This window comes from Neomonachus schauinslandi, chromosome 1 (assembly GCF_002201575.2).
Source record: "Neomonachus schauinslandi chromosome 1, ASM220157v2, whole genome shotgun sequence".
Lineage (NCBI taxonomy): Eukaryota > Metazoa > Chordata > Mammalia > Carnivora > Phocidae > Neomonachus > Neomonachus schauinslandi.
Window position 1 is genome coordinate 118,756,503 of NC_058403.1, and position 72,089 is coordinate 118,828,591.

Here is a 72,089-nt window from a genome sequence, read left to right on the forward strand (position 1 = left end):
TGAGTTAGAATCCCACACTGGGGGTAGAGATTACTTAAAACAAAACAAAGAGGAAAACTCTCTCCTATTCCTAGCTTATGAAGAGTTTCATCATGAATGAATAATAAATTTCACTGAATGCTTTTCCATATCTGTGATGATCATATGGTTTTTCTTCACTAATCTATGAGGTGGTAAAATTACATTAATAAATTCTTTAATGTTAAACTAAACTTATGTTGTTGGGATTAATCCAATTGGGTCATAATCTACTGTCTTTTTTAAAACAATAGTATTGGGGTGCCGGGGTGGCTCAGTTGGTTAAGCGTCTACCTTCGGCTCAGGTCACGATCCCCCGGTGTCCTGGGATTGAGCCCCGATTCGGGCTCCCTGCTCAGCGGGGAGCCTAATTCTCCCTCTTCCACTCCCCCTCTTTGTGCGTGCTCTCTCTCTCTCTGTCAAATAAATAAATAAAATCTTTAAAAAAAGAAGATTGATTTCTCTAAAAATAAAAAAGTAAAAAAATAAAATAAAACAATAGTATCGATTAATGCAGGTCGAGTTTATGAAATCCATGAGTGAGATTGGCCTGCCATTTTTCTTACTGTACTCTTGTTGCCTGCTTTTGCAATCAAGGTATAGTAACCCACGAAAAAATGAATTAGAGAGTAAACACTTGTTTTCTTTTCTCTGGAAAAAAATATATGTAAACTTGAAATTACCTATTAAATGACTGATAAGATTCGATGATTAGAACCTTTTAGGATTTTTGTATGCTATGAAAAACAAAATTTTTTTTTAACTTTCAATGATAGACTAAATTTCTTTCCATAAGTCCGTTTTGATAGCTTTGGCAAGTGGTTTTTATTATAAATTTGTTCATTTCATTTAATTTGCAAATTTGTTAGCATTTTCACAACCATACAGTTAAGAATTACACTTGTCTGTAACAAAGATGCCAAGTCTAGCAGCTTTAATAAAGCAGGTTTTATTTTTCTCATGTGATGATAAGAGCAATGTTGGTTGTCCAGGCTGGTTAATGGCTCCACAGTGCCACCTGGGACTGAGATTCCTTTGTCTTTCTGCTTCGTCACATACTGTATGCTTGTAACCGGCTTGTCACAAGGTGGTTGCCCTCAAGCATGATGACTGCATTGCAGGCGGGAGGAAGTGAAATGCAAAGGGACTAAGACATGGTCTACATGGAGACAGACGCCTGGCACAAGGTTTCTGTCCCACTGCAGAAACTGTGGAAGTGAATGTAATATGTGGTGTAATGCATTCGAAAGACATGGAGGAACTAGTAACCATAAGGAAATGAAATTGGGTAGCTATTGCTAAGCTCTATTGCAGCTCTAGAAGAACAATTAATAAAAGGCTAAGGGTGATTAACATGCAACTGAAAGCCAGTTGTGAAAGCCAGAGGGCATCCTTGCGAGCACACGAAGAAGGACTCATCTCTGCAGTTGGACGGCAGAGAGAGCTGAAGCCCAGGCCCTGGACTTCATCATCAGAGTAGTCCAGCTCCCAAGAAGATTGAATTCCCAACCAAGGCAGGTCTGCCATCCCCAGGGTAGGGCTGTGACTGGGAAAAAATGAGACCTTGACACATGTGTCTAGGTGATGCCCCCGAGAATGGGCCCCTTCTTATCAAGGCTACTCTAGCTACAGCTGCCACCAAGTGCCCAGCCTTCCAGTAACAGAGACCAATGCTGAGTGACAGCATTCCTTGAGAGGACCAAACAACCACCACGTGGGAAGTCGAATCTAGTTGGTGTCTTGCATTTGGGGAAAGCCAGCAACTTGTTCTGACAGGACTAGATGCATATTTCAGGTGTGAGTTTGCCTTTCCTGCCTGTAAGCCTCACCAGAACCACCATCTGAGAACTTACAGAGTTTGACGACCCGGCACAACATGCCAGGCCAGGGGCCCCATTTTCCAGTGAAGGAGGGTGGGAGCGGGTCCATGATCATGGGGTTTACTCGTTGTATCATGCACCGCACCACCCAAGAGCTCCGGCCTGATTGAGCATTGTGATGGCCTGTGGATGTCACCACTGAAGCTATAGTTCACAGATAAGATTTTATTTAGATTGGGTACTAACCATCCTCATGGGTCCGGAGGGGGTAATCCCACTTAACATCACTCACAGTTAGGGAGTCTCATGTTCTCATGGGCTCGGCAAATTTAGAGGTCTTGGTCCCCAAAGGGAGGGGACTTCTGTCACTTCTGTCAGCATATACAAGACTCCATTTGAACCATAAGCTGCATCTGCCACCCGGGCACTTCAGGATCTTTGTGGCTCGGGACCACCAGGCAAAAAGAGGAGTCACCATTTTCAGTGGGAATTTTGTCAAGAGATATTGACCCTAATCTTTAGGAGAGATTTAGGGTTTCTGCTGCATGATGAAGGCAGGGAGGAATATGAGGAGGACCCAGATCTATTCAGGTGCTCTTGGCTCTCCCTTACCCGATTTTGATGGCACCTGCCCAAGTGCAGCAAACCTGTCCTGAAAAGGGCACGGTCACCACAGACCCAGACCATTTAGAGATGAGAGTCTGGGTCGTGCCACTGTATAAGCCACTGAGACCAGCATAAGTGTGACTTGAAAGTGAGGAAAATCTAGAATGGGTAGAACAATGAGTATTCGTTGCAGCTCCAAGACCAGCTGCAGTGCTGGGGGCTGGAATTCACCTCACTAACCTTCCCGTTAAGTTTGCCCAAGAAGAGGGGCGCCTGGGTGGCTTAGTCGTTAAGCATCTGCCTTTGGCTCAGGTCATGATCCCAGGGTCCTGGGATCGAGCTCTGCATCGGGCTCTCTGCTCTGCAGGAAGCCTGCTTCTCCCTCTCCCACTCCCCCTGCTTGTGTTCCCTCTCTCGCTGTGTCTCTCTCTGTCAAATAAATAAAAATCTTAAAAAAAAAAAAATACCATTTAAAAAAAAAAAGTTTGCCCAAGAAGAGCAGCCCTGGTATTCTGGAGCTGCTTTCAGAACATGGGGGAAGAAATGTATCTGAGGGCATAAAGTGTAATGGACAGAGAGATGCATCACACAGATTCTCATTTCAAAGAATGGATTCAGGTCGCCTAAGTTGTTGCATTTATTAGCATACGTTTTTCATAATTTATTATTATCTTTTCAGGAGTGTAGTCCTTGTAGGATAACTCTGCTTTAGAGGGGCCTGGATGGCTCAGTTGGTTAAGTGTCTGCCTTCATCTCAGGTCATGATCCCAGGGTCCTGGGTTTGAGCTCCCTGCTCAGCAGGGAGCCTGCTTCTCCCTCTCCTTCTGCCTGTTGTTTCCCCTGCTTGTGCACTCCCCTTCTCTCTGTCAAATAAATAAGTAAGTAAATAAAATCTTTTAAAAAAAGGATAACTCTGCTTTACTTCTAGTATCACTTATTTGTGTCTTATTCTGTTTTTTTAGTCTAGCTAGAATTTTATCAATCTTATACTGATTTTTTTTTATACCAGCTTTTGGTGTCATGGATGTTTTCCATTTTCCATCATCATTTCTTGATACTCTTGCCAAAACTGCATATCTGACTACACATGAAAAAACTTCAGATGAGCCCCAACTGAGAGAAGTTTACAAAATAACCAGCCAGGGCTTTTCACCAGTGTCAAGGTCATGAATAAGAAATACTAAAGAACCATCCAAGACTAGAGGCAGTGAAGAAACATGATAACAAAATGCAAGGTGGCATCCTAGATTAAATTCTGGGGCAGAGAAATAAGTGAGACAAGTGCCGAAATTTGAGTAAGGTCTATAAATGAGTAAATAATGTTGTTTCAATGTTAATTTCCCAGTTTGGTAATTGTACAATATGTTACTTTTTGGGAAAGGTAGATGAAAGTATATGGGAGGGGCGCCTGGGTGGCTCAGTCTTTAAGCCTCTGCCTTCGGCTCAGGTCATGATCCCAGTGGCTCAGGTCATGATCCCAGGGTCCTGGGATTGAGCCCCACATCAGGCTCCCTGCACAGCAGGAAGCCTGCTTCTCCCTCCCCCACTCCCCTTGCTTGTGTTCCCTCTCTCGCTGTGACTCTCTCTGTCAAATAAATAAATAAAATCTTAAAAAAAAAAGTATATGGGAACTCTTTGTTCTATTTTTGCAACTTTTTTGTAAGTATATTATTTCAAAATCAAAAGGGTTTTTTTTAAAGATTTTATTTATTTGTCAGAGAGAGCGAGAGCGAGAGAGTACACAAGCAGGAGGAGTGGCAGGCAGAGGAAGCGAGCTCCCCTCTGAGCAGAGAGCTTGGCTCAAGACTCTATCCTAGGACCCCAGGACCATGACCCAAGCCGAAGGCAAATGCCTAATGACTGAGCCACCCAACGGTCCCTTTGCAGAAGCTTTTTAGTTTGATATAGTCCCATTTGCATTGCTACCCAGTCTGACGATCTGTCTTTTAATCAATTGTTCAGATCACTTATATTTAATGTACTTACCAAAATCATTAGGTTTATATCTACCATCTTGCTATTTGCTTTCTGTTTATCTCATTTGTTCTACATCTTCGCCCTTCTTTTCCTAGCTTTTTTTTGACTGAGTATACTTTAGTATTCCATTTTATCTCTACTATTGGCTTATCAAATATACCTTTTTGTTTTATTTATTTTTGGCTATTATTCTAGGATTTATAGTATTTTAAAATATCAGTATCATTTGTCTTCTTAGAAAACCAGTTTTGGGCTTTGTTGATTTTCTTTTGTATTTTAAGATTTTAGTTCATCAAGTACTGCTCTTAATTATTTCATTCTTTTTAAGTTATCTGAGCTTATTCTATTTTCTTTTTCTAAGTCATTGCAAAGTATGTTGTCACAGAGCTCTTCACAAAAATGTTTCCGTTTCTTCCTGGGCCAAGAGCTACTCTATTATTTTCTCAGCCTCCCTATCAGATAGGTCTGGGTATCAGATACCACATGACTGGATTCTGGCCAGTGAAATATGAGTAGAAGTTATATACCCATCCATGCTCATTCTTCTTTCCAGCTGACTTGGATATAGATAATCCAAAGTGCAGTGGGACTCAGTGTGGTCTTTGAACCAAAAGCAGCATTACCTGGCAGCCTGTTAGAAATGCAAATTCTTGGGTCACAGACTTAGGTTGAGCCTACTGAATCAAATTCTGGGGATGCGACCCAGCAATCAGTGTTTTAACAAGCCCTCTAGAATTTCAAGCTGTAATGATAATTCAGCTAATTAGTAACATAAAAACAGATGAAAATATACAACACTGATAAGAATAAGTATACAGTCAAATTCAGCAGACTCTAAAACTGTAATACGGTAGAGTGTTAACCACTTAATTCTAGTACAAAAGTTAAAGGACAAGAATATTAAAAATAACAATAGCTACAATAATTTGTTAGTAATACACAATATAAAAAGAGGTGAATTGCGACCTCAGAAACATAAAAGGTGGTGGAGTAAAAGGGTAAAGTTTTGATATGCAATCAAAGTAAATTTTTAACAGTATAAAATAGATTTATATCTATAGGCTGTTTATGTCAGCCTTGTGGTAACCACAAAGCAAAAACCTACAGTAGATTCACAAAAGGTAAAGAGAGGAAATCAAAGCATGCCATGACAGAAATTATCAATCCACAAAGGAAAGCAGAAGGAGGAAGAAAAGAAAGAGGGAACTGCAAACAACCATTAAACAATTAATTAGATGGCATTAATAGTCCTTACCTATCAATAATTAAATGTAAAAAGGAAATATCTGAAAAAGAAGTAAATGATCCCACAGTAGCATCAAAAACAATAAAAAATAATTAGGAATAAGTTTAACCGAGGAGGTTACAGATCTGTATACCGAAAACTGTAAGACTTTGATGAAGGACACGGAAGAGACACAAATGGAAAAATCCTGTGTTCATGGATCAGAAGAATTCATATTAAAATGTCCATACTACTCAAACCATCTATAGATTCAATGCAATCGCTAGCAAAATTCCAATGGCATTTTTCACAGAAATAAGAAAAATAATCTTAGAATTCATGTGGAACCACAAAAACCCCCAAATAGCCAAAGCAATCCGGAGAAAGAAGAACAAAGCTGGAGAAACCACAACTTCTGATTTCAAACTACTGTATTTCAAAGCTGTAGCAATTAAAACAGTATTGTGTTGGCATAAAAAGAGACACATTAGACCAGGGGAATAGAATCAAGAGCCCAGAAATAAACTCTGCATATATGGTCAACTAATATTCAACAAGGGGGCCAAGAATGGTTAATGGGGGAAAGATTGTCTTTTTAAATAAGTGGTGTTGAGAAAACTGGATATTCACATGCAAAAGAATGAAATTGGACTCTTATTTTCCACCATTCACAGAAATTAAGTCAAAATGGATTAAGGACTTAAATGTAAGACCTGAAACTGTAAAATTCCTAGAAAAAAAGATAGGGAAAAAGCTCCTTGACACTGATCTTGGCAATAACTTTTTGGATATAATACCAAAAGCAAAAGTTAATAGGTGGGACTACATCAAACTAAAAAGCTTCTGCACAGGGACACCTGGGTGGCTCAGTCGGTTAAGCATTTGCCTTCAGCCCAGGTCATGATCCCGGGGTCCTGGCATCGAGTCCTGCATTGGGTTCCCTGCTCAGCGGGGACCCTGCTTCTCCCTCTGCTTGCTGCTCCCCCTGTGTGTGTGCTCTCTCTCTGACAAATAAATAAAATCTTTAAAAAAGAAATAAAAATAAAAAGCTTCTGCACAACAAAAGAACAATAAACAAAATGGAAAAGCAACCTGTGGAACAGGAGAAAATATTTGCAAACCACATATCTGGTAAGGGGTTAATATCCAAAATATATAAGGAACTCATACAAGCCCCAAACAACAAGAAAACAAATAATCTGATTAAAATGGGCAAATGAACTGAGTAGACATTTTTCCAAAGAAGGCATACAAATAGCGGACAGGCATATGAAAAGATGCTCAGCATCACTAAATAACAGGGAAAGGCAAATCAAGACCACAATGAGAGATCACCTCACACCTGTTAGAATGGTCAGCATCAAAAAGATAAGTGATAACAAGTGTTGGCGAGGATGTGGAGAAAAGGAAATCCTTGTGTGTTAGTAGGAATGTAAATTGGTGCAGCCACTATGGAAAACATATGGTGGTTCCACAAAATATTAAAAATAGAACTACCATATGATCCAGCAATCCCACTTCTGGGTATATATGAAAAGAAATGAAATCATTTTCTCAACGGGATATCTGCACCCTGATGTTCCCTGCAGCATTATTCACAATCACCAAGTCATAAAAACAGCAGATGAGCAGATTAAGAAATTTGGTATATATACACAATGGAATATTATTCAGTCATAGAGAAGAAAGAAATCCTGCCTTTTGTGACAACATGCTAAGTGAAATAAGTCAGACAGAGAAAGACAAATACGGCATGATCTCATCATATCTAAAAAAGCTGAACCAGAAGTAAAGAATAGAGTGGTAGCTACCAGGGACTTGGAGCGGGGTGTGGGTGTGGGGCGGATGCAACAGAGACATGTTAGTCAAAGGGTAGGAACTTCCAGTTGTGAGATGAACAAGTTCCGGGCATCTAAAGTACAGCATGATGACTATAGTTAACAACACTGTATTATATATTTGAGAGTTGCAAAGACAGATCTTAAATGCTCTAACCACATACACACAAAAATGATAATTACATGAGGGGATGGAGGTGTTAACCTTCTTGTGATAATCACTTCACAATATGTAAGTGTATCAAATCATCATGTTGTGCACCTCAAACTTACACAATATTATATGTCAATTATATCTCAAAGCTCGGGGGTGGGGGAAGAAAATACTTTGCTAATGGTATGGGGAAAATACATCTAGTAGTTCTATTCTCTGAATTATTTCCCCAAATTATGGAATTTTCCCACCTACTTACAGTTTAGCTAAGATAGGGAACATTTATCTTTTACTTTATATTTTTAAAGATTTTATTGATTTATTTGATAGAGAAAGAGCGAGAGAGAGCATGAGCAAGGGGAGGGGCAGAGGGAGAAACAGAGTCTCTGCTAAGCAGGGAGCCCGACCTGGGGCTCAATCCCAGAACCCTGAGACCATGACCTGAGCCGAAGGCAGCCGCTTAACTGACTGAGCCACCCAGGCGCCCCTATCTTTTACTTTGAACAACACCAGAGAAACAAAACAAGTCCTCCATGTGATTGGGATATAGGCAGAAGTCTGAGAATCACAGCCCATGTCCACCTTGGAAGGCAAATGTTGAGAAGAGCAGAGCCTCAGTCAGCTGAGTCCCTGAAGAACTGTTAGAGCAGAGCCAACCTATTCCTCTAAGACCGTTAAATGAGCAAGCCATAAAATGTCTATTACATTGAGCCATTATGCATCTGAGTCTCTCTACTGTGCCCTAGCCAACCCTAACTAATACAAATGCTTACCTCATTAACTTTCAGCATTTTTTCCTTTCGAATATAGGGACTTAAAATTTTAAATTTTCTCTAAGGACTGCTTAAGCTGCATTCATCAGTTTTGACATTTAGAATTTATATTATCATTCAGCTCAAAATATTTTGTCCATGTGGTTGAGCAGACCTGTGGGTTATTTGGAAGCATGTGTCTAAATTTCCAAACTTAAGTTCTTCCATGATCTATTTGCTGATTTCCAGTTTAATTGTATTGTGGTCATCCTCAATGACCCTGTGGTCATTGAGGATGTAGGAACATCCTACATCCTCTTTATGATTTCAATACTTGAAATCTGATGAGATTGCTTGGCTCAATGTCTATAAATAGTGATGCATATTCTGCAGATGTTAAGTGCAGTGTTCTATGCATTTCCTTCGGGTCAAGATTGTTAACTATACCCTTGAAATCTATATGCTTACTATTTTCTTCTATCAATTTCTGAGAGAAGTTTGTTGAAGACTCCCACTATTATTGTCTGTTTCTTCTTGTGGTTTTTTCAATTCTGGCTTTACACGATGAGGAAATTTTATCAGACTTATGAAAATTTCAAATCATTGTATCCTTGGTGAAACAAATCTTTTATGATTCTGCGGTGACCAAACGTCCTGAATTCTGGTAATGCTTTCTTGCCTTAAAGTCTGTTTTCTCTGGTAGTAATATAATTAACACCTGTTTCCTTTGGGTAGTATTTTCAAGTCTTATCCTTTTACTTCCAAACTTAGCATGTCCTTATGGTTTAGCATGTCTTAGCATGTCTCTCACAAATAGCTTTTTGTTGTTTTTAAATTCAGTCTGACAATCTTTAAACTGGAGCCTTTGTTCATTTCCACTAATGTAATGACTGAGATATTTGGATTTAAAACCATCTTATTTCTGGGGTGCCTGGCTGAATTAGGATGTGACTCTTGATCTTGGCATCAAGAATTTGAGCCCCACTTCGGGCATAGAGTTTACTTAAAAAAAATGTAATTTCATGCTCTTTGTCTCTCCTTTCTGGCACTCCTTTTTAACTGATTTTTGAAAAGAATAATTTCACGTTTTCCCCTTCTACTAGTATGGAAGTGGTACTATTTCTGTTCTTTCATTGGTTATCCTCCATTTTACAACACATACTTAACATTTAAAATGAATCAAAATCAGGGCACCTGAGTGGCTCAGCCGGTTAAGCGTCTGCCTTCGGCTCAGGTCGTGATCCCAGGGTCCTGGGATCGAGCCCCACATCAGGCTCCCTGCTCGGTGGGGACTCTGCTTCTCCCTCTCCCTCTGCCTGCCCCTCTCCCTCCCCCTGCTCCTGCTCGCTCTCTTGCTCTCTCTCTCTCTAATAAATAAATAAAAAATCTTAAAAAAATAAAATGAATCAAAATCTTCGTCTTCTACCTGGATAGTATAAAGTTTATAGAACACTTCAACTCCATTTATCTCCTTCCCTCCTTTCATAAAATTGTAATGTGCTATATTTTTGTCCTGTTTTGTTTTTTAAACACCCCATTATTATTACTCTTTTATACAGTTAACCACCTTTTCCATTTGCCCACCGAATTATGGCTTTTTTGTTCAGCATTTTTCTTGCATCTCAGGCGTTCCATCTGATACCACGAATTCCTTCTGCCTGATGTACACCTTTGAGGATTTCCTTTGATGACCTGCTGATAGCACACTAACTGTTTTAATTTTTCTGAAATTTCTGAATTCCCTTCTCCTGCCGGCAGGATTTTTACTGGGTGTAAAAGTCGGTCGGGTTTGGCAGCACATCAGAAGGAACTGCTCCCCTATCTTCTGTCTTGCGTGCTAATTTAGTTGTCAGACTGGCTGACCTTGCTTTGAAGGCTCTGTCAGAGGTAAAAGTCTGGGTGTTTTTACCCCCAAATCTGCTCTACCTTTGGTTATCCAGTTTCATGATACTGTGTGTAGATAGGAGTTCCTTTTTATGTATTCTGTTTGGGATTGTCAATCCAAGGAATCAGTTCTTCATCAGTTTTAGAAAATCCCCAGCCTCCATCCCTTGAGATGACCTCTTTGATCCACTCTTTCTGCTTCGCTGGGACAGCAGTCGCCAGGCACTGAGCCTCTGGGGCGTCCTGTCTGCATCTCACCATCTCCTCCGTGTCTTCCTGTTCCTCCTGGCAGCATGGTGCTCCAGCTTCCCATGAACCCACATTGCCCAGCTCTGTCCAACTGTGCTTTAAACTTTAGCTTTCACTTCTAGAAGTTACATTTGGTTTTCAAATCTGCTCAACCATTTTTTAGTGTCCCACTCTCCTATTTTCAAGCCTGTCTTATATTTTTAAAACCATACTCATTTGCATTTTGATTTATATTTGGTAACTCCAGAATCGCCTTTCTTTTTGGGAGTGGGCTGCTTTTGTTTTTAAGGGTTGTCACTAGTGGTGCGGCTTCCTTGTGTGCTTATTATCAACCGTGTGCTGTTCACAGTTCTTGAAATTATTCATGTGTTTGCACCGTGACTGTAGATGAGGACTGCTTTTTCCAGAAAAGAATGGTCTTCGCTTCTACCATGCATTTGGGATCCTATGTGTCTGGAACCACTTTAATTCGTGATTTTGGGGCCCCCTCCCCACTCTAGCAATGCAAAGTTGGGCTTTAATTCCACTCAGGGGTCAGTACTGGGTCTCAGGGTCGGGCTGCTGTTATACTTCTGTGTTCTGCTCAGCACCAGAGAGATGGAAGAAAGAATCCCAATTTACTACTGGAGCCCCAGCTTAATGGGAAGGGTCTATCAGACTCCTCAACTTTGGGACCTGGTCATCTACTTCTGCCTCACTTGCTTCTAGGTCCTAGGTGGCTTGGAGTGCTCTCTTAACTTTTAGGCTCTTACCATGTCTTGGATTTTGGCTTGCTCATTCCTCATTATGTTCACGCTCGGATGTTAAGATTTTTAGAATATTTTACCTAGCATTTTAATTGCACTCATTAGGAGCGCTAACCCTAAAACCTAACCCATTTTAGGTAGCAGAAATCAAAATTTTCACTTTGCTTTGATGTTCTTCATATCACTACATTTATAGGAATGTCTTAATCCAAATTAGTATACATTGTGATTGGGCACCTGGGTGGCTCAGTCAGTTAAGCATCTGCCTTCGGCTCAGGTCATGATCCCAGGGTCCTGGGATTGAGTCCTGCATCAGGCTCCCTGCTCGGGGGGTGCTGGGGGCTGCTTCTCCCTCTCCCTGCCGCTCTGCCTATTTGTGCTCTCTGTCAAATAAATAAATAAAATTTTTTTTTTTTAAAGGATACATTGTGATTTGTGGAGCTATGGATTCATGTTTATCAACTCTGGGAATTTTCCAATTACCTTTTAAAATGTTGCCTCTTCTCTATTCTGCTCATTACTAAATATAATGAAATATATTAGACATTCTCATTCCATCCTCCATTATCTCCCAACTGATCTTGCATAGGTCCTTCTCTTTACCTTTCCTGTCCTGTAGATAATTTAGATAGATGTTCAAGTTTAAATCACTTCAGTTACATCTAGTCTTTTTTTTTTAAAAAAGATTTTGACAGAGAGAGGGAACACAAACAGGGGGAGTGGGAGAGGGAGAAGCAGGCTCCTCTTGAGCAAGGAGCCTGACACGGACTCAATCCCAGGACCCTGGGATCATGACCTGAGCCGAAGGCAGACGCTTAACTGACTGAGCCACCCAGGCGCCCCACATTTTGTCTATTTTTTATTTACCCATTGAGTTCTTGATTTCAGTGCCTATAGTTTTCTTTCTTTCTTTTTTTTTTGACAACTGAGCACTGTTTTTGTGTTCTTCTTTGTAACTGTATTTCAAATTCCTTCCAAAACAAGGCCCCAGGAACCCCCAGGTTCAAGTATGTCCCTGAGCTTGGTCCACTGCTATCTTGTATTCATGCTTGGGTATTCGTTCACCAACATTAAACTCCAGGATAGATGTGACACAGCAGGATTCCCTCTTCCGTGGCAGGAGTCCTCTGCTGACTTCAGAGGTGGTGGTGGCAGCCAATGTGGAAAACACACTGGAACTTTTCCCTGGAACTGGGCTGTAAGGACAAGTGCCTGCCAGGAGCATCATCATCTTTTCCTTGACCCGCCCTCTAGTTTCTGAAGATATAACAGAAAATAATCTTCTTTGAAGATACTGGAAACAATTCCAAAAGACAAAACACATGCCACCAATGCACTGAGCTTTCAGATATTCTGGGTTTAATTCAGCTGCGGAATGAGCTGATTGATGCATCCCCTCGATAGCCAGGTAAGCCCACCTCCTTGAGGTAGTCCACTCTATTCTTGGTAGCACGACGGGCCACTGAGAGATGGAAAGGATATAAGAACGCAGAGATTCCTGGAAATTTTTCCCCGGAAAGGCAATTTCATGAATGAGGTCTTCCAAGCAAGTAACACCATACTTCCCCAGGTGCTCCTCAATCACTGTGTTGTCTGTCAGAGGGATGGTTTTATTCTTGACCTTGTCCTGGCCACGTTTCAAGATGAGTTCCCGGACAGACTTGAGATTTGGAAGTCCCCAGGTCACATAAGGTTCCACTATATGCAGTGTTTTTATGGTCTGGGGGGTCACTCTGAAAAAGACACCACTAAAAATCTTCAGGCGAAGCCTTGCAATGGTCCTCTGCACCAGTGAACTCACCCCATTAATCCTTTGGATGCATACAACAAAGGTCAAGGCATGTTTATCTGGCATTTCCAAGCCACGAGGTCTCCCTTCTAGTCATCTGAGGCGCACCCTGTCGCGTTGCTGCTGCCAGGAATCAAGTAAGAACCATTCCAGTCGCTTAAACTTGAGCTCTTTTCCTTTCTTCTGCTCTTTCTTCTCCAAAAGTGCCTGCTTTGCTTGAGTGGCTTTAAGGGCCTGATAAGCCTTCTTCTTTTTCAGATTTTCTGGAACCAATGGGATCTTTTTTCTTTGCTCTTGCTCCACCATGTTTCCAAAGCTGCAGCTACTGCTCTAGTTTTTTTTTTCTTTTTTAAAGATTTTATTTGACAGAGAGAGACACAGAGAGAGGGGGAACACAAACAGGGGGAGTGGGAGAGGGAGAAGCAAGCTCTCTCCGTGGAGCAGGGAGCCCGATGTGGGGCTCAATCCCAGGACTCTGGGATCATGACCTGAGCTGAAGGCAGACGCTTAACCACTGAGCCACCCAGGTGCCCCAACAGTTTTCATTTTTATGGCCAACTATTAAAATTTGTTTATTTCATTTTGTATGCTCATCTTTGTAATTACAACTACTAGCTACTCTGCATTTTCTCTCTTAAGTCCTTGATGGTGTAAATCTGTTCTTTCCATGTTTCTGTAATCACTCAGTGGCAGGTCTTGTGTTTGGTAATCATTAAGCAATGCTAGGAGTCTGTAGGCCCAACTTGGAGAGTTTTCCCCCACCAGATTTGATTCTGCTTCTACTGGTATCCAGGGGAGTACTCCTCACCCATCCTGGGAGCACCTCAGTCTGCTGACACCCCTGCTCTTCAGGCCTGGACCCCAGATATTATTGCTCTTGGAGATATAAGCCCCAGCACCAGTCCCCACCCTGATTAATCCAGATTCAGTTCTAATTGTTTAGCTTTGGGCTTGGCATGGGGGAAGGAAAGGGAGAAGTCCTTGGGGAACCCTTCAACTTTTTGTGAGCTATGCCTCAAAAAGCGCGTTCTGAGATCCAGTTGTCAGGGAGGTGAGTAGCTCAGAGGTCCTGCTTACTTGATACCAAAATCGGATACTTACTTTTAAAACCTCCATTTTATTTCTTGAAACATACTAAGCATGACTGTTTTATGAACTATACTTTGATAATTCCAGTACCTCAAGCCTTCATGGGTTTCATTATGTAGTGTTCAAACATTTTTTTTACTTTGCATTAGATTTTTAAAAAACAGGCTTAAAGTGAGCAAATCTTGTATCTACAGATAATGTATCTTCACATTATGTACACACCTGCTTAACCCTACCCAGATCAACATGTTGAACTTTCCCACTACTCCAGAAACTTTCACTAAGCCCCTTGCTAGTCAACTCCTCCTCTCCAACTCTAGGTACATTAATTTGACTTCTACCAAGCTGGCTACATTTGCCCTTTCTTGACCTTCATATAAATGGAATACAGTGTATACTATTCTGTGCCAGACCTCTTTCATCTAACATGTCTTTAATACTCATTTACGTTATTGCATGTTTCAATAATTCCTATTTTGCTTTTTTACTATGTATTTCATTGCATGAACTTACAATTGACTTTCCCTATGAACATTTGTGGAGATTTTCTCTTGGAAATTCCCACTCCTCCTTTCCGACCAGTAGTAATTTGGGTTGTAGCACAGAAATAGTTTTAAACTTTCTTAAAAACTCCATCTTTCCAAAGTAGCTGTACCATTTTACATTCTCCACAGAAATGTAGGAGTCCCAGTTGTTTCTACATCCTTGGTATTGTGTCTACTTGTCATTATATTGGCTATATTGTGTTATCTTATTTGCGGTTCTAATTTGTATTACTAACCTGGGATCGAGCCCCACATCGGGCTCCCTGCTCCACAGAGAGAGCTTGCTTCTCCCTCTCCCACTACTAACCATGTTAAGCATCTTTATATACGCTTGTTTTTAAAATAGCGTTTAGGTCATTGCCTGTTTGTGTGTATATTTTATTACATATCCTGTCAGATATATTGTAAATATTTTCTTGCAGTCTGTGGCTGCATTTTTACTTTAATGTTTTTAATTTTGAGGGTTTTTTTCTTAATGTTTGGTGCTTTTTGTGGACTCAATCCCTGCCTACTTCAAGGTTGCAGATACCCTTTTCCCAGAAGGTTTGCAATTTTTAATTTTTATGTTTAGACTCATTATTTGAGTATGGTGAGGTAATGGCTCACTTTTCATACTGATACCAGTTGCTCTTATGGGGGCGGGGACAACAAAAAACAATCAATACATAACTTAGGAAAATTCAGATCAAATAACCTAGGCCACTAAAACACCTCAGAGTAAGTTCATACAATGGAGATCAATCTGACTGGATAATCTTGAAAGGTAAGATTCAGAAATAGTGAATGAAAATGGGCCTTTTATCCTTGACAATGAAAGACTTAAGGAATCGAGGTGCTTTGGAAGTGAGACTGGGACACAGAAAACAGGAGTCTAGCACTCAATTTTGCTGAGCTCCTTTGAATGAGGCTAGGCTCAGAATCCTAGGTCTACCACTAGTTTCAAAATGTCAAGATACTTTTAAAAAAAAAAAAACAGTATTTATTGAGAGAGCACACACAGGCATGAGCATGGGGAGGGGCAGGTGGAGAGGGAGAGGAAAAGAGAGTGAATCGCAAGCAGGCTCCACACCCAGCGTGGAGCCTGCCTGCGGTCTCATTCCCATGACCCTGAGGATCATGACTCAAGCCAAAACCACAAGTCCGACACTCAACTAAGCCACCCAGGGACCCCTCAAAACACTTTGTGTAAAGTCCCAGGAGAAAATGTAAGAAAATTGGTTATTTCTCCTGATGGGCTACTAGAACACTTTGATCTTTGTTTCAACAAGGAATGCCCCTCTCCAAATCAGCCTGTCAAGTTTGTTTCAAAGTTTGGTTTAAATACTATTTTTCTCCAGCCAACCTTTCCAGATCTTTCTAAGAGAGTCAATCACCATTAACACTTCCAGAGAACATGACATCCCTGAGGCTCACCTAAGACACACTGAACCTAGTTCAGCTTGACTTGCTCTGTTGTTACAAAGATGCTTTGGTGAGGGGGAGAGGGAAATCCAGTGCTTCCCTCTGGACCTCAGAAGTAACCTAAGGCTCTATATAGAACAGCTTCAAGAGCAGTTTACTGCTCCAATTCATATACTTTGTTCTATTTCTTATTAATCCCCCACTATGTTTCGCCCTGAGCGAATCCCCATAGATCTTCCCTCTAAACCGTATTTTGTTTTGTTACTCATTCCAGTGTTCATCCCAAAGGCTCTTGAATAATCTAGTGTAGTAAATAAACACAGAAGATTCAGAACACCAAGTCAAAAAAAGCCCACTGTGACTAATATCCATCTAAATACCACTTGTCTATTCACCCTATCTATAGACTGTTGGAAAACCACATGAAACCACTGTATAAACAGAGCACGCTATTTAAATTACTGAACTGGTGGGGCGCCTGGGTGGCTCAGTCGTTAAGCGGCTGCCTTCGGCTCAGGTCATGATTCCAGGTCCTGGGATCGAGCCATGTGTCGGGCTCCCGCGTCGGGCTCCCTGCTCGGCAGGAGGACTGCTTCTCCCTCTACCACTGCTTGTATTCCCTCTCTCGCTGTGTCTCTGTCAAATAAAATCTTTAAATTACTGAACTGGTTCCATATATATTACGGTAGACAGTTGGTTTGTGCAATGCAAAAAAATTAGGAAAATAAAGGAAATCATTTAACTACACTTTGTTTTCTTGCCTGAGTTTATCAGTTGTGTGGATGTCATACTTGAACCTTAAGAAATCATACTCACAAATTCCCTCTATCACGGTTTGTAATACTCAGTAATAAACACACATATACCAATTTAAACTTGGGACAGTAAGCAGAATATGCTTGTCATACCAACCTCAATGATTATTTTGCCAATGTCCTCACCTCACCCACTATTTCAGTCTTCAGTGGAAAGTAGTCCAAAAGCTTTGTTTAATGTCTGAGAAAAGGGACAGGACAAATTTGTCCTGGTTTCCTCACCTACAAAACTAGGTGATGTTTGATGGTAGCTACAACTTGTGAAAAAACAAGACAAAATGTAAAATGGATAGGTACTAGAGAACACTTACATCTGTGTCAATTGTTTCAACCTACCGTATGTGGATTCATTTGGTTATTCTAACAAGTTTCTAGCCCTTTAACTTTTAATATTCTTAACTTTCTGAAAGGCGAAAACCAAAACTAACATGAAGTCATGATGTTAAAAAATCATTATAACCGGGGGGTGGGAAGATGGGGTAACCATGATGGGTATTAAGGAGGGCACGTGTGGTGATGAGCACTGGGTGTAATACGCAACTAATGAATCGTTGAACACTACATCAAAAACTAATGATGTAAGATAAAATAAAATGTCAAAAAAAATCATTACAACCTCTTTAGGCTCAAAATTTTCAGATATTCTTTGCAAATTGGATGTTTTGATACATGGAAAGTATGGTACCTAATTCAATAAACCTGTGGAATATATGGAAGAACAGAAATATCTTACTGACCTAGGAGGGAATTAAAGAACTTGACCTTTTGTTTCCTATAGAGATATCACTATGTCTAGCAGATCGGAGCCTAACATTTAACTTGAAAATGGCAATGCACTTTTGTTCTTCACATAATCCTAAGAAAGTGTGATTACATTCTCACCAAACCAAAATATTAGAATACATTATAGGAAAAAACCCCCATATTTTCATAAGGATATTTAAAGTTTTTAATTTTAACAATTCAAATAAAATTCAGCTAGTTAACATAAATAGAATAAATGCACATAATTTACAGCCATGTACACAAAATGTGAGAATAGCAAACCTCACATCAATGGTCAAAAGATATCAACTCTTTTGATTATTTAGCTGTGACTAATAGATCATAATTTAACTGTTCACATATGAGGGGTACACATTCAAATGTTTAGTAACATAAAAACTGAGTGAAACTAGAATTTTCAGTTTCTAAAAGGAATAGCATAAAAAGCAGTGTATAGATTAACAAGAAATATAAGTGCACGATGGAGAAGAGACTTGAGTGGGCAGAAAGTTTGCACATTGTAGGAAATATTTTCATATAATTAAAATTCCTTCTAATTTAAATCATTCAGAAATACCTTTATTCTTAGGAATGTTTAAGTCATGATCAGTAGACAGGCTCAACTATTATATTTATCAGCCCAAAAGGGGTCCCTACAGTACTAATAGTCTGGGCAGAAGAGTATGTAAACAACAAAAGACAGGCATGAACAATGCTAGAAGAATAAAAGGATAGATTGATTTCCAGCACTTAAATCCTTCAAGTTCAAATCAGTATTTTTCGTGACTTAAAACAAATCTAAAAATGCTGACATGTTTATACTCTAGTAAAAGAGTAAAACACTCATTATTTTTAACACCCTGGTCCTAATACAATAATGCTATTCCACAATGGGCATTAGATTTTAGGAGACAAAAGGCTGGATTAAATAATCTAACAATATTCTATCCTGGTTTTGAAGTGATAAATAAATTACTTGTGAGCCCCATCTAGTAAGTTGGTTCCACAAAATTACATACATAATGAAAATTAAGACAAAGCTTTGGTGATAGAGTTTTTTTTTTTTTTTTTCCTGGATTTAAAAGCACAGTATTACACCCCACAGTCACAGGGTTGGTAATTCTCAGATTTGGACTTTTAAATTTAGGAAATGTCTATGAGCCACAGGTACCAAAGTTCTATCTGCTGCTCTATGAGCATACTCTTTCAGTATCTACTGCTTTAAGTTCAATTCAATTTCCTGATAAAATTCTATAATAAAAGTACAGACAAATCCGAAGAATGCTGCTGATCTCTATACTAGAAATAAAAAGTCATCTGATAGAAAATAGATGAAAACAAAAGTTTAAAAAAAATTAAATCCTTTAAATATGGGTTTTTCTTTTTAAACATGTGCATCAATTAAAAAAATCTCCAAAGAAATGTTCCAGAGACAAACTTTATATACAACTTTTATAGTTTTCTTTTTTAAATTATCTCTGTCACACATAAAGTAAACTATGGCAGATTGTGCTTTGGGAAAAAAAATTAAAATAAGCTTCATTGCTCCTTTCCAGTTGTTGCACAAAGAAACAAAATCTAAGACTCTAAGATCTTTTCTTCCAGTACAAAGAGAATACTCACTTTTAAAAGCTGAATATAATGCACTAAAGGTCAACATAAGTTTTATTTGCTAAATACAAACAAGAATAGAATACATGTTCATCCTTGAAGGACACTTACTATGAATTTGCTAACACTAAATAATAAGATGTTCTGTAGCTGCTGGTTTTCATATCATTCTTAGTCATTTGTGGTGTAGTGAGATCATTAACATTAGGGAGAACCTCTGACCTACATTGAACACAATGTATGTTCATGAATCTCTGCAAGGCAAATGGCACTCTATTAGGCAGTGTAAGTGGCACCTGAAAAGGCAAACACTATAGATGAGACTTGCTCTACAGATTTAAGTTAGAAACCCCTAGATTTTTTTTTTTTTTTTTGGCTTCTCACAATAAATGTCAAAGCTAAAATTCACCATAAAAGGTACGAATAATCCCAAAGGTAATGAAACTAAATTTGCCTTTGGTCTCCAAATAGATTGGAATATTTTTTAATTCCAATCGAAGCACCTCAAAAACAACCAGTTACTGTTGATTATAAGGAGTTAAGAAAGTGAAGGAATTTAAGAGGGCACTGTGTTTCACTGGTGACAGCAGAGATAACTTGCAATGATGTGCTACAATTTTCTGTGTTAGGGGCATTAGAGTGTACACAGAATACATAAAACATTTATATTATTAAAGATCTCCAAAACACCATATCTAAAACCCAGAAAAATGCTTTGAACATGGTTTCTGCCTAATACATGACCAATGTTTAAAAAAAAAACAATCTTAACATGGAATTCTCTACTCTCACCCCTCCTCCAAAAAAAGGCCACAAAGTGCATTCACAAAGAGTCATTCTTAAGATAAAGCCATTGCACAAAATGTACAGTTCATCTATACTGAAATGAGTACCACACTGGAGTTTAATTGTAGATGTTTTATACACCAGTATAGCAACTTCCATAAGCAAAAGTCTCTTAACAGAATTACAGCAAACATCTTCATAAGGGCCATACATATATACATTTAAGTATTAAAAGGTACAGTTGAACTCAACAGCAAAATGTAAAAGCTATATCCTGTTAGCACACTTAATCTGAATTAACTTGAATCTTTCTATGATTTACCATTCAAGAAATCACAGGATAGCATAAATTTCTTGTCAAAAGCAGTTTGTTCATTTACAAACTGTGGTCAATTAGGATCACTACCTGCTCAATCAGATAGCAGAGGGCCCCCTCTTCTATGTTTATACTGCCCCAGATATTTATAATGTCACCTTAAAAAAAGAAACCTATTATGGCAAAGCTGAAAATTACCATTTTCTCTACAAAACAAATGCAATCTATACTGATCTGGAAATAATTCAATGGTTCAAATTCCTAATGTAAAGGCAAACAGAAAAAGATTCAGAAGTGGTGAATTCTTTCCACTTTAAGAGAATGATACCTAGGTATGACAGATGATAATTCAAGTTTGTAACTAATAAATCAGTGACAAGACAACCCCATTCATTCATGTATTGTAAAGTTAGAGAAGATATGAGGATGTGCTCAAGTTATTCAAATGGCCAAGAATCAACATTTCATGGTTTCTTCTGTCCCAAACTATTACCACTCAGCTTGATATGTTAATCAACAATTTAAGTGTCCACATTATGCTCAACATCAAGCACTTGTTAGCAGTGGAAACCAAAACATTTTAAAGCTAAAAATACGCAAGATCTTTAGACATTATTTCATTAGTTGTCAAAACTAGTGACTATTAATGCCAAATAATTAATTTTAAAACATTCCAGATCCTCTCAAGGAAATGGGAAAATAATACTAAGGATCTCACTTATTCTTATTTTACAATTTTACAGGAATTACACAGATGCCAGAGGTAAGACATTTATGACTGTCAATACTATCTTTGGATAGTTATAATATTTATACAATTAGGGATGGCTTTGTTTAGAAGACTGGAAAAGTGCTCATGGAACACAGACTATACTCTGACTGCCATAAATCAACAAAATGCAACTGTGTCCTGTGGACATGGTAGAGAAAATGGCAATTTGGAGGCAGGAGTGCTTCTAAAGGCTTTTTTCTTAGAGGCAGCCTAGGTTTTTTTTTTTTTCCCTTCACATTACTGAAAAAGACCAAGTAATGTGGTTATGATTACTTAATTCCTACAACCAAACTTCCACTTAGGCATAGTTACATGTTCCCAAACTTTTTTCTTCTGTCCACCATGCTGGCTTCAAAACTGCATGGTCCACTGTAATCTTTTGGTCTTCCCTCTTCATAGTACAGCAGCTTGAAGTTGCTATCCATTGAGAAGGTAGACCACCAATTCGTAGGTGGCCATCATAATGGCTGTGTTTGGAATCTGTCTCACCAGATGAGTTGTTAGACCACGGTAAAGAGACCCATAACCTTCTTCTTGAACCACCAAAGACAGTGTCTGAAAAAAAGATCTATATTTTGTTCCCTCTTCACGTAGTCGTGTTCTTACAACTTCTGTTTGGGGGGGGAGAAAAAGTCAGTTTAAAAGCATTAGTGATATCTTTATTCCCTCCTAATGCTGAGCACATCCCATTTACCAGTCTTTAAGTGTAAGCTCAGAATAAATATGGGAGTGATTTTTAATGTGTAACTTGCTGAAACTGGTCTTATTACAATAACACCAAATTTCTAAGACAGCTGGCTAAAATCACTAATAATAAATACTAATTATAAAATTTCATAGGTTCCTGAATAGTTAAAGAATAAAACAAAAGTGTCAGTTGTATACTAGATACAGATAAAAGGGAAAATATATGTGGTAAGGAAAAGGTGAAGAAACAGAAAAGGGAATGCAGGTGGTTATCAAAGATGAATACACAAAGATATGGTGAGAAATAAACATAAAAGTTCTTAAGTGGACCCCACAATGAGAAAATAGAATAAATAATCTATTCACAATGGTCCACAGATACCAACATGAAATTTCATGTACATAGCCTAAAAATGTTCAAAACACTAGCTGTTAGCTAAAAGGCCCCATTTGGGAAGCAACTAAGCAAAAATCGTAAAATTTTAGAGCTCTTAAGAGATATAAAAAGATTATGGTTAGTCCATTATTTCTTAGTTTTGAAAGGTGAGGAAATCGGACTGCTGAGAGGTTTTAGTCAGTTGGGGGTAGAGGCTGGGACAAGAATTCAGCGCTCTCTACTGAAGAGTCTGTTTTTCCAACACACTACTCCTGCTGGGCCTGAGGGAAATGGCCTAGAACTAGAACTATTTTCACCGCAAATGTTAATATTTGAAATCTCTTGTGTCCTATCTTAAAAACTCATGCCAGTTATATATTCCATTCAAAATATTGTTTATAAACTACCTCTTTGTATAAAGACATCATCTCACTTGAGGGGACAAGGTGCTGTCTCTTACCCTTAGCAGGGTACAGTTCTAGGTATCCCACTGTAGCCAGGACCTAAACAATGCTGCTCATATTGTCCTCTTTTGACTTCTCTTAAAGAAAGAAGTTAGGAACTTCCCTCAGGAAATAGAGGTAAGTTCACAGTCCAACTTGGTTAGAGTTGGTCTTACTCATAAATTACATTTTAGAGCAAATACTCATTTCCTCCTACCCCTGTTTCATTTGCCTTGATATAGCTTTAATCACAGGGCCTCAGATTTACAAGGATGAATGTAAATGTTAATCAGTGTAACAAAAGTGAAGCATTTAGATTAAAAACCCAAAGCGGGGGTGCCTGGATGGGTCAGTTGGCGTAGTAGCATGCAATTATTGATCTCAAGCCCCATGTTGGGTGTAGAGATTACTTAAAAAATAAAAATCTTAAAAAAAAAAAAAAGACCCCTGAGGCTCAGTCAGTTAAATGTCTGCCTTCCGCTCAGGTCATGATCCCAGGGTCCTGGGACTGAGTCCCGCACTGGGCTCCCTGCTCGGCGGGAAGCCTGCTTCTCCCTCTCCCTCTGCCTCCCGCTCCCCCTGCTTGTGCTCACTCTCTCTCTGACAAATAAATAAAATCTTAAAAAAAAAAAAAAAAATCCAAAGCAAAACAAACCCCAACACAACAAAATCAAAGGCTATACTTAAGCAAAACAAAAGTTATAAAAAAACCCCTCAGCATCTTGCACACAAATTTTTAAGTGATTTTGTTATCTATTAATGAAACAGGCTAACACTATAAAACTTAAAGATGGAAATAAATCATTCATATATACTTATTTGCCAACTTATAATCCTTTGGGATTATAGACTCCATTTCAAATTTGGGCTCCTCCACTGACTAAACATGTGTGACCTTCGGCAACTTAGAAAATGAAGAAAACGAAGACAAATTCTGGTTATGTTCTAGCATACTTAGACTTAAACAGAGAAGGTAAGTACTTTGCAGGAATTTTTTGTAGATTAGCAATAATGTATATAAAGTATCTAGTACACCATCTATATTCATACCTTTTTTTTTTTTAATTTGCCCAAACATCACCTGGCTGGAATCTGATGGACTCTGGGCTAAAATGTGATGGTCCAGACTGCATGCTCAATCTTCATCATGCTACTGTAATATATACTGACCTATTAAAACAGTTACTTACACAGATTTAATCCCATTATAAGCTCCTAAGAACTGTATTCTGTTTTACTAGAATTCAATAAAAATTATAAATGCTGTAATAAATGGGCCATTGGCTGATGTGGGAAAGTATTTCTAAATTAATGGAATTTTACTCCCAGAAGCCCACCTCCTCTTACCATGTGGATAAGCTAGAGTTGTGGCACAAGTTTTTGAGGTGGCAGCAGCTAGCATCATTCCCACAAAATCTGACGCTTCTTTTACAGACTCTTCATCATTTTCCATTGTAGAAGCAATCTTATATTCCAGTATTTTTTGCTTAATACTTTCATAAATAACAAAATGGATAACGGTCTCTGATATGCCAGCATATGACGCAGACATGCCCCTATAAAATCCTCTAAGTCCATCTGTCTGATACACTTTACGAATACATTCAAAAGCGCCCATTCGCTTTTCCCCACGGTTCCTGAAAAGCAAAAAGGAAAAATGTTATTTACAAAGTAGTATAGGTTTTTAAAATAAAGTCAGTAAAATATAGTGGAACTATGCCACTCTAAATATAGAATGATCCTCTAACTCATGGAGAAGTGAAACCAGAATTTTAAAACATTCATTTTAGACTTCCTATTCTTTTGTCCTAAGTTTGTCACATTAGATGGGTAACATGTAAGTAGTTTATTTTACTAATGCAAAATACACTACATTAAAAATCTTCAGTTTCATACACTCATTGAAGTTTGTATTGTAGGGATAAGAAACAAAATAGTCCAAATACATTGTGACTGCAGCTCAAGATAAAAACAAGCTGTCACATTACATTGAATCATTAAATCCAGTTCTAAATTGAGATTTCTTCTGCAGTTCGTAACATAAAAGAGTGATTGAGACACCAATGATGACAGTACATCACAAAGCAAGGAGTATACTTAATCCAGTACTTGTGCATTTGAGGGATTCTTCCAAACCCACTCAGCTCTTCCCAAAAAATGACTGGAAATTTAAGTCAAATTTCCAATGATCCTTTGAAGGCAAACAGGCCTATCTTTCATGTCAGTATCATGGTGAACAGTGAATGAGGACCCCGAGAGTTACCAAATATTTACTGAGCACTGTGCCCAGTAAAACTTCCTTAGTGCTATTTATAGGCAGTGTATCTACTCTTATATAAGTATGTAATTTTGAGTTTATAAAAATATTACCTTACACTATGATTCTCCCAATAGACCCTTATCTATAAGAAATGGGTTTAAATGCTACCTACAGGGAAAGAAATAGAAAATTTACCTATGTATAAATTATATACAACCTTTTTCTGACATAACAAAAACACAATTAAGACACCCAACTGATAACCCACAAATTCCTCCAGTTTTATGAACTAATTATTGTCTTGAACTAATAACTGTCCTCAACTAATGACATTGAACGAATACTTTCTTTGTTGAATGATCCATGAAACCAATTGTAATCAGTTTCTGCCAGAGACTTCCTCATGAGAAGTTAAAATGCTACAAGTCCCAAAGGGTAATATGCAAACACATCAGCCCTGTTCTTGATTTCATGGTTTTATACATTAGCATCCTCAAACCAACCTTCAAACTACTACACCAACCCCACCCCATTCCCCATCACCCCAAGCCTAAGAACTTGTGTTGGCTTGTGCTACAATTGTAGGTGAAAAAATAATAGAGTTTTAAGCCATACTTTTCTCAGGACCCCCCACAGATCCATCCTACATCATACTGAAGCATAACCCTGGTAGTTTATAATAGTATAATATCAACTGGCATCTTCACATTTCTCTAACCTTTGGGTTGTTTTAACTACCACTACCTTTCAGATCTTTGGCTTTAAGAAGTAAACTTTGAGTTTTGCTTCACGACGCTTAAGATTTCATTTCAATTATCCTGGATGAAACAAGAATTAGAGATGTTTCAAGTCTCCAAATAGCATATAGTTCAACGTGACAGAATGCGGAAAACACACTTAAACAGGCATAATTGTTAATGATTTCTTAGATCAGTTTTATAGTCTATGAGATATATAGACTAGTTCCCAAGCCCTAAAATATAACAGTGAAAATTTGTTCCAAGTCTACTCCAGACCAAAAGGCTAAAAATTTCAAAAGTATTATTATTATTATTATACAGCAATAGGATCGTCTCTCTATAAAAGTATTTCCTTTTCCCTATCCTCCATTCTACAGGCCAACAGGAATTAAGATGGCAAGACTCTAAGCTGTACTGCTTCAGGACTTTGCTTGGTTCCCAAACATGCTGAAGGCCCTAAACTTAAGACCTATGAGGTTTGCACTGACCACTGCTTCTGCTTAAAATGGGCTCAAAAAAAAAAAAAAAAAAAAAATCGCTGACTATTCCATTTAAAGTTGGTCCCCACTGTTTCTTGGTATAGCTCTAGAACTGAGCAGTATATCTGCTCAACATACATTTACCACATGAATGATTTTTGCTCCCATAAAGTGATCATTGATAACAGATGAAGTCTATGAATATATGAGAGCTAAATCCCATGCCAGGCCTCTCTGTATATAGGTTAATAAATTTGAGCAATGATCCTTCAAGATTTAATCTAGACTACTTGATCATATGGGTTGTTTAACTGTTGGGAGACCAATTATAATCATTCACATAGTGAAATTATCACTGCTTGGGCTAGGCTAATATATATTCTTTTTCTTTCATTTTCTTTTATTTAAAAACACAACACATAATATACTTTCTCCCCTAGAAAGTCTCATATTGCCAACTATTATATCACTTTTGCTTTTGATGGTAGACCCAAGTTTCAAAAACCAAACAAAAAAACAAAATCAGCAGCAAAAGAGGGGAAAGACATGGCTAGATACATGGCACTGAAATCTCACAGATATAAATTTACAGGAAAAAATTAGTTGAACCAACTTTAATTTTGTTTTAATGAATTAACATACCTTGCATCAAGCTGTAACCGAGTCTTTATAAGCCAAATGGGGTTGGTCGCTGTGATTGCAGTAAAACCTAAACAAACATGTTTAAAATGAACTCTGGTAAAAATGAAGAATACACTATTAACTTTAAGGTTTTAAAAATCATACAAATCTATATTAAAGAAAATGTATAAACTATTAATTGATGTATGCTATACACTTTTATTTTACAAACACATACAACCATGAACATTTGTAGTTTATTTCCAATCTACATTCTCAACTTCTGACCATAACTAAAAAATTATTTTAAGAGCAAAATCTGGTAATATATAAATTCCTCTCCCAACATATTCAGAATATTCTCTGGGGCGCCCTCTACACTCTAAGATAAATTTAGAAACCCATTTCTACAGACAAATATATAGAAATTTGGTGTGTTCTAGGGCTTTTTAGCATGCAAACTCTACAATAGCTACTACATTAAAAGTGGATTCTACCTAAAGGTCAGCATTTACTCTATTTGATCTTAGGTTGGCTATATAACAATAAGGACTGTTGTCTGCCTTTATGAATGCTTTATATGAACATATACTTACTAATACTGTTATAATAATGGAATCACAGAAGTAAGGTTTCTGTTAAGGTTAATAGGACAGATCTACTTCTCATCCATTTAAACACATACAAAAACTCAGAGGTTCAAAAAGTCACACATTGGAACTTCCCTCTCACTTTTATAGACACTGGAGAGAGAAACTCAGAGTAGAAGGTAGTTCTAGTTTACTTTAAAACTTAAGTACTATGTACTATCAGTGCAGAAGGGTGGTCTCCTAAGATGGCTCATTCCAGTTAGTAAATGAAGATCTCTGGAACAGTTGTTTCTAGACTAGTGCTTATCTTTTACTTTCTAGCTTCCTACTGTTACAGAAAAATAGCACATGAAATGCAATCTTGATAACGGGAATTTATGAAAATTGCTTCATCTATACAAAACGGGGTTTTAATATATTGCTTGTGAACATTTAAGATCACTACACATACTTCAAAGAACTACTTACAACAAACTGTACTTATTCAGTTGGCCCTTAAATTCAATGAAAACTTACATGCAGAAATGTCTAAGGATCTTAACTATTTTAATACTTTCTATCAAATAATAGGCAGGTGAAGCACATTGTGTTTAGAAAGGTGGAATAGAACCAGCACATTTAATATGAGTAAAGTTTATTTCAGGAAGAAAAACGCTGTGGTGCACTTAAAAATAATTTGTTTTTTAAGTTAACATATAGTGCAGAACCAATCATAAACCTTTTCTTGGCTTTCAAAGTCAATATAGGTATAGCTAAAATGCAAAATAATTTTACTAAATTGTTTACAAAGCAGAATTTGGTCTCATAGGTTCTTTTCCCTTCTATAATGTCAGATAATTAGCTAACTCAAATTTTATTTCCTAATTCACTGTTTAACACCACAGAAAGAGCCAGATGTCTCACAAAGGGATGCTTAAATTGTATCTATTTATAAAACATGAATAATGGAATAAAAATTTGGTTTGGTAACTCCTTTCACTATTTTGGAATAGTTCTATAGTCTCCATTTCTCTCAAGTGTTTTTAATACTACATACAAATGTATAAAACTAGTACGGGACCAACAATTTTGTATGTGCCAGTATTAAATTAATAAAAATTTAAGTGTTGGACAGGTTATCAGGAACATTTTTAAATAAGAGTTTCTTTTCATATATAAATTCTTGGTAAAAGGAAAGGAGAAGAAAAATATGAAACTGTTGGATCTGTTTAAATATTTTACTTGGAAAAGATTTTTCTTACATGTCCTGGCTTAAATGAGAATAAAGCTAAAGAATTTTTTTTTCTTTTCTTGACCTTCATTTTCCTAACTGAAAAACTCAAACTAAATACATTCAAATTATATTTTAAAGCAAATGTCCACCAGACATCAGTAATCTGGCTATATCCCTTATTTAATGATTCTTTGTTTTTAAACCTAAATATTTGTATTAGCTAAATGTCTGTATAGTAATATTAGGGGGCTTATTAGTGAAAGGCTGCAAAGCAGCACAAGGCAACAAAATATTCTGCATTATTCACAATGGTTTTTATTAATTATCCTGTGGAAATTAAGAAAAAAAATTTGCTTTTCATTAAATTTTGAAAGCCTAAAACTGGGAATCCTTACATCAAACTTTAAAAAAAAATGGCCTGTCTAGGTAAAAATCTCAATCTACTATACTTTATTTGAAAAGATGAACATCAAAGTTTTTTTTTAAAAATAGAAGTTCTATTCCTAAAAATATTAGTACCCAAGCTTAAGACTCTTCCAAGTCACAAAATTCCTCAATTAAAGGCTGAAAAAACTCCATATTGTAAACTTTAAAATATTGCAATAATATTTATAAATATTACTAGAAATGAATTTTTCAAATATCCATGAATAAAATTTTAAATTATTTTCTGTACATATTAATGAACAATGACAGGACGCAAACAACAGGTATTTCTCACTTAACTAAAATTCATTTCCAAATACAAATTAATCTATGGGACAGGAAACATTAAAATTCAGGTCAGAGTGTTGTCATCTTATTGCTCTATAACTGTTACTATCAGTAACTGTGCTTACTAGAGTTGTTCTGGCTCAACTCTCCCAATAATAAGCCAGCTTTTAATAAAGACACTAGCCTAAATGCCAGCAAACAATTACATTAGACAGATTCTAGGCATAACCCACAGGTTTTTAGCTATTGGTCTTTACCACAGTTAAAACTCTGGTCCTAGAATTTTATGCTTTTACATTCTCTTAACCACAGACACTCTACCTAATAAACTAACTAGACATTATTAAGCTAATTAAACCTATAAAAATATAATCTATTAATTCAAGAAATGAAACAAGTGGGAAGAAGCAAAAATTTATCACTAACTTAATTACATATGGTAAGGCAATCTGAAGTTGGCCAACAGTCAAATCTAAACAAATCTTCCTACTTCTAAGACAAACATACAACGATACTGGGAATAGTTTACCTGAAATTTAGAAATTTACTATTACTTTTTATTTTGGCATTTAAATTTTGTGAAATTTTGATAATATCCTAGTTCATATTAATATTCTGAGCACCCTGTTAAACATTAAAACTGACTTAGAGGCGTATGAAGGATCTATTTGTAGGTTAAGAAGAATTAATATTGCTCTAGTCCGTGAAAGCAAAGTGGCAGCGTACTGGCCATATTGTTAGCAGTGCGGTTAGAATTTTATTAGTAATTTTTTTTAAACTTTCAAAATGCAACTTTTATTTGCTTCATCTAAGACTCCATCTGTTAATGTAAACCAGATTAACAGAAATCCTGCTTATAGGAAACATGCTGAAAATGTCTATTTCATTAAGTGAGTGATACCTGTAGTATTGCATTTTCAGTACTTTTTATTTCATCGAGTTCTGTAAGAACAAAGCCCACCTAACCTTCTAAGAGAAACACATTAAAACTACAAAAAAAAAAAAAAAAATTAAAACTAAAACAGCTTAGGTCCCACATATTCTTACCCTGCATTTATTGGAAAGTAATGGTAGGTATTAAGATCAATGTTTTTGCAAGAAAGTAGAAAGCTAAGTATCAACAGACAAGAGAATAGAAAGCACTGTATTAGACTTTTAAAATATGTTATGCTAAGCAAAGAGAACTATTTTTCCTAGAAGTTGTAGGATGGTATGATACCATTTACAACTATGTATATCTTAAATACTGTCATCAAATTCTTTTGAGGTCAAGGCTATTATGGCCAAGCTGAAGACCCCAGGCTTTTATTACACGATGACTGAAAAGTTACCCCATTCTTCCTTCTAGAAGGAATATTCTAAAGGGATCAGAATTAAAGTTTTATGAAATACTCAGAATGCACACACAAATTCAGGAAATAAAAGCTCATTTCCCGCCTTCTATTAATTCCACAGCTATTATAAATTCCCAGGGTGTGTTTCTTATAACTAGAGGCTGCAAGAGACGCTCAGATCAGTACTCACGAGGTTTAAGTTAGTCCATATTTCTACAGGAAGTGACCTGCGGATGGGGAGCATGAGATGACACGATCTCACTCTTTTCTCGGGAGAAATGTACAGTAAATGCCTAAAATAGACACAGGCTTTTCTGTATCATAACAACAAGCAGTGACCTCATCAGAAACATGTGTACAAAATGAATCCCATTGGAAGGATTTCAGAAATATTTACTGTGAGATCTAACTTTTTTTTGAAAATTTTAAGTTAAAAAACAAAAAGGAATATCAGAATGGGCCATAAGTTAAAAAAAAAAAAAAAAAAAAAAATGCACCGAGTACTGAAAATTCTGCCATCTGCAGCAGTTTCAGAGTCCAAATACTTACCTAAAGACGAATTTTGCCTTAAAGAAAAAATGCTAACCTTGTCAATGGGGGAATCTAAGAAAATATTTAGAAGGGATTATCATATCCCATTTTCCTAATCATTACCTACCATGATCAAAGGTGAAATCACAGTTTTCTATACTTTCTTAGTAAAGCTTTTTTTCTTAGTAAATCTTAAAAAAAACAAACAAAAAACCCCCAGAATATTTCGAGTAACATTTTGTAATTATTTATAATTTTTTTTATATTAAAGTATATGTTGCTACAATTGTACCTTTCACCTTTTGCACTATGGCCAATAATATTGCACATCCATTTTTATGGAATATTTTGGATTATTTTGTATTTAATTTCTTGTGTTCTACAAAACAAAAAACAGGAAGAATGTTTATATACAAACACAGAAAACATCTGTCCAACCACCCATTTGACTGAATAAACTGCCATGGACAAATAAAATATTAAAAAATATATAGGCAAGACAAAATTTCTCTTTAATGAGTAAAAACTTAACCTTTAATAATAAACTTTAAGTCAAACAGAAAAATGTATCTTGAAAAGTACAATGAATGCTATAAGCAAATAAAACCCACCAGGTATGTAGTATATGTTAAAAGATTACATTATTGGTGTTTTAAAAATTAAGCAATAACTGTCTGAATATATAATCCAATAAAAATCAGAATTCTTTTCATTTAAAAATCTGTAATGTTGTATATAGAAGTCTGTATGTTCCAGATAAAAATTTCTGAAAACTGGGAATTACTATAAAGAAACCATACTATTTTTTGTATGCACACTTGTGTCTAGGTATATAGAGAGGGATATGCAAGTTCATTTTAACAAAAACATACAAGTAACCTCGATAAAACAAATACTCTCAGTCTAACAAAGGTTACATGTAGAGAAGGAAAAAAAAAGCAGGTAAAACAAAGTCAACATTACTTAATTTTATTAAATAGCCTTCCAAGTGGAAATAATTTTTCAATTTATACCTCTAAATTTAGGTTTATAAATTCTTATAGTATTCCCTTGAAACACTACAACAAACCACAGTAAGATCCACTTCAAATAAACTGTCATTTTGATAAAAAAAAAAAAGGTTTACTACCTAAACACTTGAGTTCATATGGATAAAATGCAAAATCAACTGGCTACCTGGAATAAAAATTATGTACAAGGTCTGTTACTAAAATCCTTAATGTGTGTGTTGTTTGATGTGGCAAAATCTTGCAGGCAATATCATTAAACAGTCTATTTTAGTGCACTTTCTGATACCAAGATGACAAGGTTAGCATTTTTTTAATAGCCAGTTAAAAAACGATTTTTCACATGACTGCCTCTAAGCACTTTGCACCCCCAATTCATATTTAGAAGACTTCTAAAAATGATCCTGAAGAAAAACCAGAGCAATCTGGTCTAGATAATTTCAAGAATGAAGGGGGCAAAAGGCTACCTTAATGACTTTGCATGGGACCATTCAGTTTCACCAACCACGTAGTTATGTATAAAAACTGCAAAGCTATGTGTTAATGCTCATGAATAGTGCAAGGAAGCTCTCTGAAAGCACAATTCTCAGAAAAATTTAACTGCAAACAAATGGAAGAAGTATTTTCAAATTACACAATAAGAATATAATGCAATAATCTCTGAGCAATGATAAGACCATCAATTTACAAATTCAAGGAATTCAAGGTGGAAAATAGTATCAATATAAAAACAAACTATGAGTTGACATTTGTACACATTTGAGAGAAAAGTGCAAAATGACAATTCCACTGAAATTACATGATACAAAAATAGTAATAAATTCTGATGAGATGTTCTAATGAAAAAAGATGTTCCATTGGGAATTAAGATATTCTGAAACCCTAAATTTGCACTACTGAATATATAACTATCCTCAACTAAAAATGACTGCTCATCTACTTTCTTCGTCTTCCAAAACAAATAAAAAAAAGATTAACATTTCTTTAATAATTTTCTGGGGTTAAAAAACAAACACTGGTAATCCAGAAATATATTCTTAAAGATCCTAATACAGCAGTTATATAGTTTGAAATTAGCCCACTAATTTTTACCTTATACCCACTCAAATTTGAAGAGGAAAAATCATATCCATATTCAACATCTATAAAAAGTACATTAAAAAATTTTCTAGTTGTAACTAGATGATCTCTATGGTACTAAAGAACTAATTCTCAAAATCCAACTCTTTGTAGAGTAACCTACATTCCAAGGATAAATTATATAACTTGCATAAATTATATAACTTGCCCAAGATCTTTCCTCATGGGTAAATAAGAGTATTTCACCACCTTGACCGCTCAGGTTTTTACCTTTCAGCTTTAAAACTTCAATGAGTCAGTGAGCAATTACCAAATATAAAAAGCCTTGAAAATAATTTGTGAGGTATATGGTAGATTATACGGCTATTGACCTTTCAGAAATTAGTTATTTCCAACTTACACTTAGTTCGTTAAAGTATGTGGTTCAAATTGATCCAATTTATTTCTAAACAGAAAATGGTTAACAGTTTAAGGCACTCATTATTAAACATGTAATTGACACTCAATTTACTGCTCAACAGTTGATGAAAGTAGTAATAATTTGCTTTATAGTCATAGCATAATTTGGAAATGTGAGGTATGGTTAAATATACCACGAATCTCAGAAAACTGCAGAGAATAAACCAAAGGTCATGGCTTTGTCTAACACGCATTGCAACAAATGATTCCAGAACCAGACTGGTCAAATCAATCTCCTAGTTTATCTTTAAGGCAGTACAGAGGCCCAGAACTAGTTGCTTTAAGTCAGAATCATATATACTCAACAATGATGTTGGAAAACACTTCTATAGCAAGCATGTACACAGAGCCAGTGCCTAAATTTCAAGTACTATCTAGTGTGATTTATATGGAATGCTAAACATTATTTTTCAAAACACATACATGACAGTAACTCTCAGTTATCAGTAATACATCACAAAAATTTCAGCATTTGAGCACAGGACAAAATGAATACTTTACCAAGAACTGCCGGCACATTTCAGACAGAAGCCAAAACATGCAGCAAAAAGGGAAAAGGCACTAACAGAAATTGAGGAGAGAAGAGTAAATTACAGCTGCATAACTTATTTATAGTGTAATTATGGTTGGATTCTTTAAACTGTCAAAAGTCATCACTAAATATTCAGTGGACTACACAAGACAATGTAAATATTATATTACCTGTATGCTATCACAAACCCGATTACAAAAATGCCAACTTATAACAGATTTTAAGTATACCTCCTGATCAAATTTACTGTATATTAACAAATATAAGAATCATGTATGTAGATGCTAATCAATGAAAAGCACACTGTCTTAACTATATAATGTAAAATCATAATTCAATATTAAGTCTCTAGGTTTTGGAAAATTTTTTGCTTTTTAATATTATATATTCATACCTGCCATTGCAGCTGAAATCATGTGTACCTGGGTAGAATCTGGATCAAATACACCATTCAACTTTTCCTTGCAGTTTGAATAAGCAGCAAAGTATATTGCTCTAAAATAAAGATTTAAATTTTATCAATACGCATGTTGCATAATTCATAAGATTTAAATGACAAGTAAACTGATCTTTATAATTTTAGAGAAATCTAAAAACAAAGTCTTAGCCACATTCTCATGTAACATCAGGTTAATTTACATATTTTTTCCATATAGATTCTGAAGCATGTTTTGCATTGACTCACTAAAAGACAAACTTCAATGTAAAGTTCCTCGAATGTAAAGCATTCTCCAACAAAAAGACTCCTACCACCCTGACCCAATACTTTTACAGTAACTGACTGAATCAAACAAAAACTATTTGTATAAGATTTTGATGTTTGGAAACATATGAATAAGGCTGGAAGGCTTATGTAATGGTAAGGTTAAACACACTTGAGTAAATATGGTATGAGAACTTAAAAAAAATTGCTAAATATATAATTAGTTGATATTAATACAAAGATAATACCTTTAACATATAATATGTATGTTATATATATATATATAAAATATACTTTTCTTTAAGTGGGGAGAGGGTGGTAGAACTGACCGAATTCATCAAGGTATGTTAAACAATTGAGATACCGTGGCATACTCTAATCTATATTATACACAAGTTGAAACCCAATAAATAATAAGACATGTATCTAGTACATGGGATACAGAGAGCCATTTTTCACTCTGAATGGGAACTCTATTTTATTATGGAAGAAGTAAATCTAAGATAAAAGGGTATCAGAGAAGTAAGTATCCTTAAACAGACAAAGTAATTCCAGAAGAAATGAGCTCCATCAGGTCATGTCTTCTGTTTGTAAATATTCCATTAAATCTGTAAATATTTCCCCTCTTAACTTATTGACTATGATTTCACGCATCCCAACCACCTCTTCATTGTTTAGCCTTCCAGGCTTTGAATTATTTGCTTGCAGTATCAAATCCTTTTATTTCCCAACAACCCTGGTTATTTGTCCAATAAGGAATATAACAGGCAAACAAGTACAAATGAGGACAGTTTCACTGCTGTACCTTTTTTAATGTGCTGAAGAAAAATGGAAAGCTAATATAATTTAAAATGAAACATTCTACATTATGAGCAAGAAAAACAAATAGAATACATTTAATGACAAACTGTGAAGATATATAAACAGCACATTCCTAGAAATGAGTAGGAAAGAACTTTTAATGAGAAGATAGGCAACGAATATATACAGGTAATTCACAGCAGAGATACACAAATGGCAAATCATTACGAGGAGGATGTGACTGCACCCAAAATTAAACAAATGTACATTAAAACAGTGGAAATCAGGGCACCTGGGTGGCTCAGTTGGTTAAGCATCTGCCTTCAGCTTAGGTTGTGATCCCGGGGTCCTTGGATTGAGCCCTGCGCTGGGCTCCCTGCTCAGTGGGGAGTTGGCTTCTCCCTCTGACCCCCCCCCCCCCCCCACTTGTGTTCGCTAACAAATAAATAAAATCTTTAAAAAAAAAAAAATCACACACACACAGTGAAAATCATGTTTAGTCTATTTGGCAAGTATTAAAAGACATGAATAGTAACCAACACGAGTAATATGTGATAAAGAGTAACTAATACACTATTTGAGAATAAAAATATGGAATGCCTTTTCAGAAGGCAATTGAGCAATATTCATAAATTTCAAATGTGTATATGCTCTTTTATACAGAAATTCTACTTATAATGAACTATTCTAAAGAAATACACTTGCTTAAGTAGTCAGAGATAAAGTATAGCTATGTTCACAAAACTGTTTACAACAGACAAAATGTGGAAATAAACCTAAAGGTTTATCAATAAGGAAATGCTTATTAATGACAGAATAGCCATACTATGTGATTAAACAAAAACTACATATTTTGATGGAAAAAGCTTCAAGACAAATTTGGGGAAATATTTTAATATGATTAAAGGATTGTATATGATAATTAAAAGTATACATTTTATGCATTTTACATATACAATAAGCCAGAAAAATTAACGGAAGGCTATACACACCAAACTGTTTATTAGTTAACAGTTATCTGTGCAGAGAAGTGTAAGTGCCTGTGAGAAGGCATATAACCTGAGAGGTGATGTGTTTAAGATGGAATGTCAACCTTTACGCTATACATTTTTTTAGTTTTTACAGTAAGGATAAATTTTTTTTTAATTAAAGATTTTATTTATTTATTTAACAGAGAGAAAGCACAAGCAGGGGGAGTGGCAGGCAGAAGGAGATGCAGACTCCCCACAGAGCAGGGGGAGCCTGATGCAGGACTCAATCCCAGGACCCCGGGATCATGACCTGAGCTGAAGGCCGTCACGATAAAATCTTTTAAAATTTATTTATTTGCGAGAGCTCGCGCACGCGCTCGTGTGTGGGAGGGTACACAAGCGTGCAAGTGGAGGAGGAGCAGCAGAGGGTAGGGAGAAGGAGAAGAAGAGAGAATCTCGAATAGACTCCATACTGAGCACAGAGCCCTAAGCCGGGCTCCATCTCACGACCCTAATATCATGACCTGACGTGAAACCAAGAGTCCAACGCTTAACCACCTGAACCATCCAGGCGCCCCAAGATAATTTTTTAAGAGTGAAAAGAGCCCATAAAAAGTTGAAACCCAATAAATAATAAGACATGTATCTAGTACATGGGATACAGAGAGCCATTTTTCACTCTGAATGGGAATTCTACAGTATTTTATTATAGAAGAAGTAAATCTAAGATAAAAGGGTATCAGAGAAAAATGACTAATGTATTAATAAGGCCTTTCTGGCTCTTTTAATAGGGAATGAAATTATTCTCTTTAGCTTGTCCTCTAGTTTTTTTTTGTTTTTTTTTTTTTTAAAGATTTTATTTATTTCTGGGCGCCTGGGTGGCTCAGTTGGTTAAGCGACTGCCTTCGGCTCAGGTCATGATCCTGGAGTCCCGGGATCGAGTCCCGCATCGGGCTCCCTGCTCGGCGGGGAGTCTGCTTCTCCCTCTGACCCTCCTCCCTCTCATGCTCTCTGTCTCTCATTCTCTCTGTCTCAAATAAATAAATAAAATCTTTAAAAAAAAAAAAAAGATTTTATTTCTTTCTTTGACAGAGAGAGACACAGCGAGAGAGGGAACACAAGCAGGGGGGTGGGAGAGGGAGAAGCAGGCTTCCTGCAGAGCAGGGAGCCGGATGCGGGGCTCAATCCCAGGACCCTGGGATCATGATCTGAGCCGAAGGCAGACGCTTAACGACTAAGCCACTCAGGCGCCCCAAACAGGGTTAGTTCTAAAGATCTAGGTATTCCTCTTTCTCACTGTTGGTTCCCTTAGTTTGTTCTTTGCCTTCTGAACTTGGTACAAAAACAGCATCATGATGATTTCACTAAGAGGTCTTCACACAAGGCAAACTGCCCAAGCTTTTACATGGTTAGTGATACCTGTTTTTAGACCATGGTGCTTTATCCTTACCATCTTGACTTCTTTTCAGCATCTTCCATCATTAAGCTTGAAACAAGAAAGATTGCCAAGATTTTGTTTAACTTAAAAAAATTCTTTTTACCTGGAAGGAGCCACCCCCACTATATTGGGACCTAATCCTCTGAACAAGGAACGAGGCCCTTCTTTTTCCAAGATCACTCTGAAAGAGAAAAACATTTAGAAAGGAATGTCCTTCAAAGTCTAGTACTTTATTTGTATAGCAAACTTAAGACTTTTAAACCTGTACGTTTCTGCTATAATGTTGTACTGCTCTGGTCAGTTTTTCTTACTTATGAAAATCTGTTTTTCTTGACATAGCATAAATTGATAATCCTAAATGATAATAAAAAGAATCCCAATCAGATTCTTTTCTAAAAGTTTTAAAAACTGCAGTATAATTTCTACATTTTTATATAATCATGCTACTCTTATCTTCAATATCCTCCATTTTACAATCTTTACCAGCAAATTCAATTCCCAATCAGAAATGTAGTTCACAGTCTAGTATTTGAGGTCCTTTCTTGATATTAGACAACTCTCTCAGTAATACAGCATTATCTCATTCAACCATTCCAATGAAATGGTGTCAAAATCTGGCATGCTAACCTCCTTTAGGGTACTAAAATGGTTAGCCTGTTACCATTTCTCCCTCTATTCAGTTAACATTGACTATACTGAATACTTACTGTATAAAAACTAAGCAGAGTAAAAAGACAGAAAAGGTGAGACACCTGCCATTGAGAAATCTGATGTACAGTTGTGGAAAAAAGAATTATATTGAAACAAATAATTCAACAGACTATATTAATAAGCAAATACTATACAAGCTAGATACATATGCCCAGCAGGGAAAGGAAGAGGCATGTCTAAGTCATGGAAGGCTTTCTGAGAGTTACTAAATTAAGCTTGGAAGTGAGAAGAAACAAACTGGAAAAAGTAAGTATTTTAACTTAGAGTTAACAGGTTAGAGCAGTGGTTCTCAACCACCTATATGCTTAAGAATGATTTCTTTAAAGACAGTTGAGCATAACGGTTAAATAAGGGCCTGAGATATGGGGCCAGACTTCTTAATATGAAGACCAATTTTGGTAAATGACTAGCTATAAGAACATAAGGTAATAACTTTTATCTTATCCTTATTTTCATCAGCATTAAACAGAGAAAAACAGTACTCTTTTTCTGGGTTGCTGTGAGGAATAAATAAATTAATATATAAAGAACTTAAAAGATCATCTGGCTCCCTGTAAGTACTTGATAAATCTTAGTATTATGATTACTACTGGAGCATTTGTTTAAAATGCCTATTTCTCCGATCTCACCCTCCAAGTATTCTGATTCAACAGATAGAGGACAATGCTCAGTAATTTGCATTTTTACCATCCTTCCAAACTGACTGACACAGGTGATACAGAACCATTTCTGATAAAACCAGATTAGACAGAAGCAGAGTTCGAAATAACAACTTATAGAGAACATTTTGAAGATTCAGTGTTTGTTAAGACTTTTCTGTATCATAAATCTCTTTGAAGAATTAAGAAAGGTAAATGTTCTTTAAAGATTTTATTTATTTATTTGAGAGAATGAGAGAGAGACTGGGGGGGGGGGCAGGGGAGGATCAGAGGGAGAAGGAAACTCCCCGCTGAGCAGGGAGCCCGACGTGGGACTTGATCCCGGGACTCCAGGATCATGACCTGAGCCGAAGGCAGTCGCTTAAAACTGAGCCACTCAGGTGCCCTGGTAAATTTTCTTTAAAAAACTGGGTCACATTGGACTCTCTGCTCCGCAATTAATTTGCTTGAGATTCTCTCCCTCTGCTCACACTCACTCGTGCTCTCTCTCTCAAATAGATAAATAAAATCTTTTAAAAAATACACATTTGCAAACACAATTTTGCATACAATTTCATGTAATTTATAGACCCTGAAGTTCATCCATGAGCCGCCTAGGAATCTAAGAGCCCAGGAGGGATTCCTAAAGTTTGTGGTTAAGCCACGAAACACTTCACTCATTAGAATGGTTACAATAAAAAAAGTCAGACATAGTAAAACAAGGGTTGGCGGGGGTGCCTGGGTGGCTCAGTCTCTTAAGTGTCCGACTGTTGATCTCAGCTCAGGTTTTGATCTCAGGGTTGTGTTAGCCCTGAGTTGGACTCCATGCTGGACATGGAGCCTACTTAAAACCAAAAAACTGGGGCTGGTGAGGCTGTGCAGAAATTGAAAATTTCATTCATTGGTGATAGGAATGTAAAATGATGCAGCCACTTTGGAAAACAGTGTGATAGTTCCTCAAAATGTTAAACATAAAGTTACCATATGACGGAGAAACTCCACTCCTAGCATATCCCTCAAAATGAAAACATACGTCTCTATAATATCATCATTCAGAATACTCCAGAAGTGGAAACAAACCAATGTCTATCACTGATGAGTGGATAAACAAAATGTGAGATATACATCCATATAAAGCAATACTTGACAATAAAAAGATACTTGTTAAAACATGGATGAATCTTGACAACATTATGCTAAGTGAAAGAAACCAATCACAAAAGACTGTGTATTATATAATTCCATTTATACAGAATGTCCAGAATAAGCAAATCTATAGTGACAGAAAGCAGATTAGTAGTTGCCTAGGGCTAAGGGATGGAGGGAGAGGGAAGGGAGAAAATGAGAAGTGACTGCTAACAGATAAAGGTTTATTTTGTGATGATAAAAATGTTTGAAATTTAGAAAGGTCATAATGGTTGCACAACTCTGTGGATATACTAAAAACAAATTGTACACTTTACATGGGTTAATTTTATGGTATGTGACTTATACCTCAAGTAAAGATGTTAGGAAAAAAAAAAAGCCATGAAACAGATTGCTTGGGACAGAGCCCCTGAGTAGGGTAACAATGGGAATGAGAGTAAAAAGATGTTAAGGCAGAGAATGCAAACTTAGAAGTCACCTACACACTAATAACAGGTGAAACATGTTAAACTAACTCTTACAAGAGGGCCAGAAAAACTGAGAAATTAAAACAAAGCTGAGAGGGATTCCTACTACTGCTGAGAAAAATCAGAGACGGCAAAACCACTGAAAAATAGAATAAAAAATATAGTACTACGGTGGGTAGCCTGGGTGTCTCAGTTGGTTAGGCATCTGACTTGATTTCGGCTCAGGTCATGATCTCAGGGTTAGGAGATTGAGCCCCACACCAGCCCTGCACTCAGCTCGGAGTCTGCTTGTCCCTCTTCCTCCTCCTCTGCCCCTCCCTCTGCTCATGCACATTCCTGCTCGCTCTTAAATAGATAAATAAATATATATATATAGTACTGTCACAAAGGTCAAAGAAGTTTAAGGAGAAGTAATCAGTGGTAATAAAAGTCAAAATCATGATACTGAAATGATCTATTATTAATAGGTAAAATGTTCTATTTTTATCAAGATGATATTATTAATCAGATTGATAATACTCTTATTCATCAGATATTCATCTATAATTATAGAATTTAATTATTTATTTAAGGAGGGAGGGGCAGAGGAAGAGGGGGAGAGAGAGAGAATCTTGAGTAGGCTCCATGCCCAGCACGGAGCCCGTCATAGGCTACATCTCACAACCCTGAGCAGAAATCAAGAGTCAGACGCTTAACTGACTGAGCCACCCAGGTGTCCTTATAATTATGGCACTTTAATCCAAAATTGTTAACAATTTTATTCTACCTATCCTGTACTAGGTAAATTTTGGTAACTAAGGTAAACACACAGTATTGAGTTTATTTGCTGCCACAAAATAAACACTACTGAACTAAGCTCAAATAGATGATGTACCAGTGACCTGATAAGGCAGACACAAGTTACATACCTAAGTGTGAACATGTAAAACGTAATTTCAATAGTTTTGACTTTTCAAATCCAATGTGCAATATAATGAAGTATGGTAAAATGTAAAAACAAAATATTTTTCAAATCACCAAGAAATGTCAAACAAACACTGACTCACCTCTTAAAATCAGTAGAACACTGCTTTAAATTTCAGTTATGTTTAGGTTATATAAAAATCACAGATTGCCATTAAGTGGATGTACTTACTGTGTCAGTACTTGGAAAATTAAAAAACACACAAAAAGAATTGGCTTTTAACACTATCACATTTCAAAGACAAATAATCCGAAACAGAATACCTATAATACTTTCAGAAAACAAATCCACTGAATATAGAAAAATATTCCAAATACACATGATTTGGAAATAATATTACATTTTATATTATCCAACTAACTGTTCCTCTCCATTAGGGATTATCATTTCTGATGAATATAATTCAGAGTAACGCTACTAATAACTTTGTAAAAAGCCTTTTTAAATGTGGCAGAATATAAACAAACAAAACACATGGGTATCATTAAAGTAAACAGACTTAAAAAAAAAAATTCACGAATACTGTGCTCTCACTTTAGGCAATGGAGAGGTCCAGGAGACACTACTCGGTTGACGCTGGCTCCAGCCATGGTGTTCAACTGAACTTCAGAGATATAAAGTGTCACAGAAGAGGACTGCAGCCGCGTTTTTACAACTTCTAGTGGACATGTCAGAATAGCTCCTACTGTACCACCACATCTACAAAAAAATGAAAAGAACAAATCCATTTACTCCATAAATTAGTACACACATTTAGACTGTAAAATGAGTGGGCAACTGGGGCTTCACCAAGGTACTAAAGTGTTAAGATTTTTCATTTTAAAAGACTAAACAATTTTAATGTTTCATTTATTTGACTGCATACAAACACCTTTAGTAGCTAAAAAGAACTGAACTTAATATTTACCTAGCAAGCATAATTAAAGAAGACTCCAAATGGCAGGTATTGTTACTAAAATCTACTGGGAAGTCACATCATAGTTTTAAATAGTATCCTAAGGGTTTATTTGGTGCTCCTCGCCCAGATATTATTTGTGGTTGTTGACACCTAGGATCCGCTATGAGGTATATCCTATCTCTCAAATTCCTCTATCTTTCAAAACTCAAGATATGTCTTCAGAGCAATAAAATTAATCACTGACAGATAATCATGTTTCCTATTTTAAATATTCAAATACTCAGAATTGTTTTACCTACAAAAAAAAAGACATTTGTATCTCAACGTCAGTATTATTAGGCCCTCATATAGGAATCTGTACAAGGTAGGTAGGCTTAGCTAGAAGAATCCAATTTAAATAGAAAAACTGATCACCAAAACAAAATAAAAGCTCTTAACAAATGACATCATTTAAACTTTTTCAAGGAATATAAGATAGGCTGGAGTAATTATTCTTTTTAAATGCAAGAATGGGAAATAATTTTCTCTTAAAGCACTAACAGCTACCAAGTGAAACCTTGTGAAACCTTGAGAACTGCTTTTTAACCAGAGGAAAATCACTCAGGAGAGCTCTCACCATACAGTCAAAGAGAAAAGCAGACTAAATCAGAAGTAACCTGGACCTCCATGGCATTAAAGGAAGAAAAAGAAAAGCAGCCCCCCACAGAAATATACTAAACAATTCTACCTCCAGAATTAAAAAAAAAAAGTGTGCGTGCGCATCTATGTGTGTGTGTGTACATATATATGTGCATCACATAATAAAAAAAGCAGGCATGGCATCAGTATTACTCCCAATAAAATTTAAGACAAATCATTAAATAAGGTAGAGTATTTCATACTGATCTAACAGTACCTGCCATCAAGAAAATAAAACTGAAACAGATTTTATGCAACAAAAGTGAAAAATACAATAATAGAGAACATCCATATGTAAAATAAAACTTGACTCTTACCTCATACTGTATTTAAAATTTAACTCAGAATGAATCATAGACCTAGATATAAAACATGGAACTGTAAAACTTCTAGAAGAAAACATGTGGAGAAAAATCACCGACTTTGGGCTAGATAACAACAAAAAAATCATGAATCGTAAAAGAAAAAAAAATGATAAACTGGACTTTACCAAAATTAAAAACTGTCACTTTGAAACTGTTAAGAAAATGAAGACAAGCCTACAGTCTGAGAGAAAATATTTGCAAAACACACATCTGATAAAGTGCTTATATTCAGAAACACCAACTCAATGATAGAAACAACCCAAAAGAAAGACTGGAACAAACACTTCACCAGATATATGAATGCAAATAAACATTGAAAGATTTTTTCAAAATCATTTATCAGGGAAATGCAAATTAAAACCACAACGAGCTATGATGACAATACATCTATTAATCGCTAAAACGAAAAAGAATGAGAAAGCCAAGTGCTGATAAAGACCAACTGGAAATCTCATACACTGTTGATGGGAATGCAAAATGGTAGTCATTTTAGAAAATGGTTTTAAGAAACACAAAAAACCCCAGAAAAAGCAGCTTGTTGGTTTCTTACAAAGTCCCACTCTTAGGTATTGACTCAGGAGAAATCCAGATACATGTCTGCACAAAAACCTGTCCATGAGTATTTACCGCAGCTCTACTCTTAATAGCCCAAAACTGGAAACCTAAATGTCTTATCAACTGAAGGGATAAACAAGTTACGGTATATCATTATAACAGATTACCACATTCTGCAAAAAAAAAAAAAAAGGCGCAACAATCTGGATGAATCTCAAAAGCATTATGCTAACTGAAAAAAGTCAGGGACAAAAGGCTTTTAGTTTCAGGACATTTTTATTTTAATGACTTTTTGGAAAAGGCAAAACTAGAACAGAAATGAGATCAGTGATTACCAAGAGGTAGTGAAGTACGTAGGAACTGACTACAAAGGGCATGAAGAAATTCTTAGGATAAAAGAAATGTTCTGTATCTTGATTATAAGAGTAGTTACAGTACCTTATACATTTACGAAAACTTACTGAACTATACACTTAACAAATTTTATTTGGTGAATTTTATTGTATACCCTGATAAATCTGATGAAAAAACGGAGTATGTGAAAACTAGTAAGAAATGTTAAGTATATGAACTACCTGGAATGGAATACAATTACATTATGTTAAAATTTTAATCATAATAAACTAAATTTTCCTAAAAACTCCACTTAAAGAGTTTTAAATAGGAAATTTAAAAAATTAAATCCCCAAAAGGAAAGATCAAAACCATAATTATATTGTCAGAAATCAATACATCAATTAGATAAATAGTAGGGCTATAAAAGATTTGAAACAAAATTAACTAGATCGAGGGAGACTCCATACTCAATAAATAAGGAACAGGTTTAATTTTTAAACAGCTACAGAAAAGGCTTAAAACCTCATTACAGTTGACTCCCAAACATGGGGGTTAGGGGAACCAACCTCCCCTACCCCATGTAGTTAAAAGTCCACATGTAACTTTTGACTCCCCCAAAACTTAACTTCTAATAGTCTACGGTTGACTGGAAGCCTTACCAATAACATAAGCATGTAACATATATTTTGTATATGTATTATATATTGTATTCTTACTATAAAGCTAAAGAAAATGTTATGAAAATCATATAAGTAAACTATTTACAGTACTGTATTTATTTAAAAAAATCTGCATGTAAGTGGACCCTATCAGTTCAAATCCATGTTGCTCAAGGGTCAACTTTATATAAAAGACCACAAGGGGGCGCCTGGGTGGCTCAGTTGGTTAAGCGACTGCCTTCAGCTCAGGTCATGATCCTGGAGTCCCTGGATCGAGTCCCGCATCGGGCTCCCTGCTGAGCAGGGAGTCTGCTTCTCCCTCTGACCCTCCTCCCTCTCATGCTCTCTGTCTCTCATTCTCTCTCTCGCAAATAAATAAAAAATTTAAAAGAAAAAAAAAAAGACCACAAGGAAAAGCTTTAACAGAAGCCACAAGTTTGTTTCTGTTAATTGTTGAGGGCTAAGTGGCAAGAAATGTGAATCACAGTACACGATGTAGCATATGCTGCAGAACTCAAGACAGCCTGTGCAGTAAAACACACTGTATTCAACACTACAATACTGATTTACACTCAATGAATCATACCTGTTTTAATTTGAATTTACCTGGCTTTTTTTTTTAGCTGTTTAGTATATTTACTTTATTATTACATTTATTGGAGATAAAAACCAAACAGGCCCCAAATTTATAATAACAATGCATATGTATTTTGGTTTTATATTCTATAAAACATAAAAAATGTTTTCTTGGTTTTCACAATGAACATGAATTACTTCTATAATTAAGAAATAAAAACAGGGGTGCCCAGGGGCATCTGGATAGCTCAGTCAGTTAAGCATCCGACTCTTGGTCTCAGGGTTGTGAGTTCAAGCCCCACATTGGGCTCCATGATGGTCAGGAAGCCTACCTAAAAACAAAACAGGGGTGCCTGGGTAGCTCAGTTGTTAAGCGTCTGCCTTCAGCTCAGGTCAGGATCCCAGGGTTCTGGGATCGAGCCCCACATCGGGCTCTCTGCTCAGCAGGAAGCCTGCTTCTCCCTCTCCCACTCCCCCTGCTTGGGTTCTCTCTCTCGCTGTCTGCCAAATAAATAAATAAAATCTTTAAAAACAAAACAAAACAAAACCCAAGAGCACCTGGCTCACTTAGTCAATGGGGCGTGCGACTCTTGATCTCAGGGTTGTGGGTTCAAGTCCCATGTTGGATGTAGAGATTACTTAAAAATAAAATCTTAGGGTGCCTGGGTGGCTCAGTTGGTTAGGTGACTGCCTTCGGCTCAGGTCATGATCCTGGAGTCCCGGGATCGAGTACCGCGTCAGGCTCCCTGCTTGGCAGGGAGTCTGCTTTTCCCTCTGACCCTCCCCCCTCTTGTGCTCTCTCTCTCTCAAATAAATAAAATCTTAAAAAACACTTAAATAAATTAATTAAAAAAAAAAAAAGAAAAGAAAAGTTAGCACACAGGCCAAAATTCCTACCCTGTCATTCTTCGCTGTAAGAAAATAAACCTACTACATAAAGAAAACAATCTACTGGGGAAAACAGCCTTGTTGTAAAGTGATATATGATATGACCCATGTAAAGTATTTCATGACATGGCACATAGAAAATGCTCAGTAAATATTAGCTACTGAAGTTATCAGCATCTATTACAGATAGCAGTAATGGAAATCCAACGTAACTATTACATATACTTTATGGCCAGACCACAGACAAGATATATACTATGATTCCTTAAAAAACAATTCAAGTAATGAGGATCTAAATTATACAGAGCTGGGGGATGGTTTAAGTGGGTGTACACACAAGCACTTAGGCTGTCCTGAAGCAGTTTTATGTCATGAAATTCAATAGGTATGTAAGCATAGGGGTGACACTCCAGAATCTCTCATGCTGTTTTTACCTTAAAGTCATTTAAAATTATTATGCATGCTGAAATCATTAGAATTGATAGAGAGAACAAAACTACTGGAGTCAAACATTTAAAATCTCACCTTATGAAACAGGATTAACTTCAGATTATTTCCTCTCCATGTCAAAAATCTCATTGTTTAAAGAAATATGCCACAAGGACAGAGAGAACCAGGGGAGAAATGAACAAGACCCAAAATTTCAAGCAAAGAAGCATATAGGAAGGGGTAACTGTCTTATTAGTAAAGAGGCAAAAAGAATTGTAGAAGGAAATACTGAAGAAAAGCCCTGCAGAATCTCAGAGGCCTAAAGATTAGTGCACAAAGTATTCAAGATGGAGGTGAGGCAAAGAACTGAAAACAGGCCTGGCTGATAGGCTATATAGCAAAGGTGGGATACCCAGGTGGATCTACCCCAACACCCACACACTGGGTAAAACTATATTCCCAGGCAGAAGCTTAATTCTCTAAAGAACATGAGAATTCAAGAATCTCTGAGGTCAGGTTTCACAGGTAGAATCAACAGATACCAAAAAAAACCAAAACCAACACCTACACCAAGGTGAGCTACTACAATCTTTTAAAATACTGAGAACAGGGGTGCCTGGGTGGCTTAGTCACTGGGCGTCTGCCTTCGGCTCAGGTCATGGTCCCAAGGTCCTGCAGTCGAGCCCCGTGTTGGGCTCCCTGCTCAGCAGGAAGCCTGCTTCTCCTTCTCCCACTCCCCCTGCTTGTGTTCCCTCTCTCGCTGTGTCTCTGTCAAATAAATAAATAAAATCTTTAAAAAAAAAAAAAATACTGGGAACAAAGATGCCATCAAGTTCCACAGAAAGGATAAAAGGTTATATACACAGGAAATGTCAGAATAACATCAGAATTTCCAACAACTGCAGATATACTGATTCTAGAATTCTATACCAGACCTGTCAAGCAGAAAAAATAAATACACTGCAGACAAAGAAATACTTAAGAAATTTCCTACCTTACACCTTTTATAGCTACTAAAGAATGTGTTCTACAAATTTAGGGATTAATCTAAAAAAGAGGAGGGAATATTCCAAGTAATTATGCTGTACACCTAAAACTAATAGTGTTATAGGTCAATTATATCTCAATAAAATGGGGGGAATTTAGAAACAGAATGAGTAACCTAGGAGAGGGAGAAAGGAATCCCAAGATGATAGTAAAATGTCAGGCTTAGAAAATAACCAGTCCAGAAAAGATTCGGTAATACAAAGTTCAGACCGATGAAGATCTCCAGGAAAAAAAGGCTGACAGATGAATATACTTGAGGATATGAAACTAAATATTCAAGAACTCACATAACTAAACAAACATTTTTAAATGTGTAGCAATTATTAACTCCAAGGGGAGGAAACGAAGATATTCAAGAAAGAAAAGCTCACAAACTAAGCCCTCCTATCACTGATATTTATATTGTCACAGTAAGGTAAGCATTTACTATTCATTTAACCAAAAAATTGTGATGTAACTAACTACGTATTGAGAGGACAGAAAAAAAGGGGAAATAGGAAATAGTATAACTAAATCCTCATGTACTAGAAGAGAAAGTATGAAGAAAATTCCACATAGCTGAGACTAGGAAGGAGATGTGGGGGGAGGGAAGTTGGGAAATACTGTTTAATAAAAATCTTTTTTTTTTTTAACTTTTTTTTAAACTTTTTTTTTTTTTTTTTAAGATTTTATTTATTTATTTGAGACAGAATGAGAGACAGAGAGCATGAGAGGGAGGAGGGTCAGAGGGAGAAGCAGACTCCCTGCCGAGCAGGGAGCCCGATGCGGGACTCGATCCCGGGACTCCAGGATCATGACCTGAGCCGAAGGCAGTCGCTTAACCAACTGAGCCACCCAGGCGCCCTGTTTAATAAAAATCTTAAAGCAGCTTTTTAAAAACACCATACGCATACATTATTTTTAAAGTAATTTTAATCAAAATTTTATCAGTTTTTTTTTTTTAATAGCAGTGGTTTTTAACTGGAGAATGTGGCTGATGCTTTTGGGACCCACTCACTGGACCCCATGAAAAAATGATGTGTATGGTATGCAAGTGTCTTTGACTTAGTACTCCAAAATAAACCCAGAATCTTAACCATTGCTCATCATTTCCATCCTGGTCTAAGCCACTGACCTCTGCTGTAACTCTACTTAGAATTTAATACATGAACCATGCTCCTGTCTCAGGATCTCTATTCTTGCTGTTGCATCTGTAATATTCTTGCCTTGAATAGAAGAATCGGTTACTACCTTACCTCTTTATCTTTGCTCAGTTGTCACCTCTCAGTTATGTCCTCTCTGATCACCATATATAGAATCCTTCACACTGACTCTTTATCCACCTTTCTTGAACTACTCTTCTCTACAGCCCATACTGCCACTTAAAATACTAAATATTTTATTTACTTTGCCTTCTGTGTTCCCTGATGCTACAATGTAAGCATCAGGAAATCAGCAATTTATATCCACTTACTATAACCCCAACATCTCTGTTAATGCCTGGGACACAGCAAGCACTCATGCTGAATCAGTGAGTGAACACTGTAGCATTTGGTAACTCAGGATTTAGGAGGTAGGAAACAGGGATGCCTGGGTGGCTCAGTTGGTTAAGCGACTGCCTTTGGCTCAGGTCATGATCCTCCTGGAGTCCCCCATCCTGCTCCCTGCTCAGCAGGAAGTCTGCTTCTCCCTCTGACCCTCCCCACTCTCGTGATCTCACTCTCAAATAAATAAAGTCTTTTAAAAAAAAAAGAAAAGAAAAAGAGAAGGAGGTAGGAAACCGTGTATTTGGCCCAACTTCCTTATTCCGCAGATGAGGAAACAAAAATCCTGCAGGGGAAAATTAGTCGCTCCAAGTTGAGTCAACTAAAGAACAACCCAAATCTGCTGATTTTAAGTCCAGCTCTTTCCCTTTCAAATCTCTGTCTTCAATTCCACAAGAAATATTTTATATCAAGAAATAGGGGCGCCTGGGTGGCTCAGTCGGTTAAGTGGCTGCCTTTGGCTAAGGTCATGATCTTAGGGTCCTGGGATCAAGTCATGCATCAGACTCCCTGCTCAGTGGGAAGCCTGCTTCTCCCTCTCCCTCTGCTTGTGCTCTGTCAAATAAATAAAATCTTAAAAAAAAAAAAAAAAAGAAACAGTATATCCACATGCCCAAACATTTCACAGAATACTTACTATTTTTAAAAGGTTGGTCACAAATCAACCAAACTGATTTCATAATCCACTAATAGGTTGCTATACAATTTGAAGCATGCTGTTTTATACTAAATTAGATGCAATTTAACCAAGGATATAAAAGGAAAAATTTGTTCTTCTGTTTTTTTTTTTTTTTTTTTTTTTGAGAGCGGGGTGGGGTGGGGGGAACAGGACAGAGAGAGGGAGAGAGAGAATCCTAAACAGGCTCCAGGTCCAGCACTGAGCCTGATACGGGCTTTATCTCACAACCCTGAGATCATAAGCTGAGTGTCAAATCAAGAGTCAGACGCTTAACCAACTGAGCCACCTAGGCACCCCTCTTCTGTATTGTTATTACACATCTTAAGTAGCTTCTGAGTAGAGATATCTTCTATGCACTGTCAATTTAGTGCAAGATTAAAGCAGCATGCTACTTAATAGCTGGAGGCTAGGGACAATGCATTCTCAGCTTCACAATTAAAGGGATGTGAGTACAACTAAAATATATTAAATATATATCTGTCTCATTTATTAATCTATAAGATTTTGGACAGCACAATTATTTTATTAAGCAAGTCATAAAACAATGGAAAAGACTAGAAATTATTTCTTAAACATTCTATATAAAAACCGTAACATTTAAAATTATTTGTTTTATTCTACTCTCCCACAAAGAAAGTTTCTTAACAATGAATACTGATTTAAATATTTTTTACTATTTATAATAAGCAAACTCCTCATGGACACTGAGTTGAACAGCCAATATAATGCTTTAAAAAACTAGCAAGATAGGGCGTCTGCGTGGCTCAGTCAGTTGTGTTTGCCTTCAGCTCAGGTCATGATCCTGTGGTCCTGGGATCCAGTAGAATGGCTCCCTGCTCAGGGGAGAGTCTGCTTCTACTTCTCCCTCTGCCCCCCCCCCACTTGTGCTTGCTCTCTCTTAAATAAATTAAAAAAATCTTAAAAAAAAAACAAAACTAGCAAGATAGAAATGTAGAATGTAGTGGGGCTAGGAAGAATCCAGGATCAAGAAGGCCATGCGGAAGATCTGCCATTTACAATAACACAAATGAACATGGAAGACATTATGCTAAGTGAAATAAGCCAGACACAGAAAGGAAAAAACTGCACGATCTCACTTACATATAAAATCTAAAGTCAAATAAGATAGAAGCATAAAGGGTAGTCATCAGGGGCAAGAAGGTGTGGGAAATGGGAAGGTACTAGTCAACAGCTCAAATCTGCAGTTACATAGGATGAGTAAGTCTAAAGTTCTAATGTATAGCATAAAGACTAAAATTAATACTACTGTATTGAATACTGGAAATTTGCGAAGAGTAGATTTCAGGTGCTCTCACGTACAAAAAATGGTAATTACATCAGATGTTATGTCATAATCATTTCACTATGTATACTTATTATCAAATCATCATGTTGTACACCTTAAATATATACAATTAACAGAAGACCACGTGAAGAAGCTCCTATGATTACCTTAGTATGAGGTACTAAAGGCTAACAAGGGTGACAAAGGCATATAGAGGCTTTCTGACATCCAATTATCCTCAAGTCTCTCTGGTTTCTACATTCTAAACTTCCTCTCACATTTTCCCTCAATATCCCCACTCCAAGTACCTTAAGCAAGCCTTCACTTTCTTTTTTGCCTTCTAACTGCTCCTGAGTCCCTCTGATCCACTGATGTGGTCAATGAGTTAAGATCAGTTTTAAGTTATCACCAATGTAACTTGCTACAATAAAGTACTAAGTTGGAGCTTTATTGTTAAAAGAAAAACTTAAAATTCAAAGTTGCTGGCTCATTTGCTTTAAGTGCTTCGATTAGCAAAGAATTCCAAGGAAAGAATAGTCAAGTTTGATAGCTGAAGAGCATACAAATTCATTATTCTATAACATCAAAAACCTAGAAAGGACAGTTTCTAAGGTTTACTCCTCCTATTTGAAACAATCTCTCCCTCAAATAAAGAAGAAAAAAGCAACCTGCCTCTTGGTAGAAAACTGACACAAGAACTATATAATATACAGTTCTATTAAAGAATTTGATATACATATAGTGTCATTAAAAATACAGCTTAGGGCGCCTGGGTGGCTCAGTTGGTTAAGCGACTGCCTTCGGCTCAGGTCATGGTCCTGGAGTCCCTGGATCGAGTCCCGCATCGGGCTCCCTGCTCGGCAGGGAGCCTGCTTCTCCCTCTGACCCTCCCCCCTCTCATGTGCTCTCTCTCTCTCATTCTCTCTGTCTCAAATAAATAAAAAAATCTTTAAAAAAAAAAAAATACAGCTTAAATTAAATCTTACCTACATCCTTTTGGCAGGTTGTTACGAGTTGCCTCCATAACTCAATTGATCTAACCAATGGCCTTACAAACTCTGAATATTAACTCTGGCAAAAAATATAATGGGACCAAAGGGTGTCTTAAAGAAAGCCTAAGTTATGCATGTGTGTATGTCAACCACACCCAAGGTCCAATGATGGTCTGTTGCAAATGTTCCTGATTTAATAATATAGCTTCTAGGCTATTAGAAATCTCCCCGAGATCCTGATAAACATACTTGAATACAATTATAATCATCAGGGAAACAATCCAAAGGCCCCATTCTCAGGCAATTTTTGCCTAAGACTAAATGCCACTGCAAAAGGTTTAGTTCTATTAAAATATATTGAGTTTTTATAACTTAATCTAAATGGTACCTGTGTGTGAAGCAGCCCAGTTACAACAGCTAATAAAAAGATCTCCTTTTCTGTAACTACTTGTTATTGTTAAAGTAAAAAATAACTTTCTTAACTACTAATTAACATAATTCTATTAGGATAAAAAATAATGAAATCTAGTTTTCTATGAAGAATGTACCAGAATTGATTGCCTAAATAAGCCACTTTCATATATAAAAGAATTCAACATCTTCAATTAAGAACAATGTAAATTGACCTGTACCTCTGAAACAAATAATACATGTTTAAAAAAAAAAAGATAGTAGGAAGGGAAAAATGAAGGGGGGGAAATCAGAGGGGGAGACGAACCACGAGAGACTATGGACTCTGAGAAACAAATTGAGGGTTCTAGAAAGGAGGGGGTGGGGGGATGGGTTAGCCTGGTGATGGGTATTAAAGAGGGCACGTATTGAATGGAGCACTGGATGTTATACGCAAACAATGAATCATGGCACACTACATCAAATAAATAGGAAAAAAACCAAAACAAACAAAAAGTCATTAATGACATTTTTGTACTTCAAGAATGACCATTTTTCTTTTTGAATTTAGCTTTTCAGTACTCTAGTCTCAGATCTCTAGGAACAATTTGTGAAAATAATAAACTGCCCCACATCTTTAAAAAAAAAAAAAAAAAAGAACAACGTAACTGACACAACAATGGGCATTTCCACAAAGTTTACCATACAGACCTCCAGGATATTCTACAAAATTGGCTTTATGTAATATAGAGCTGGAAAGATCTGTAGAGATTATTTGCATTTCCACAAATGCTTATAATAATACATAATAAATAATAAATAATGAAATTGGCTTTATATAATATAGAGCTGGAAGGATCTGTAGAGATTATTTACCTCTCATTTTACACGTATAGAAAGCTGTTTGACCTTGGGTAAATCAATACACCTCAGTATTTTTCCATATTTTTAAGGGGCTGAACCAGATTTTTACCATCCTTCCTAGTCCTAAAATTTCTCTAAAAATTATAAACCAGAAAAAAAAAGATAAACCAGGTTTTATTGCAACAAGTTATGCAACCACATGTAAATATAAAATCAAGAGATACAAAGGACGGGAATTTATAAGGCTGACCACCTATGTCGTGTTAGGCCTTACATCCCAGTACCTCATTTAATACTCTAAATAACCTGCAAATGCTAGGTTCTTTGGGGTAGGGGAGGCTCCTAAATCTATTGGTGTTTAGATGCTGCAAAAACTCCATTTCTGCTTTTAAAGAAAAAGCTAACCAGGAGGTCCTTTTACATGTATTAATAACAAAAAAGTGACAGATAATCTTAATCCAAACTGGGAATTTAGTGCAATCTAACTACCGTGCCCTACTTTTAACAAAACTTGATATATGAATTTTGAATGCAGAGTAATAGAAATGTTAGGACCTGGGAAGGGCCTTAGAGATCATACAGTACACCTTCCTCATTTTACAAATGAAGCAATTAAAGGTTTTGTCCATTTTTCACTCAAAATAGCAGCCAGAAGTAGATGTGCAGTCTCCTAACTTTCATGGGATTACATGAGGAAGCCTGATAATTTGCCTAACATGACATCTTTACAAGAACATCTACATGGCTAATGGTTTTTTAAAAAAAATGATATAATTTGCCGAGATTGGTTTAACATATCAGAAATATGGATTACTGGCAAAAGTATCAGAAATATGTAAAGTAAACTTCGTCTAAACTTGGTCTCACGGATTAAAAGAAAAATATTTTTTTATTCCAGAACAGTGGCTGGCCCACGACTAGTGTACAATAAAAGTTTGTTGAGTGAATGTGCCAACCCAAGGAAAGTATTACCATCATTGGCAATAAAGTCTTTAAGCGGCTGACTGAAAAACTCTACGCTTTAAGGGGATGCGACTTTATATGGTCATATAGACCATATAGAGCCTTAGCATAACTCACCGCAGCCATTTTTTGATGACTATGATCCTACAGATAAATAAACTTAAAAATGCTAGGATTCCCCAATAATTTGGAAGGAACAAACCTAAAAAAGAGACTCAACTGGCTCAACAAAGTATCTGTAGCATTTAGGTTGGCAATCACGGAGGCTTTAGGCTTAGTCCTAATCTTGTATACACAGTAACTATCGCCAAAGGATTTGACCTCTCCCACCCCCGGCTTTCTCCTTTAAGCAGACGAAAAGCAGCGGGTGCACAGGAGGGTTGGTTTTCATGAAAAGAATCTGACCCCAAAGGCAATACTGCTTGGCACCGCATCTTGCAACCTGGAGAAGCTCGGGCAGAAAACCAAGAGCGAGAAACCTACAGCTCCAGCCGGCGAGTGAACACCAAAGCCTCCCCCGGGTACGGGAAGCACCCCCACACCCCGCCAGGGCCCAGCCGGGCAGCGCGGGCCGGGAAATCAGCTTCCCGAGGTCCGAGGTGGGGCGTGAGCGACGTGAGGACGCCTCTCAGCCCGCGCGGCAAAGGGGGGAGGGAGGAGGTGGCCGCGGCGCCCATTTTGTCCTCGGCCTCCGCACCTCCGTCCTGTCCCCCAGGCCTAGAAACCTCCGCGAGGCCTGCAGCCACGCTCCTTTCCGCGGCCCGCATCCCGGACACGCGCTAGGCCGCGGCGCGTGGCTCCGGGCCGCTTCGTTCCCCCACCTCGGCCCCGCCCGCCGCTCATCAGGCTCTCGGATACCGCCCCAGCCTCGCCGCGGCTCCGCGGGCCCAAAGCCTTACGTCCCGCCCCGGCGTCATCCCTCATCCCTCCCCGCCGGGCCTCAGCCTCCTCAGCAACCCCCGGCTCAAGCCCCCTCACCCCTCTCGGCCCGGCGGGCTGGAGCCCCCTCACCCCTCTCTCGCCCGCGTGTCAGGCCACGGCCTTCAGCCCAGCACCCTCAGCCCCAGCCCGCACGCCCTGTCTGGACCGTACCCCCCGGCAAACAGATGCACCAGCGTGTCCCTCTGGGTCATTCTCTCTCCCGCATGTCCTCCGGGCGCTGAGGCGGGACGCGGATCCGGCCACCCGCGGCGGCCGGCAGCTTCGGTCCCGGTCTAGAGCCACACGGCGCCCCAGGGACGGCGGGGGACCGGCTAGCGGAGAAGCGGCTGCAGAAAGCAACCGGCGCGGCCCTCCCCGCGGTGCTACAGCCGCGCCGCCTCCCGCTCCAGCTGCACGCTCTCTACCAGAGTCGGAGAGCGGCGCGGCGCCGTCGGCGGAGGGGCGAGGCTGCGTGCGGGGGCTCGGATATTCCGGTGACCCCCGACATAAACAGAAGCTTCCATTGGTCCGCGCTGCGTGACGTCATACGGCCGGCACGCCGCTTTCACGTGATCGCCAAGGGTGGTTTTTTGTTGTTGTTGTTGTTGTTGTTGTTGTTGTTGTTGTTTTCAATGGAAGGGGCCGTGAGGCGGGGCGGAGCGCGTGTCCTGAGGGTAGTAGGTCACCCTGCTCTTGCGCCTAATCCGGGGCGGGGAGGCTGCACCGGTGCCACCTGGGCCTGGGCCCGGCAGGCTGATGGGAGTCCCCCGCTCCAGCCCGGACCACATGAGAAACTGCCTGGACTCCCAGTTCGCCAGCGTGCCGGGTCTCTGACTTTCTTTTTTTAAGATTATTTTTTCTTAAAAGGCAGTTCTGGGTTTACAACAAAATTGAGAGGGACGTACAGAGATTTTGCATTCACCCCCCGTTTGATTCACTTTTTGAAAATTGGATTTATGGCATTTCCGCTTCCTAGTATCTACCCCAGGCAGTGCATGGGAAAGGCTTTTACAAGGGTACAATGTTTACAAACAATGCTTGTAATAGAAAATTGGGATTAGTAGGGAAGGGAGAAATAAATCATGGACCATTGCTACTCGGCAATGTGCAATTGTGACAAGGAGTAAGATAGATCCATATGGAAAAAAGAAACTCAGGCGTAGTAATAGGCAAATAGAATTTAAAAACTAAGGTTTATTTTAGAAAGAATAAAGAGAACTAACATTTACTAATTCTTCTAACCAGCAAATGTTTTATGTATATACTACGTAAGTCAAAGACTCAGGGAAGGAAAATGTTCTATTTCTCCAGAACACAGTGCCTAAAATATTTTTAGTTTTATTAATTAGTAATTATTTCTAAGGTGCACAAAGGTACAGAAAATAATATAACACATAATCTGTATTCATCACATAATCTGTACCCACCCTGAGCAAATTTTAATATTTTCCACCTCTTTGTTGGGTAACTTCCATTCCACCTGCAAGGCCCTCACCACCCTTTCCCACCTATGTGGGATTATCCAGGGCCACCTTACTTTCCTTCCAGGGCCACTTTCTTCATGGAGTCCTCCTTGATTGCCTCAGCTCTCTATGCTCTTCACCTACTCCTAAATTCCTACAAAATGTACAGACTGCATGCCACTGGCAAATATCATAGTTAATATTCATCTGTAAAATGGGCATAAGAGTGCCCCACTTCCTAAGGTAGTTGTGAGGACTAAATGCATTAAAATATGTAAAGCATCGACAGCAGTGCTGTGTAAGTACTATCTATAAAAATTAGTAGTATTATTTTACTGTCTTATATTCTTTTTTTTTTCATTTTTTTTTAAAGATTTATTTATTTGAGAGAGTGAGAATGAGAGAGAGAGCACATGAGAGGGGGGAGGGTCAGAGGGAGAAGCAGACTCCCTGCCGAGCAGGGAGCCCGATGCGGGACTCGATCCCGGGACTCCAGGATCATGACCTGAGCCGAAGGCAGTCGCCTAACCAACTGAGCCACCCAGGCGCCCCGACTGTCTTATATTCTTAACAGAAATAGCAGGGGGCACCTGGCTGGCTGAGTAGGTAGAGCATTCGACTCTTGGTTTCTGGGTGGTGAGATCAAGCTCCATATTGGACGTAGATATTACTTTAAAAAAAAAAAAAAACACCTAAACAGAAAATGGCAGCTGATATTTCTTGAACACTTACTAATATGCCAAGCTCTGATCTAAGCACTTTACATCATTCTCTTATTAAATTCTCGCAACTACCCTGTGGTAAGCACTATTATTGCCCCAATTTTCCATGAAGAGCCTGAGGTGTAGAATAATTAAGTAACTTGCCCAAGACTAACCAGTTCATTCAGAAGGAGCTTGGATTTGAATCCAGCAGAGTCTGTCTGATTCCAGAGCTTCGGTTGGTGAGGTAATAATAGCTGCCCATTAGAGGAGGAAAATTTTGAAAACAAAAAAACAAAAAAACCCCGGAAAAGTAAAAAATAAAAATTGTCACCCAGCCATACTACCCCAAAACCATTGCATTAGCATTTGGGGACCACTTCTTTTTTATAGCAGGTTTTTGGGCGTATCATTTACATGCCATAAACCACCTAAAGTGCATAATTTAGTGGTTTTTAGTATATTCTCATAGTTGTACAGCCATCACGACTAATTCTAGAGCATTTTCTGCACCCGAAAAGAAACCCTACATTTACTAGCAGTCACTTCCATTCTCCTCTCCCCCCGTCTTCTGGCAACCACTAATCTACTTTCTATCTTTCTAGATTTGCTTAATCTGGACTTTTCATATAAAAAGAATCATACAATATGTGGCCTTTTGTGTCTGGTTTCTTTTACTAAGCATAATGTTTCCAGGGTTCATCCATGTTGTAGCAGGGATCAGTGTTTCATTCCCTTTTACAACTGAACAATAATATTCCATTGTACGAATATACCCCATTTTGTTGATCTCTTCTCAACTGATGGCTCTTTGGATTACTTCTGTTTTTTGGCTATCATGTATAATGCTGCCACGAACATTTTTTTAAAGATTTTATTTATTTATTTGACAGAGAGAGACACAGCGAGAGAGGGAACACAAGCAGGGGGAGTGGGAGAGGGAGAAGCAGGCTTCCTGCTGAGCAGGGAGCCCGATGCGGGGCTCCATTCCAGGACCCTGGGATCATGACCTGAGCCGAAGGCAGACGCTTAACGACTGAGCCACCCAGGTGCCCTTGCCATGAACATTTGTGTACAAAGTTTAGCATGGACATACGTTTTTAGTTCTCTTGGTAAGGTACTTGAGAGTGGAATTGCTGGATCTTAGGATAACCCTATGTTTAACCCTTTGAATACTTGCCAGACTGTTTTCCAAAGTGACTGCACCATTTTAGATGTATTTCTTTTAAGACAATAGCTCTAGCGCCCTGTTTCTGACATAGCGAATGTCACAGTAATTACATTTAATGAAGCTTTTAAAACTGGCAAGGAGGGAGCCAGGGTTCTTATGTGTAACAGTTATTTCCTTTATGAGCAATAACAGTTCATTTGTAACCCTTTCCTTTTCAACTTCTTTCAGATGCCATTGTGGGAGGAGACTCCGCCCCCTGCACAGTCTGCTTGGTATGTCATGGGGACCGCCCACTGGCCTGTGGTTGCCGAGGTCACCATTCTTGTGGAGATCCAGGGTTGGCTTGGCTGTCAGGCTTGCTGAAGTTTCGCAGCACTGCCCTCTGCCTGCTCTTTTATAACCATACTTCTTCACTCCTGTTGACTAGAGCACATCCTTCAAGACCAGCACAAAGAAGAGGCTTCTTGAGCTGCCAGGTGCTTTTCCGGGAGAAGGATGTTAAGGCAGGGTGAGTGGAGCCGAGACCACGCTTTAGTGTCAGGCACACCTTCACCTCCCCCAGCCCCCTATTTTTGCCCAGGGGTCTTCTGGGAGTTGTAGGTTTTTTTTTAAATTGAATCTGGAAAGAGAAACTGATGGGGAAGGGGTGGCCACAACTGGATGCTCATCTCAAAACAGATAAGTTCACTGTGAAGTAGAGGGACTGCTACTGTCTTTCCTAATTGGTACTGGCCTCGAATTTTAATTGCTAATGGGCTAAAGAAAAGTTTTTAGTAGCTATTTGTGGGGGAGTGGACCATAGATGAAACACTAATGCTACCCCTTCCACACACTTCGATTTTATTAGTCTTGGAGGTATAGAAAATTTGTATGAGTTTCAAGCTTTGGATTGGCAACATTAGTTTTTTTATTATTTTTTAAAGTTTTATTTATTTAAGTAATCTCTACACCCCACCTGGGGCTCAAACTCAGGACCCCAAGATCTAGAGTCACCAACTGAGCCAGGCAGGTGCCCTGGCAACATGAGTTTTAAATGTTTGGATAAGATTTTTTTTTTTTTAAAGTAAACTCAACCCCCGAGGGGGGGCTTGAGTTTACAACCCCAAGAGGCACATGCTCTCCTAACTGAGCCAGTCAGACACCCCAGGATTGTTGTTGTTTTTAAATCTCTGTATCTTCTTAGCTATTTCAGTGGGACGTTGGGAGAGACTGTTTTACATTCTCTTAACCAGATGCCATTTTATTTATTTATTTTCCTATTAATAAAAAGTAATAAATTCAAACAATACAGAGGGGCATGAAGTAGAAATTAAAATCCTCTCCTCAACCACCCTTCCTAAATTCCACTGCTCAGAAGAAATCATTGGTAGGAGCAGAGCAAGTGCCCTTCTGGGTACTCTGTGCCACGATGGGAGTCCTCTCAGAGCTGATCTATACAGCATTCATCATGTGCCAGGCATTGTTGCAAGCATGTCACATGTATGTAAATTAACTCTCTCTAGAACCTAATGAGGTACATTCTACGGATGAGGAAACGGAGATGCAGAGAGGTTAGAGGATTTGTCAAGGGGACTCAACTAGCAAGTAGCTGAGCTGTGATGAAAATCTAGGTAGTCTGACTCCAGAGTCTGTAAGCTTATCCTCTGTTCTATACCATCTCAACTGTTTTTTGGTTGATGGAGAATATTAGCAATAGTTACTACAAGAGGGCAGAGGGTGGGGAGCTTTGGGAGCAACTTATGAAGAATGTGGTCATCAGAGGACAAGTGTGCTCTTACCTCTGAGCCCCACGCAGAGTCAGGAGAGCAGCTGTTCCCTAATGCAGGTTTGATCTCCCACGGAGCACCCCTTCCATCAGCCACCCTATGCAACACATTCAGGGATAAGAGGTTCTTCTTAGATACACAGGTAAAAGCAGAGCTAGTGTTGGAGATAGATAAGGAGGTTAAAGAAATGGATTTTACCCAGAACGCATCAACAGTTTGCTTGTAGGAAACACCATCCCTTAGGGTCCAGTTCAGGACTGTGTCCCAGGAGGCTTAGGAAAAACAAACCCAAATCCAATGTTTCCTACCCTCCAGGACAGGGGTATTAGAAAGGTGAAGAGAACTTGCAAAGAAATGTACAGATTTTGTTGAGAGAGAGAGAAGGGTACACACTTTTTCAGTTCTGTCTGGGCAATGCCTGGGACTTCAACAATTTGTGGTAATACAGAAGTAGTACCCGCTTCCCATTTAAGAATCCATCTTAGGGCCTTACCAAGGGCCTCTGCTTTGAAATCCGACTTGCCTATTGGCATTTGGATCTTGCTTTTTTGGGGGGTGGGAGTGGGGGTGGGGATCTTGCTTTTATTAATTCTTTGTTTTTATTACAAAGTAATAAAGGCAAACAACTCAATTTAAAAAAAATGGGTAAAGGACTTGAATAGACATCTCTCCAAGGAAGATATACAAATGGCCAATGAGCACATGAAAAGATGCTCAACATCACTAATCACTAGGGAAATGCAAATCAAAATCACAATGAGATATTACTTCACACACATTAGGATGGCTAGTCTAAAAACAACAAACACAAACAGAAAGTACCAAGTATTGGCCAAGATGTGGAGAAATTGGAACCCTTGTGCTTTTGCCGGTAGGAGTGTAAAATGGCGCAGCTGCTGTGAAAATCCCTATGGCAGTACCTCAAAAACTTAGACACATAATTACCATATGTTCCAGCAATTTCACTTCTAGGTATATACCCCCAAAGAACTGAAAGCAGAGACAAACAGATAAGTTCATACCAATGTTCTTAGCAGCATTATTCATAAGAGCCAGAAGGTGGAAGCAGCCCAAGTGTCCATTATCAGATGAATGGTGTTGAACAAAAATTTAGTTGAGTACATTTTAAAGACCTAATTGGCTTTATTAAATGATTCAGGAATTGGGCAGCAGCATCCCATCTAGGAAATACAGTAAATTTTCAGTGTCCAATTCAGTGGCATTAAGTACATTCACGTTATTGTACAACCATCATCACCATCCATTTCCAGAACTTTTCCATTATCCCGAACTGAAACTTCATACCTACTAAACACTAACTCTCCAACCCCCCTTCCCCTAGCTTCTGGTAACCACTATTTTACTTTTTTCTCTATGAATTTGACTCTTCTAGATCTCTCATATAAGTGGAACCATACAATAATTGTCCTTTTATGATTTTTTTTTCATTTAGCATAATGTCTTCAAGGTTCATCCATGTTGTAGCATGTGTCAGAATTTCCCTCCTTTTAGGGGTGCCTGGCTAGCTCAGGCTGTGGACTCTTGATCTTGGGGTTGTGAGTTTGAGCCCCATGTTGGCTGTAGAGATTACTTAAAAATAAAATAAAATAATAATAAAAATAAATAAATAAAATAAAAATAATAAAATAATTTTCTTTTTTTAAAGATCTGTATTTATGTATTTGTCAGAGAGAGAGAAAGCACAAGCAGGGGGAGTGGAAGGCAGAGAGAGAAGCAGGCTCCCCGCTGAGCAAGGAGCCCCGATGTGGGACTGACTTGGTCCCAGGACCCTGGGATCATGACCTGAGCCGAAGGCAGACACTTCACTGATTGAGTCACCCAGGAGCCCCTCATGTTGTTTTTCTAGGTTGATTTATTTCGAACACTCTTGCTCTAAAAGATGCAGATTTAGCTCTTCTCCACTTCTGCCCTCCCCCCCCCCGCCCTGTGTTTTCCCTGTTGCAGCTTCCCAGACCTATCACAGTCTTTGAATTAACTCAGAGATTATTTGTCTTATGATGACTATGTCAGTTTTGTCCACTGCAAAGCCAAATGGTATAGATGTTTCTTGTACAACTTTTTACTCTTCTTGGAGTTAACAATGGTACTTTCCCCCCAGTTGGTTTAATTTTCTATACCTATCCTTAATTTTTTCCACATACTACATCACCTCTATTGATGGCCTAGAAATCTTATTTTCTAAATGTTTAAACATCAGTCTTATTACTCCATTTTTTTTGCTCCCTCTGAAGACCTCCATCTTGGAATCTTCCGTCTTCCTGCCCCAGTAGGAACTAGTTGCTCTATTGGCTGCACAATTTTCATCCTGGGATTTATAGAGCCCCTGCCTGTTTCCTGGATCTCATGGTTTTGGTTTTTTTCTCTCTTTATCTGCTACTTCATTTTGCTGAAGTACATCCTTCAGCAGCTGCCGAAGAAAGGTGTATAGGAAGTATTATTATTATGATGATGATGCATGTTTTTTTAATTAAAGATTTTATTTATTTATTTGAGAGAGAGTGAGAGATCATGAGCGGGGGAGAGGGGTAGGGAGAAGCAGACTCCCCGCTGAGCAGGGAGACTGATGTGGGACTTGATCCTGTGAACCTGGGATCATGACCTGAGCCAAAAGCAGATGCTTAATCGATTGAACCACTTCAGGCACCCACTACACATGCTTTTATTTTATCTTCACATTTGATAATTTGGCTAAATACGGGATTCTGGGTTGAAAATCATTTCCCTCTTTTTTGGAAGATTTTATTTTTAAGTAATATTGATACCCAATGTGGGGCTCGAACCCACAACCCCAAGATCAAAAGTCACATGCTCTATTAACCAAGCCAGCAAGGCCCTCCCCCCCCCCTTCTGACTTTTGAAGCCTTTGCCCCATTACTTTCTAGCTTCCAGGGCTAATATTGAGATGTTTGACTCCATTTCTACTTCTGGTCTTTTATATATAACATTCTTTTTGCTCTTTGAACTCTTAAAGTCTTTCCTTTTCATCCCTGGTTATGAGAAATTTCATGACAAAGTGCCATGGTGGTGATCAGGTCCCTACATTATTCGGTTCAGTAGGCCTTTTCAGTCTGGAGAGGAAAATCTAGGACTTACCCTTCGAGAGTTCTTCAATGGTGTCACATGTGCTTGTTTGGTCTTTCAGTCCCCAGAGCCAAAACAGATACTTCATATTACCTCTCCCCCACAGTACGAGGCAAGAAGTGAGCACTAGGTCAGTACCCAGGGTCAGGGGCCAAAAGTTAAAAGGATAAACTTCTGGTTTGGCAGCAATGCCCTGAGAAGCAGCAGTTGACAAATGTTTGGTGGGGAGAAGAGTGATAACAGCTTTATTTCACAAGCCTTTGAGCCTGGGGTGGGGAGAACTGGTTCAGCAGCTTTTCACCTTCACCAGTCCCAACTCCAGGCCATATCCTTTTAGGTTGTCTAATAGTTGAGAGAACAGAAGGGAAATGGAGAACAGGACTGGGGAGTCTCATTGTACTTGGGTTTAGGGTCAAAGATCAGTGCTGGAAGGGAAAGTCCCACACCCCATAGTCAAAATTACCTTGGAAAAGCCCCTAAATCTCCCAGAAATAAGGATACCAAGAACTTTTTTGTACTAGAATGTTTCCCTCTGTCCTCAATCCTTTCATGTCTTCTTCCAGGATGTCAGTGAGACCATCGCCATCCAGTTTCTTGACCTCAGCTAAACAATTTGTTTTTCTTCTTGTCATTGATTGGAAACTACTTGAAGTTGCTTTCACAGCTTTTCCATAATTTTGGCTCTGTAAGACTTACTGCCAAACAAGAGGGAGTACCAAGAATCAGAAATATCATTAAAAACCAGGCAATGTTTATAAGACTGTGGTTTTAAGACACTCGGCATCGGGGCGCCTGGGTGGCTCAGTCGTTAAGCGTCTGCCTTCGGCTCAGGTCATGATCTCAGGGTCCTGGGATCGAGCCCCGCATCGGGCTCCCTGCTCAGCCAGGAGCCTGCTCCTCCCTCTTCCACTCCCCCTGCTTGTGTTTCCTCTCTAGCTGTCTCTCTCTCTGTGTCAAATAAATAAATCTTTAAAAAAAAAAAAAGACACTCGGCATCAAGTCATGAAAGACAATAATTCCTGAGAGCTGAGAAACAAAGTCAACCATGTAATTGCCCCAGCTTATTGCCTGGGAGAGAGTTCCTGCCTACACCACAGGAAGATGGAAACCAGGCAGAGCTGGCAGACTCCCTGGGTTGTGGACACACAGCTGAGAATTCAGGGAGACCAAGGCAGCCAGAGTGTGGGGGACAGAGTACCAAGAACCCCAGAGGGTCCTCCTGAAGTTTTTAGCTGAGTACTAATCACATGAGGAAACCACTCGAGGGGGAGGCAACAATCCCCCTCCTAGAATGAGAGGGAACAGCAGGTGGCATTCTTACAGAGCCAGGAATAGTGCCTATCCCCATCAGCACGGCGGGACACCTCACAAATCACGGGGCGCTGGGGAGAGTACTCGGAAGGGTCTTGCCTCACTAGTGGGGAAGAATTAGCCCTAGATTAAACACTGTTCTGGTCCTGCATGATACACTTAAAAGGGAGGTGTGAAAGGATGAAACTTTAGTTTATTAAATGCATTTAATATGGCATTTCAATGCATCCCAGAACAAAGGCCAAAAATCTCTATAGGAATTCAAAAACATCCAGCATCCAACAAGGCAAAAGCTACAATATCTGGGATCAATCAAAGATTACCAGGCATACAAAGAATTAGGAAAATATGCCCCCAAAATATGCTATTATAGGTTTTTTATATATATGTGAAGGAGAATAGCATCATTTGAAGGTAACGTGTGATAAGTTAAAAACGTATATTATAAGCCCCCAAACACCCACTAGTGTAACAAATACACAAATATCTTAAAAGTAAAAAGATGAGAAAAAAAAAGATATACTTGCTAACACTTGTAAAAGAAAGCGGGGTGGCTATATTATTAGACAAAGTGGATTTCTGCCCAAAGAATATTATCAGGGATAAAGAAGTCATTTCATGATAATTAACAGTCAATTCGTCAAGAGGATCTAACAATCCTAAATATTTATTTACCTAAAATAAAGGTACAAAATATATATAGCAAAAAACTGTTAGAACTGCAAAGGAGAAATAGGCAAATCCACAATTAGAGATTTCAATACCCCTCTTTAAATAATTGATAGAACAAGTAGACAGACAATCAGCAAGGATATACAGTTTTGAACTGCACTATCAGTCAACTCATCCTAATTGCATAGAACACTTGTATGGAACACTTCTCTCAATAACAGCAGAACATACATTCTTTTGAGCATTTATCAGATAGACCAGATTCTGGGCCAACAGAATATATCTGAAAAAGTTTATGGGACGCCTGGATGGCTCAGTTGGTTAAGTGTCTGCCTTTGGCTCAGGTCATGATCCCGGGGTCCTGGGATCAAGTTGGCATCGGGCTCCCTGCTCAGCGGGGAGCCTGCTTCTCCCTCTCCCTCTGCCCCTCCCCAGTGCTTGTGCGCTCTCTCTCTCTCTGACAAATAAAAAAAAAAAAAAAAAAAAAAGTTTAAGAGGACTCAAGTCAGGCAAATTATTCTCTCCAACAACAATGGAATTAACTTTAAATTGTTAAAATAATTTTAGCTTATTTATAGGATCGCTTTAAGCTTGAGTGCATCCACTGCTCATATCATTTGATTCCTATAAATTAAGTTGTTCATGATTCTCCTCTTATATGGGCAAAGAGCAGATGTGTAAACAGAATGTAGCGAGCTGCTAGATGTGTGTAGGTAGTAGGTAGGTCATTGAAGAACTGATAAATTGGTGAAATTGTGGGTGTGGGTTAGAAATAGTATACCATCCATTCTGGTCCAAGTAATGAAATGTTTATTACAGCTATGCGACTAACTTATATTCAACTAATTTTTATCAATTAGGGACCCAACACATTGGTGGATGTTTCACATGTATCATATCATTCTGTTCTCACAACACAACCATGAGGTTGAGTTTATTTTTTTTCCCTCCTTATCAAGAGGGGGAGGTAGAGAGAGATAGATTGGGGGTGGGGAGAGGATAAGAGAGAAAGAAAGAGAGAGAAAAGGAGATGAAGAAGAGGAGGAGGAAGAATGAGACAGAGAGGGAGAAGATGAAGATGATGAAGAGGAGGAAGAAGAAAGAGAGAGAGACTGGAAGAGGAGTGGGGAGAGGGAGAGGAAAGCTCAGCTCCCTCGCCTGGCACATCGCGGTGAAGTCCCTGTCTACCTCTCCCTCCCGCTCTCCCAGCCCTTCCTGCAGGCGCAGATCCCTCCAAACTGTGCACTGCCCACTGCCTACACTCCCACAGTAGTACCCGCCTCCGCAGATCACGCCCTGTCCACTCCTCAAGCCCGTGCACTCCTTGACACAGAGAGAGAGAGCATGAGCACAAGCAGGGGAAGCAGCAGAGGGAGAGGGAGAAGTAGACTTCCCACTGAGCAGGGAGCCTGATGTGGGGCTCGATCCCAGGTCTCTGGGATCATGACCTGAGCTGAAAGTAGACATTTAACCGACTGAGCCACCCAGGCACCCCAGGAGAATGTAGTTTAGATTGAGTGGTTGTGGACATACTCTCTGGGGACCCGACATTTATGTTGAAAGCTGAGGGTGATAAGAAAGAACCAGCCATGTGGAGATGGGGATTGTATTAGTTTCCTATGGCTGCCATAACAAAAATAATACAGACAGGGTCGCTTATACAACAGAACTCTATTTTCTTACAGTTCTGGAAGCTAGAAGTCCAAGATTAAGGTGTTGGCAGGTTTGGTTTCTTCTAAGGCCTCTCTTGTTGGTTTGTAGATGGCTGCCTTCTCATATAGTTGTCCCTTAGTCTGTGTGTGCCTGTGTCCTAATCTTTTATAAGGACACCAGTCATATTAGATTAGGGTCTACCCATATGACAGGATTTTACTTTAATCTCCTCTTTAAAGACCCAATCTTCAAATACAATCACATTCTGAGGTACGGGGAGTTAGGACTTCAACATGTGAATTTTGGGAGGACACAATTCAGCCTATAACAGAGGTGCAGTGCATTTTCAGGAATAGCAGGTGCAAAGGCCCTGAGTGAGTTTAAGGGAAAAGGAAGGCAGTGTGGCAGGAGCAGAGTGAGCAAGGAAAGACTGGTTGGACATGCAGTTGGATGGGTGGCCAGGGGCCAGCTCAGGTAAGCCCTTGTAGGTCACAGCAAGGATTTTAGCCTGAGGGAGATGGAAACCCACTGTAGGGTTTTTAGCATAGTAGTGCAAGGACTCGATTTTCAATTTCAAAAGACCACTCTTGTAATGTGGAAACTGGATGGAAGGAGGGTAAAGAAGGAAATACGAAATGTGCTAGAGGTGGTGGCTTGGACAGAGTGCTGTCAGAGGAGTAATAAGTAGGCTGGAGGGAGGGAAAGAGTAAGTGAATGGGGGGCACCTGGGTGGCTCAGTCATTAAGCGTCATTAAGCGTCTGCCTTCGGCTCAGGTCATGGTCCCAGGGTCCTGGGATCGAGCCCTGCATCGGGCTCCCTGCTCCGCAGGAAGCCTGCTTCTCCCTCTCCCACTCCCCCTGCTTGTGTTCCTGCTCTCACTGTGCCTCTCTCTGTCAAATAAATAAATAAAATCTTTAAAAAAAAAAAAAAGAGTAAGTGAATGGGGAAGGAGGGAGAAGGTACATGATATCTTTTATAAAAATGTAATTTTCAGCCAAGAGTCATCATCACAGTGAATAGAAGGTGCTAATTTAGCAGCACTTCCCATGAATAAAGCAAGGTCATTCTAATGAGTCTTGGAAATTTTGATTGGAATAATAAGTTCCATTTATTGAGCCTCTACCGTGTGGCAGATACTTGCTTTCTATGCAATTTCATTTCATCCTCAAGATAATCCCATGAGAGGGAATTGTCACCATCCTCGTAGAGATGAGGAAAATGCAGGCTTTAGTGAAACCACCAGTGAGCATCAGAGCTGGAAATGCACTCTCCATTCCCCCAGCCCCCTCCTGATACCCCTCAGTACCCTGCTCTTTTCCCTGCCCAGGGCCCTTCCAAGGCCACCCACTGTTCCCTGTTGGACTCAGAGGAGAGGTGCTGGCTCTTTCATCTCCCTTGAACACCTGCGCCCACCAGATCTGCCAGGGGAGTGAGCCCCAGAGTGGAAACCTGAGGCTGTAGGCCTTTAATAAGATAGGGTTGCTAGGAGGGAACAATTAATTGCATGTTTTATTAATGGATTAATTGCATGTTTTCCATGAAGTATTAATCATGAACTCTTGCTAATACAATGTCTGGGGAGCAGTGAGCAACTTTGACTTGTGGCAATCTTGAAAGTACCGAACCCCCCCAGTTCTGGTTTTCAGCTGAGTTCTAGCTCAGGATCTTCTGCTCTGTCCCCCTAGAGAGAATCCTACGCTACCCAGAGGATTCTCTGCTCAGCTCCATTCTTCAACCCTCCTGAGGAAAGCTGCAAGCATATTTTGATGAAAGGAAAACAAAATGTTCAAAGGGAAAGAAAGGGAGAGAGAAGGCCAGGAGGACGGGAAGGCGGTGGCTGGCAATGCTGGGAAGGCAGAGGCAGTGCTGGGGGAGGTGGAGAATGGCAAGTAGAGAGCTCAGGCTGAAGACCTCCTCTGCCTGCAGGGGCCACTGAGCAGGGGAAGTGTACCTGACCTGAGCTGCCTGGCTGTGGGTTACAGGGGGCCACTCTCCACCCCCATCTGGTTTTTTGGCTTGGCCAGGAGGAATGTCAACCATGGACACCAAACAGAAGGGTCTTTATTCTTACTTGGCCACAGCACACACTGCCATCTTCTCTTCAGGGAGCCCCAGAGCCGGGAGCAGTTTTAAGAAACAGTCAATAAGAAGGAAGGAGTGCCTGGGTGTGCTGGGCAGGTATCTGGTGATTTTCAGAGCCTCTGCCCCAGGGCATTCCTTTCTACTAGGATCAAAAAGGCCTTTTCTCCGGATGGAGGGAGAAACATCTTACTGCGTTATCTGGCCCACTAATAGAGGAGGTAACTGGATGGCTGCGCATAGGGAATGACCAGTTTGGGAGAGTAGACAAGTTCAAGGAGCTCCCAGCCTAATGGTCTCTGTTCTCAGGAAGCCCCCAGTTTATCTCTGGGAAAATTCCAGCCCAATGCAGCTTATACAACCACTGTTTACAATAAATTTTAGGATATGATGAACCCATGCGTCTACTTTATCATATTTGGAGAAGTGTTAGGAAGTATATAGGCACCTCTTGTTTTCAGTAACCACCGGATACAGACTTTTAAAAGCATTCTGTTTTTTAGATCCAAATACATATAAGAATTTAGTATAAAAGTAACATTTCAAAACAACTCCATGTTGGGATTACTAGATTATCCTATCTGCAAAAAAACAAACAAAACTCGGACTCCCAATGTCATTCCTTAGATCAAAATTAATTCCAGATGGAACAAAGATTTAAATACAAAAAGATAAGCCAAATCAAGAGAATGAGAAGACAAGCCACAGCCTGGAAGAAAATATTTGCAAAACATACATCTTGTAAAGAACTCTTATCCAAAATATATGAAGAACTCTCAAAACTCAACAATAAGAAATGAGCAATGTAATTAAAACATGGGCAAAGATCTGACCAGACGCTTCACCAAAGAAGATATAAAAATGGCAAGTAAGCATATGAAAAGATGTTCAATGTCATATGTCATCAGAAAAATACAAATTAAGGGGCGCCTGGGTGGCTCAATCAGTTAAGCATCTACCTTTGGCTCAGGTCATGATCCTGCAGTCCCAGGATCCAGCCCTATGTCTGACTCCCTGCTCAGTGGGGAGTCTGCTTCTCCCTCTCCCTCTACCCCTTCTCCTGCTCCTTCCCTCTCTCTCTCTCTCACTCACTCTCTCAAATAAATAAATAAATAAAATCTTAAAAAAAAAGAAAAAGAAAAATACAAATTAAAACAACGAGATACCTCTAAACACCTATCAGAATGGCTCAAATCCAAAACCCTGACAACACCAAATGCTAGTGAGGATGTGGATCAACAGGAACTCTCATTCATTCAGTCTGGTTGGGAATACAGAATGGTACAGTTATTTGGAATACATTTTGGCACTTTCTTACAAAATTAAACATACTTTTACCCCATGATTCAGCAGTCATGCTTGGTATTTACCCAAAAGAATTGAAAATATGTCCTCCCAAAAACCTGCAAATTGATATTTACAGCAACTTTATCCATAATTGCCAAAACCTGGAAGCAACCGAGTTGCCCTTCAGTGGGTTGGTGGATAAATAAGCTGTCGTACATCCATGCAGTGGAAAATTATTCAGCACCAAAAAGAAATGGCCTAAGACATGGAAGAATCTTAAATGCATATTACCAAGTGAAGGAAGCCAATCTGAAAGGCTACATACTTTGTGATTCCATTTATATGACATTCTGGAAAAGGCAAAGCTGTGGAGACAGTAAAAAGACCAGTGATTGCCAGGAGTTGAAGGAGGGAGGGATGAATAGGCAGAGCACAGAGGATTTTTAGGGCAGTGAAACTATAATGGTGGATACAAGTCATTATACATTTGTCAAAATCCGTAGAATGCACAACCGTGAGTTAAACCCAAGGTAAACTATGGGCATTGGGTGACAAAGATGTGCCAGTGTAGGTTCATCAGTGATAACAAATGTGTCACTCAAGTGGAGGATGTTGACAATGGGGTGGTTGTGCATGTGTGGAGTCAGGAGTATATGAGACTTCTGTACATTCCACTTAATTTTGCTGTGAACCTGAAACTACTCTAAAAACTAAAGTTTATTAAAAAATTTAAATCTTCATAAGCAAAACAAAAGAAAACAAAGCTAAGCCA

At 38.5% G+C, this 72,089-nt stretch overlaps 1 protein-coding gene and 1 pseudogene across 1 annotated transcript; both read right to left on the bottom strand.

Annotated features, from left to right (window-relative positions):
* Positions 1 to 12,628: 12,628 nt before the first annotated feature.
* Positions 12,629 to 13,364, bottom strand: LOC110570703 (annotated as a pseudogene).
* Positions 13,365 to 17,849: 4,485 nt separating this feature from the next.
* SLC25A36 (solute carrier family 25 member 36) lies at positions 17,850 to 56,600 on the bottom strand. Its single transcript, XM_021678867.2, has 7 exons — positions 56,283 to 56,600; positions 42,598 to 42,762; positions 38,241 to 38,318; positions 34,619 to 34,719; positions 26,786 to 26,852; positions 24,012 to 24,301; positions 17,850 to 21,769 (listed from the first exon to the last, which is right to left on the bottom strand). Exons 1-7 carry the CDS (start codon positions 56,321 to 56,323, stop codon positions 21,576 to 21,578), a joined length of 936 nt encoding a protein of 311 aa, XP_021534542.1. The 5' UTR covers positions 56,324 to 56,600; the 3' UTR covers positions 17,850 to 21,575.
* Between the last annotated feature and the right edge of the window lie 15,489 nt (positions 56,601 to 72,089).

Coding starts and splice junctions, on each gene's coding strand:
- SLC25A36 (XM_021678867.2), bottom strand. CDS start 56,323: ATGACCCAGAGGGACACGCTGGTGCATCTGTTTGCCGGGGG. Junction 34,720..38,240: donor GTGGGGGTGGCTCCTTCCAG/GTAAAAAGAATT, acceptor TCTTTATTTTAG/AGCAATATACTTTGCTGCTT. Junction 21,770..24,011: donor AACTCTAGCTTATCCACATG/GTAAGAGGAGGT, acceptor CCCCCCAAACAG/AAGTTGTAAGAACACGACTA.